Source organism: Salvelinus alpinus, chromosome 11, assembly GCF_045679555.1.
Source record: "Salvelinus alpinus chromosome 11, SLU_Salpinus.1, whole genome shotgun sequence".
In the NCBI taxonomy this organism is placed as follows: Eukaryota; Metazoa; Chordata; class Actinopteri; order Salmoniformes; family Salmonidae; genus Salvelinus; species Salvelinus alpinus.
In genome coordinates this window covers 17,883,099-17,955,187 of record NC_092096.1, presented here as the reverse complement: position 1 = coordinate 17,955,187, position 72,089 = coordinate 17,883,099, and the positions used below count along the sequence as shown (strand labels likewise).

At 43.4% G+C, this 72,089-nt stretch overlaps 3 protein-coding genes and 1 long non-coding RNA gene across 5 annotated transcripts in view; 3 read left to right on the top strand and 1 right to left on the bottom strand.

Annotated features, from left to right (window-relative positions):
- LOC139533682 (tetraspanin-8-like) overlaps positions 1-7,391 on the top strand; it is an 11,654-nt gene extending 4,263 nt beyond the window's left edge. The window contains exons 5-9 of the mRNA XM_071331969.1: positions 2,148-2,243; positions 3,203-3,301; positions 3,669-3,779; positions 4,594-4,677; positions 5,657-7,391. Of these exons, the coding sequence (XP_071188070.1) occupies positions 2,148-2,243; positions 3,203-3,301; positions 3,669-3,779; positions 4,594-4,677; positions 5,657-5,785 (519 nt within the window). The 3' untranslated portion in view covers positions 5,786-7,391. The remainder of the gene's footprint in view (positions 1-2,147; positions 2,244-3,202; positions 3,302-3,668; positions 3,780-4,593; positions 4,678-5,656) is intronic.
- An 18,626-nt stretch (positions 7,392-26,017) lies between these two features.
- Positions 26,018-30,401, bottom strand: LOC139533660 (tetraspanin-8-like). Its single transcript, XM_071331895.1, has 9 exons — positions 30,185-30,401; positions 29,432-29,497; positions 29,043-29,159; positions 28,646-28,720; positions 28,311-28,406; positions 27,902-28,000; positions 27,619-27,729; positions 27,364-27,447; positions 26,018-26,646 (listed from the first exon to the last, which is right to left on the bottom strand). Exons 1-9 carry the CDS (start codon positions 30,242-30,244, stop codon positions 26,518-26,520), a joined length of 837 nt encoding a protein of 278 aa, XP_071187996.1. The 5' UTR covers positions 30,245-30,401; the 3' UTR covers positions 26,018-26,517.
- A 380-nt stretch (positions 30,402-30,781) lies between these two features.
- Positions 30,782-37,920, top strand: LOC139533661 (uncharacterized). Its single transcript, XR_011666837.1, has 3 exons — positions 30,782-30,884; positions 34,302-34,385; positions 37,340-37,920. It is a non-coding gene; the product is annotated as an uncharacterized lncRNA (long non-coding RNA).
- A 6,511-nt stretch (positions 37,921-44,431) lies between these two features.
- LOC139533659 (ras-related protein Rab-19-like) lies at positions 44,432-53,621 on the top strand. Of its 2 annotated transcripts, XM_071331894.1 has the most exons (4): positions 44,432-44,963; positions 45,130-45,359; positions 52,484-52,667; positions 52,937-53,621. In XM_071331894.1, the coding sequence occupies exons 2-4, from the start codon at positions 45,156-45,158 to the stop codon at positions 53,218-53,220; spliced, it is 672 nt and encodes a 223-aa protein (XP_071187995.1). In that variant the 5' UTR covers positions 44,432-44,963; positions 45,130-45,155; the 3' UTR covers positions 53,221-53,621. The 2 variants fall into 2 exon arrangements, with proteins under 2 accessions (XP_071187995.1, XP_071187994.1); XM_071331893.1 differs by having other exon boundaries at positions 44,445-45,359.
- Positions 53,622-72,089: the final 18,468 nt, after the last annotated feature.

Sequence of the window (72,089 nt, the reverse complement as noted above, 5' to 3'; positions counted from 1 at the left end):
TGTTGTTGTCTGAGGCTACCCGGAACATATCCCAGTCCACGTAATCGAAGCAATTTTGAAGCATGGAATCCGATTGGTCAGACCAGCATTGGATAGACCTGAGCACGGGCGTTTCCTGTTTTAGTTTCTGTCTATAGGCTGGGAGCAACAAAATGGAGTCATGATCAGATTTGCTGAAGGGAGGGCAGGGGAGGGCTTTGCATGCATCGCAGAAATTAGAGTAGCAATAGTCCAGAATGCTACCAGCTCATGTCACGCATTCGATATGCTGATAGAATTTAGGAAGCCTTGTTCTTAGATTAGCTTTGTTAAAATCCCCAGCTACAATAAATACAGCCTCAGGATATATGGTTTCCAGTTTACATAGAGTCCAAGTGAAGTTCTTTCTAGAGGTCAACCAATTAATCGGCTTAGCCGATCATTAGGGCCAATTTCAAGTTTTCATAACAATCGGTAATCGCCATTTTTGGACGCCGATTATGGCCGATTACATTGCAGTCCACGAGGAGATTGCGTGGCAGGCTGACCACTTGTTACGCGAGTGCAGCAAGGAGCCAAGGTAAGTTGCTAACTAGCATTAAACTTATCTTATAAAAACCAATCAATCTTAACATAATCACTAGTTAACTACACATGGTTGATGATATTACTAGTTTATCTAGCTTGTCCTGCGTTGCATAAAACCAATGCGGTCGGTGCGTGTTAATTTCTCATCGAATCACAGCCTACTTCGCCAAACGGGTGATGATTTAAGAAACGCATTCGTGAAAAAAGCACTGTCGTTGCACCAATGTACCTAACCATAAACATCAATGCCTTTCTTAAAATCAATACGCAAGTATATTTTTTTAAACATGCATAATTAGTTAATTAGTTAATATTTCCTGCTAACATGAATGTATTTTAATTAGGGAAATTGTGTCACTTCTCTTGCGTTCTGTGCAAGCAGAGTCAGGGTATATGCATCAGTTTGGGCTGCCTGGCTTGTTGTGAACTGTGTGAAGACCATTTGTTACTAACAAAGACCGTAATTAATTTGCCAGAATTTTACATAATTATGACATAACATTGAAGGTTGTGCAATGTAACAGCAATATTTAGACTTAGGTATGCCACCCGTTAGATAAAATACGGAACGGTTCCGTATTTCACTGAAAGAATAAACGTTTTGTTTTCGAAATTATAGTTTCCGGATTTGACCATATTAATGACCTAAGGCTCGTATTTCTGTGTGTTTATTATATTATAATTAAGTCTATGATTTGATATTTGATAGAGCAGTCTGACTGAGCGGTGGTAGGCAGCAGCAGACTCGTAAGCATTCATTCAAATAGCACTTTCCTGCGTTTGCCAGCAGCTCTTCGCTGTGCTTCAAGCATTGCGCTGTTTATGACTTCAAGCCTACCAACTCCCGAGATTAGGCTGGCAATACTAAAGTACCTATTAGAACATCCAATAGTCAAAGGTATATGAAATACAAATGTTATAGAGAGAAATAGTCCTATAATTCCTATAATAACTACAACCTAAAACTTCTTACCTGGGAATATTAAAGACTCATGTTAAAAGGAACCACCACCTTTCATATGTTCTCATGTTCTGAGCAAGGAACTTAAACGTTAGCTTTCTTACATCGCACATATTTCACTTTTACTTTCTTCTCCAACACTGTGTTTTTGCATTATTTAAACCAAATTGAACATGTTTCATTATTTATTTGAGACTAAATAGATTTTATTTATGTATTATATTAAGTTAAAATAAAAATGTTCATTCAGTATTGTTGTAAATGTCATTATTACAAATATATATATAATATTCGTCCGATTAATCGGTATCGGCTTTTTTGGGTCCTCCAATAATCGGTATCGGCGTTGAAAAATCATAATCGGTCGACCTGTAGTTCTTTCAGGGTCTTCGAGGTATCTGCTTGGGGGGGATATACACGGCTGTGACTATAATTCAACCTTGAGGCAATGTTTGTTTGATGTTCTGGTAAAAATATATTTGAGAAGTTATTGTATGATGGTGCAATGCATCTGATTCTTGCTAATTCAATGTACTGCATCTGTCCATTTCAAATTCAGAGCTGATTATAGGTTTCAGCTGTGACTATAACACTCAATGTTAACTTGATTCATTTCAAGCTGGAGGAGTTAACCAGAGAGGAACATCTAGCTATGATGCCTCTGAGTGGAGCGAATCAAACTGATTTAGAAGAGCTATACAACATGCAGACTAACGTAAGTCACCTTCATTTAATGCTTCTTATGGTCTCTGCTTGTGCCGATTCAAAGTTTTAGGGTGCCGATTCAAAGTTTTAGGGTGCCAATTCAAAGTCCCAGGGTGCCAATTCAATGTCCCAGGGTGCCAATTCAATGTCCCAGGGTGCCAATTCAAAGTCCCAGGGTGCCAATTCACAGTCCCAGGGTTCCAATTCACAGTCCCAGGGTGCCAATTCAATGTCCCAGGGTGCCAATTCAATCTCCCAGGGTGCCAATTCAATGTCCCAGGGTGCCAATTCACAGTCCCAGGGTGCCAATTCACAGTCCCAGGGTGCCAATTCACAGTCCCAGGGTGCCAATTCAATGTCCCAGGGTGCCAATTCAATGTCCCAGGGTGCCAATTCACAGTCCCAGTGCCAATTCAATGTCCCAGGGTGCCAATTCAATGTCCCAGGGTGCCAATTCAATGTCCCAGGGTGCCAATTCAATCTCCCAGGGTGCCAATTCAATGTCCCAGGGTGCCAATTCACAGTCCCAGGGTGCCAATTCACAGTCCCAGGGTGCCAATTCAATGTCCCAGGGTGCCAATTCAATGTCCCAGGGTGCCAATTCACAGTCCCAGGGTGCCAATTCACAGTCCCAGGGTGCCAATTCAATGTCCCAGGGTGCCAATTCAATGTCCCAGGGTGCCAATTCACAGTCCCAGGGTGCCAATTCACAGTCCCAGGGTGCCAATTCAATGTCCCAGGGTGCCAATTCAATGTCCCAGGGTGCCAATTCAATGTCCCAGAGTGCCAATTCAATGTATGTGTGTCTTTAGGGCCAGTTTTCCTTATGTAAACCAAGGCCTGGACTAAAAGCACTTTCATTGGAGATTTCTCCATGGAGGGTTCTTCCTGGACTAGGCCTTAACTATACCTGGTAAATCGTGTTTTTAAATGTCTGTTGTGCTGTTGTTCTCTTTCCTTCACTTTCAGTTCAAATGCTGTGGGCTCGTACAAGGCTACCAAGACTGGGGCACAGACATCCCCCTCTCCTGTCTCTGTTCTGATGAGGACTCAACAGACTTTAAATGTGTGAGTCTGCTCTGTTGAATAAGTTATCTTGTTGCTGGTGTTGTTATGTGTATGCTGAGGAGGATAGGTTTCAATGTGTCAGTCTGTGTTAAATATGTTATCACACAAATATGAATGTGTTAATCTGTTGTCTTTCGGTAAGAGCAATTGATTTTATTATTTATTTCTAAAACATACGATAAAGACAGTAATAAGACAACCATAAATAAACTGAGGAAGATGTACATGACAATACTCTAAAAGACCAACAAAAAGGATAGAACACATTTGGACCAGACAATTATCATGGATGCCGTGCTGCAGCCCAATAAGACATCATACAGGTAAAGTAAAGCTCTGTTTTAAACCATGTCACATTCTATTTCAGGTTGCTCCTGGTAACAATACAAGATCTGTTATTCACTATCCCAACAGTCATATGTCTGAGGATGATGACCACAAGGCTCTAATGGATGAACACATGCTGGTATATAAAGAGGTAAAACATCAATTAGCCCATGTCAGATAATATCTTTTAGATTGCTAAATTAGTTTTGCGGACAGTTATCTAAACCTGTTATCGTGGTCGAATTACTGACCATGTGGTCCCCATTGATGTTGTTAGTCAGTCTCACTCTCATGTCATATTAAAAACTGCATACATTTCTCACCACCCTATGGCAAAATGTGTAGAATTGCAGCAAACTTGCTTTAAAACGGCAACATTTTCTCTACACCCCATGTTAAAATGTGTAGAATTACACAAAATAAAAAATTCTCTGCTGTCAAGAGGGAGCAACTAAACTGTTTTGCTCGTAATTTTGCTCAAAATGTTTTGCTGGCAGCTGTGTATCAACCAGAATGTCATAATTCTAGTTGGGTCCACAGAGATTTTTAATTTTTTTAATTTTTTTATTTCACCTTTATTTAACCAGGTAGGCTAGTTGAGAACAAGTTCTCATTTGCAACTGCGACCTGGCCAAGATAAAGCATAGCAGTGTGAACAGACAACACAGAGTTACACATGGAGTAAACAATAAACAAGTCAATAACATGGTAGAAAAAAAATAGAAAAAAAGATGACTTGTACAGGACTCATTGATACTGTGTCATAATTCTAGTTGGGTCCACAGAGATGACTTGTACAGGACTCATTGATACTGTGTCATAATTCTAGTTGGGTCCACAGAGATGACTTGTGCAGGACTCATTGATACAATAAACTGATCTTTGTTCAAGTTCTGATATAATACGGACATGTAAAACTCTTGTTTTTCACACAAAATGACAAACTCTTAATTTTTCATTTCTAGCCATGTCTTCCCATCTTCATCTCCTTCATGGGCTATGCAATCAGCCTGATGATAGGAACATTAGTAGCACTTAACGCATTATGGGTATGTATTTCATATCTATGTCTGTACTATTTAACCATTTCAGAGTTGGGGTCCATTCAGTTTTTTCAATCAAATCAATTGAAATTCAATTCCCAAATTGAAAATTGTCCGTAGTTTTTCATGTGTACTTTTCAAGTCAGGAAGTGAATTTCAATTGACTACCTGAATTGAAAGCTTTAGTAGTATTTGTTTCTTATATTTATTACACGCAGGCCGTATGTGGCAGCTAAAAGCTGAATTGCAGTACACAGTACATACAAGTTAACAAGAACAATTAAAACATCTGAAAGTCAGGATGCTAACTGAAGGATGGATGAATCGACCCCAACGCTGTACCATAGTGATGTTTACCGTACCTCTCTATCACACCCCAACGCTGTTACCATAGTGATGTTTACCGTACCTCTCTATCACACCCCAACGCTGTTACCATAGTGATGTTTACCGTACCTCTCTATCACACCCCAACGCTGTTACCATAGTGATGTTTACCGTACCTCTCTATCACACCCCAACGCTGTTACCATAGTGATGTTTACCGTACCTCTCTATCACACCCCAACGCTGTTACCATAGTGATGTTTACCGTACCTCTCTATCACACCCCAACGCTGTTACCATAGTGATGTTTACCGTACCTCTCTATCACACCCCAACGCTGTTACCATAGTGATGTTTACCGTACCTCTCTATCACACCCCAACGCTGTTACCATAGTGATGTTTACCGTACCTCTCTATCACACCCCAACGCTGTTACCATAGTGATGTTTACCGTACCTCTCTATCACACCCCAACGCTGTTACCATAGTGATGTTTACCGTACCTCTCTATCACACCCCAACGCTGTTACCATAGTGATGTTTACCGTACCTCTCGAGTGTAGGCCTATTTGATTTAACCATTATCTATCACACTCAGCACCTGGTCACCTGCTCCTCCATCCTGACTGAACCGTTACTGTGTGTCTGGTCCTCAGGATATTGGAGTTGCCCTGGCCATCACAATACTCTGCCAGATGAGAAGAAAGTTTGATGTGCCACCTGTGATCTTCACCTCTCAACCACCTCAGTACAGAGAGCTGTGTGACACAGCAGAGAGTGTCTGAAATGAAATGGTCCTCTAATGAAGGATACTCAATGCACTAGTCTGAGTGCCAGTCTGTTTGTGCCTCATGACAACTCCTGTCACTCATTTGTGTCAAGCCAAACATGACAATGGGTGACACAGAGTTGACTTGGCAATGACAGCAATGTAGTTGTCATTGGCCAGACCACAAACAGATCTGGGATCAGGATAGCAATGCACTCATATTATGTACATACTCATAATACACTTGAAATGACAACTAGGGACATTGTTAGACATCTCTGTTGTGTTGTCCAAAGTATTACTGTTTAACTCTGGGTCTTCCTTTCCTGTGGCGGTCCTCATGAGAGCCAGTTTCATCATAGCTCTTGTTGGTTTTTGCGACTGCACTTGAAGAAACTTTCAAAAGTTCTTGAAATTTTCCGCATTGACTGACCTTCATGTCTTAAAGTAATGATGGATGGTCGTTCTTACCATAATATGGACTTGGTATTTTACCAAATAGGGATATATTCTGTATATCACCCCTACCTTGTCACAACACAACTGATTGGCTCAAACGCATTAAGAAGGAAAGAAATTCCACAAATTAAGTTTTAACAAGGCACACCTGTTAATTGAGTCTGAAACCTTAAAGATTTAAAATAGTTTATCTGGTGCTTCTCTCTTCAATACAGTTTTCAGTTGGCTCTCTCTCGTTGAACTGACTTGGCTAGTCTTATACAATTCCAAATATCCAACGTACTAAAACACTATTTGTAAAAAGGTATAAATTACCATTTTATCTCATAGATACATTTTAATAATGTAATTCTCAACATATCCCTAAAAACAGCAAGTTAGAATGTTTCCCTTTGTTTCTACTCTGTGTGACTGTTCGTTGGTCCTGTCGCCATTACTACGACAGGCTAGCTTGACTGGAGCTAACTTTAGCCGACGTTAGCTCTATGCTAACAGACTTTTATAAATTAATTAAACTATCAAAACCTCATCAAAAAAATAACAATTATATCATAACACTCCGCTTATCTTGGTGTTTCATATCCTATGTTTTATAACTCGCTCACTCTGATGATAACGTTTAAAATATTTACTTCTCTCTTCAGTTTTCAGTTGTCTCACTCATTCAAATGATTCACTGACTAGGCAGGCTAGCGCTAGAGCCACTGTAGAGAGAGACTGCGTGAAGCAACCACTACTAGAGCAAGTGGCTTCCTCAGAGTGCCGAAACAAGCGGAACACCCATTGACTATAAATAGTGTAAATGATTACAAAATGCCTCAAATGTGGCTACCATATACCTCACTTTCTCCCACATTTCAGGTTGGCAACACAAGGAACCCAAACATGAGCAAAAAACGGTACTATTAAAACAGAAAGTATTACCCCTTTTTTCACAGCAACTATTTCCCTTTTTCTTTACAGAAAACTAAGACCAACAAGTAGCCTGCCTCTGACTTTATCAAAACATTTCCATACTGGTATATAAATTCATCAATATAACGCCAACCAACCTCTTTTGACCTTGGGGGATTTATTTATTTAATGCATTATACTGCCATTGTACTATGATAATTCACAATAAATAAATATGGTACCATATGGTATTTCCAAATACTACACAATCCATGCTTCTTCCCTCCTCCGTTCCTTGGCTTGGAGTAACCACTGATATCATAAGATTTACAGCAGATGTGTTATTTCAGTGATTACTAAAATGGAATGAGCAAGCAACACTGAACCATAAGTGAGAGCACCAGCTGTTCAGGACGACTGTGTGATCACGCTCTCCGTAGCCGATGTGAGTAAGACCTTTAAACAGGTTAACATTAACAAGGCCCCAGGACCAGGATGCATACTCGGAGCATGCACTGACCAGCTGGCAATTGTCTTCATTTACATTTTCAATCTCTTACCCAGTCTGTAATACCTACATGTTACAAGCAGACCACCGTAGTCCCTGTGCCCAAGGACGCCAAGGTAACCTGCCTAAATGACTATCGCCCTGAAACACTCACATCTGTAGCCATGAAAAGCTGTGAAAGGCTTATCATGAATCACATCCACACCATCATCCCAGACACCCTGGACCCACTCCAATTTGCATACCGCCCCAATAGATCCACAGATGACGCAATCTCTATTGCACTCCACACTGCCCTTTCCCACTTGGACAAAAGGAACACCTACGTGAGAATGCTGTTCATTGACTACAGTTCAGCATTCAACACCATAGTGCCCTCCAAGCTCATCACTAAGCTAAGGATCCAGGGACTGAAAACACTCCCTCTGCAACTGGATCCTGGTGAACACCTCTCTCTGCGACGTGGATCTTGGACTTCCCAACGGGACGCCCCCAGGTGGTGAGGGTAGGCAACAACACATCCGCCACGTTCACCGTAGTGCGTACGGCCCAGTACATCACCGGGGCTGAGCTCCCTGCCATCCAGGACCTCTATACCTCATTGTGTATCTATTATTACGTGTTGAGTCTGACTTGTGGTCAGACTCAGGTGGAACAAACTTAAATTTGCGCCTTTTTTCAATGCTGCATTGAATGTCATTGAGAAACATATATTTTTTTCACAAACATCCTTTCTGAATTGAAAAGTAAACCAATAAATATATTTTTACCCCCTAAAGTATCTGTAATCTGATAACAATATTTGTGCATTACAGTTACAGTTTTTTGTAACCAAATCACATCTAATAGGATTACATGTAATGTAACGAAAAGTAAAAGAAATCAGACCCCTCCCCTAGAAATCAGGCCAGATCCAGAGCTACCCCTGTGGGCCCTAGGACCAATTATAGACTGGGGAATGACTGCCACGACAGAGACCAACCAGCAGAGGGAGCCAAATGAACCAGACCTAACAAAACGGGACCTCAAACAAGAACCCCTCGACATGAAGACTGAGGGAGAATGGTATGAGGAGACAAATGAACAGGCTCGAGAAGGGCTAGACATGAAACAAGAACCAATCAGCATGAAGACTGAGGGAGAGTGGTATGAACCGCTCGACCAAACTGACTCCCCAGCGGAAGAAGAGTTATGGGCATCAGTGCTGAAAGACTTAACATTGGACTGAGTCCCACCGGAAAATGTTGAGCATGCTACAAGATAAGTAGTAGTGGCAAAATGTGACGAATTGATTGCACTCTCAAGTGTCTTCCCCCGAACTGTGTCTAAAGAGAGGTATAAAAGAAGGAGAGGTCAGTGCCTAGGGCATGATCCTCGACACATATGATTTGGACATCATAGAGGATCATCAGGTAAGGTAAATTACTCTTCACTATACTCTTCACTATACTCTGCTTGTATTGACTACTTTGACATTAAGGCACGAGCATTATATTGACTGGTATATCTTGAGAGTTGTGTTGTATTCTGGAAAGTCGCTCCATTAAAAGGAAGCAGTTGCGTAGGAGAGCAATCTCCTAGAGAGCAACAAGCGCTATTCTTGGGAGTACCAGAAACAATTCCAATTTGAAGGATTGAAAAAAGCCCAGATACAAGTAAGCCTCGTAGAAAGCCCAAAGCCACTAAAAAGGAGTCAGTATCTAAGCAGTAGGCAGTGAAAAGTGTAACCATAAGAAATTTGGAGACAATAAGAGATAGATACACAGCAGAGGCTGCCAATATTACTCTTATAGACACCAGTTTTCGGGAAGGACCAAGGGAATAGAGCTTTAAGGTAAATATATTGCTATTTGCTTTGTTTAAGAGTTATAAGAAGTGTTTAAGCTGATTTATATTTGCAATAGTATCTGGCATAGCATAACGCATTAAGGATGGATTGAGCATTATTGATGTATTAGGACTGTATAACCATTTAACTGTAATAACGTGTATATGACAAAAAACAGAGTGACTTAAATAAATGCTTGAAACTTTGACAACTAGGCCAGGGAACCTACCCGGAGAGCGAACGCCTTTGACACTCTCACTAAACGGAAAGTGACCCTGGTTATAGGTTAAAGGGATAGCACTAAAGAATATTTCATTGTGTGGACAATAATATATCTTTGGAAAAATCAAACATATAACAATACTAGTTTCCAAGTGACTACTAGCTGACGAGCATAATAACTAACAGAAGTTAATTATTAGGTATTGGTATACAAGAGAGGAAGAGACGGGTTAAGGGAATATAGGAGGAATCTATAAACATAAAGTAATAAAGTACTCGTCTATCCAAGGCCCCACACTAGACCGGGGAAATAAGGGAGTGACAACGTGAACGAATGAACAAACCCAACTCACGCGAAGGGCCAGTACGAATAAATAGAAGGGTTGGTAGGGCCGCACGGCTAGGCCCTGGTCACACCGAAGTGACTAAAATCCTAAAGTACTCTGCCTAGCCAGAGGACGGGATAGAGGCTTTTGCTGCAGGCGACGGGCAAAAGTCAGCACCGTGACAGTAATTAGTTACCCCCCAACCTTGATACTCATAACGTACTTGAAAGCAGTGATGTGATGTCATTGGCAGTGATGTGTCTTCTGCCAATGGGATATGATTAGACATTGGAGATCTCTGCTGTGTTGTCCAACCTATTATCACAGAGTTTCTAAACCCAGAGGCACAATGTCACGAGACTTCCGGAAACGCTTGTGAAACAGACCATGCAGACCAGGCCGAGGTTTGAGGTTTGAGATGTCGAGTGGAAAATTCTTCCTTAGTTGTTAATTTTCCCAAAATCTAAAGGCACAACCTAGATTCGATCCAATATTTTAAGTAGTTGAAAGTGTTATTACTCCAACCTCGTGAACTTGATAAACTGACACGTTTTTATGTTAGTCAAAAACAACCTTATATTGAAGGAGTGCCTTTGATTTGACGGCCTGCACATGCGCAGTCCGGCGAGAGACGACCTTTAGACGCGATGATGTGTTTCTGTGTATGAGCTTAACTAGCTTAACTAGCTTAACTAGCCACCATGACATCGCCTTCAAGTGTAATTGGTATTTCTATTGGAGAGACAGTTTCTGCCTATCTTCAAACTGCACTGTCTTTGGTATTATTGTCCCAACTGATTTTTAAACAAGGGTTCTGTAAAAACCTGTGGTTTGTGGCTTGACTTGAATATGAGGACACCTACAAGTACCTAGGTGTCTGGTTAGACTGTAATCTCTCCTTCTAGACTCACATTAAACATCTCCAATCCAAAATTAAATCTAGAATCGGCTTTCTATTTCGCAACAAAGTATCCTTCACTCATGCTGCCAAACATACCCTCGTAAAGCTGACCATCCTACCGATCCTCGACTTCGGCGATGTAATTTACAAAATAGCCTCCAACACTCTACTCAACAAATTGGATGCAGTCTATCACAGTGCCATTCGTTTTGTCACCAAAGCCCCATATACTACCCACCACTGCAACCTGTATGCTGTCGTTGGCTGGCCCTCGCTTCATACTCGTCGCCAAACCCACTGGCTCCAGGTCATCTACAAGTCTCTGCTAGGTAAAGCCCCGCCTTATCTCAGCTCACTGGTCACCATAGCAGCACCCACCCGTAGCACGCACTCCAGCAGGTATATCTCACTGGTCACCCCCAAAGCCAATTCTTCCAGTTCTCTGCTGCCAATGACTGGAACGAACTGCAAAAATCTCTGAAGCTGGAGACTCTTACCTCCCTCACTATATTTAAGCACCAGCTGTCAGAGCAGCTCACAGATCACTGCACCTGTACATAGCTCATCTGTAAATAGCCCATCCAATCTACCTCATCCCCATACTGTATTTATTTATTTATTTATCTTGCTCCTTTGCACCCCAGTATCTCTACTTGCACATTCATCTTCTGCACACCCTACCATTCCAGTATTTAATTGTTATATTGTAATTACTTCGCCACCATGGCCTATTTATTTCCTTACCTCTCTTATCGTACCTCATTTGCACATGCTGTATATAGATTTTTCTACTGTATTATTGATTGTATGTTTGTTTATTCCATGTGTAACTCTGTGTTGTTGTATGTGTCGAACTGCTTTGCTCTATCTTGGCCAGGTCGCAGTTGCTGTAACGTTCTTCGTCGGGCGAAAGAGAGGAGGACCAAAATGCAGCGTGATAATTATCCATTTTAATAGAATACTTTAACAAAGAACAAAAACAATAAACCGACAAAATGAACGAAGACGAAACAGTCCCGTAACGTGAACACAAACACAGGAACACAGTAACAGGAACAATCACCCACAACCCACAAAGACAAAACGGGCTACCTAAATATGGCTCCCAATCAGAGACAACGACTAACACCTGCCTCTGATTGAGAACCATATCAGGCCAAACACATAGAAACAGACAAACTAGACATACAACATAGAATGCCCACTCATATCACACCCTGACCAAACAAAACATAGAAACATTCAACTCAAACTATGGTCAGGGCGCGACAGTACCCCCCCCCCCCAAGGTGCGGACTCCGGCCGCAAAACCTAAACCTATAGGGGAGGGTCTGGGTGGGCATCAGTCCGCGGTGGCGGCTCTGGCGCGGGACGTGGACCCCACTCCACCATAGTCATTGCCCTCTTCATTGGCCTCTTTAGAGCGGCGACCCTCGCCTTCGACCTTATAATTCTTATATTATAATTCTCTGTAGTCATAAACTCCGGCACTGAGACAATTCCCAGAAAACAGCCCTAATTTAAAGGTTCAAGCTTTTCCCCAGCGAGGATTCTCCTTACTCTCTCTTGACTCTTGTCCACTTTCCTCGACTTTCTCCCTTCCTTTTTAAAATCTTTCCTGCTCTTTCCTGCAATTTTTCCAAGAGTAGCAAGAAATATTCGACTCCTGTCTGTCCGCTCTCTCTCGGTCTACAGCCCACTGTAAAACTACCGCTGCCCCCTGTCCTGGGGTCCTGGGGTCCTGTCTCCTTTTACAGCCGCCCAATCCTTTCCTACTACCTGTCTGACCTTTTTCTGTCTCATCTCCATATCTCTTATGTATCTACTTTATCATTAATTCTAATTTTTCTACATCGAGACTTCTCTCAAACTCGTACATTTTTCCTCCATTTCGGGTCAAAATCAGTGTTCCTCTTATCTTTTCCCTGCATATATTTCTCATCTCCCGTTAATTCCGGGACTTCCTTTGAGGATTTACTGCCCATTGCTAGTTAACTTTGTAGTTACTATGCCTATTCTCCCTATCTAGGTGTATATGCTTTTGTGATCTATGTGTGTGCTTTTTTACCGTTATCCAATTACTATAGTTTTGTCCTGCACAATCTATGTGTGTGTCTCTTTTCGTGGAATGGTCAAACCTATTTTGCGCGCCTCCGGTAGTTCTTGCCTCCCTTCCTACTAATATACATTAGATCAATTACTTTAACCAGTTTTACTTTTAGGTCTTACTGTTAGATCTTAGTATGTTAGATCGGCTAATGTATATTGGCCAATTTAACGTTTAGGTCTCAACATTAGAGAGTTTCCATTGGTAGTGCGTGCAGATACCTTCGTGTCATTCCGGAAAATCTGTGTGTATGTAATGTTTGATGTGTGTTTCTCCTTTCTGGAAACTTTATCTATAGAGTTGACTGTCGATCGGACATTAGGTCTCACCCGTACAACTATCTGTTTTGTCTTAGGACTTTTAAAGTTAATATCTCGTATCTCAATCCTCTATATTAGGCTTCCCTCTCCTCCTTTTTTGACTTTATTTCATTATTGAATAGGTTAAGTTATCTTGTTCGCATAGAATGACCTTTTCCTATTTGTACAAAACGACCAATCTGTCTAACAACACCTATTTAATATCCCTTCCTTCTGCTATTTTTATTTGTGGTAGTCTCACCTTACCTCAGGTCTTTTCGGACCTGCCTTCCTTCCTATCGATTTTGGTTAAACTACAAAGTAGAAACCTAGTGAATCTGTTTAGAATAATTAAGCACCTATTATTGATTAATTCTAAGCATTTTTAGAACATCAAATCAAAGATATCTTAAATCATTCCCCCCAAATTTGTGAATAAAGATTACCGACCTTGTCTTGAAGACTGGGAAAAGCAATGTAGGTTGGATCTCGTCACCACCTCTGTCGTGTACCAGTTCACCACTGGCCTGAAATAAACACTCAATTCAGAGGTCAGGTCTTTATCTTACGGATCCTGGATCCGCCCGTGCACGGTTTTCAGCAGTTCCTTGGGACGACAGAGGCAGGTTTTGAGATCCGGCTTCGAAGGACCAATTGTTAATAGAATTTTGTTCTCAATGTTCATAAACTGAACTTCAATTAACATACTCTGTCTGTTACTAAGAATTTGTAAGGTCCTTATTGAAATGAAACCGACAGAGGCCAGTCTACAATAGTCAGCAAAGTTTATTTACAAGAGCTCTGCCCATCCTTACATGTACATTGGTTTATATACCTCTCATTTCATCATAACTGTCCCTCCTCCTCTAAGACAATGACAATATAGTTCACCAGTCTTCTCCTTCTCATACATTGCCTGCCTGTCACGTTCCTGAAGAAAGCCATTACACTGCCACCTGTTATACAATCTACTACAAGCCCAAGGTTTCTCCCCTCCCTGGGTGGGGAGACTTCCTTCCCTGTTATCAGTTCCACAGTGGTCACAAGTTGTCTACCACAGTTCCTTGCCTTCTAACAGTCCCTCTTTCTTATGGACAAACATTATTTATCATTATACAGAGACAGGGTAGAATTCTGTTAGTTATAGTTCTACGTTAAATGTATACATCATTTAGTCATTATTCATAAAAATCATAACACTTACACAGTAAGTATGAAAACTTCCGGAGGACGTCAGAGCTCTTCCAGCATGGACTGACATGTTGTCCACCCAATCAAAATATCAGATATTAATATATTAATTTGTTCTGATATTTTGATTGGGTGGACAACATGTCAGTCCATGCTGGAAGAGCTCTGACGTCCTCCGGAAGTTTTCATAACTACTATGTAAGTCTACGGAGAGGAGTGAGAACCATGAGCCTCCTAGGTTTTGTGTTGAAGTCAATGTACCCAGAGGAGGACAGAAAGCATAAGCTACAGCTAGCTAGCACTGCAGTGCATAACATGTGGTGAGTAGTTGACTCAATGAGAGAAAAAGACAATAGTTGAACAGTTTTGAACAAATTCATTTCTTCCAAAATTAAGGAGAAGCAAGAGAGAGAGAGAAAAAGAGAGAGAGAGAGATAGCTATGTATGTTGTATTTTTTTTCTTTTACTTTCACTTAGCTAGCGAATGCAGCTAGCTAGTTTAGCCTACCCAAATATCTGGCTCAAACAGAGAAGAACGCTATTTCACCTAGCTGGCTATGGCTATCCAACACTGGAACTCCTTCAAGTCAAGATAAGCATTTGGTTTTATAAATGTATTGCCACTGGGGCTCTCTGGTGTAACCGCTAAACTGCTTTCTATCTGTACACTGTACTACATGATTGTAGCGGGTTTACTAACATGTTAGTTCTATTAGCTATGTTGACTATGACGTGACAAAGTTATAGGCTGTGTGTAGCGGTTAGCGGTCATGATATGAAGGTTTGGCTTGGAAAGGTTTTTTCTCCTGGTCACAGACAGCTGATGTGTTGTGCACTAAAGTCCACAAGCGAAGGGAAAAGGTGAGAGGAGGAGAGCGAGTAGATAGTTGCGAGAAGGATCATGCTGTTTTTATGTGGCTGCTATGAAAGTGAATTGTGTTTGCGTTTGATTCATTCCTCCGATTCTGTTAAAAAACGTTTCTTAATAAACGGAAGCAAACGAAATGGAAATAAACATACCTGAATTTGTCCAATAGAAACTCACATTTGCAACTGTTGGACTAATGATTACATCCTAGAGCAGCTAGATGCAGGCAAGAGTGTGCAAGGCAGTATTGAAGGTGTCACCTTGATTACTTAAAATTCTCTCGACTTGTGCACCTACATTGTAAACTTTCATTCATAGGCTAGGTTGTAGCAACCTCATGATGGGTACAGGGAAAACTTGAGTATCATGTAGGAGCCTAAACCTATCAATATTACATTGAGCTGGGGGAATGGAATATGAATGACAGTTATCCAATATGCTGTAATAGAAATAAGGCCATGCTCATGAATTTGTTTGATCATCCTCCCTCATCTTAAACGGCACCAACTGAAACTGGCATTCATAACATTGCTAACTTAGCTAGCTAACATACATAAACATTTAAAAATGTTATATTTAGTGGCTAGCTAGCTAGCTAGCGTTAGCAACGTTTGGTATTCAATGAGACTGACAGCTAGCTAACCAGCTGAGCTAGCAAACAATGTAGCAAAAGTAGAACTCAACCCGGCTTTGCATATCAGGAATCACAGTAAGAAGTACTCCTGGTGTACTGTTAAATTATTTAGCCATTTAAACATAATTTGTTTTGAAGAAAACGTTGTTTTTGCCATAGCCCTCACTTGTCCGAGGTGTTGGACGACAGTTGCTATCTATTGGAGCGCTGCAATTGATTTCCCAAAATTCTGGGGCGAGGCTTAGTGAAGGGCGAAATTGAATTCGACACTTTCGCATAGACCGCAATACAATAAAGGGCTTATCTCATGCTGATAGAGTTTGGGCGGAATAAATCCTCTCACTGTACCTCTTCCTCTCTGGCCAGGCACAGCTGTCACGACACCCCCTCTAGTGGTGATAGTACTGCGGAGCCTGTCACAGGAGATTTACAAATACTACACAATCAATGCTTCCTTCCCTCCTCCTTTCATTGGTTCATGTAACCAGTGATATCATAAGTGGAGTGGTGAAAGTTTCAGAAGATTTACCGTAGATGTGTTATTTCAGTGATTACTTCAAGGGAATGAAGAAGGATGTTCTCAAAACAAGACCCTGTTCAGCGTCAAGTGTCACACTGGCGATCAATATTAGACCCCTAATTTTCCACACGAAACCATAAATGTTCATCTACTATTGCAACTCAAAACATCTGGAGATATGTGATCAGTTACGTTGTTCTTGATCTGATCTGTTACCCAGAAAGCGATAGCTCTATTACATTTCAAACATATTGTAAACAACCTCCTGTGATTGTAAAATACCATTTAGACTTCATCAGTACATCATTTTCCTGTGAATGGGGAATATGTTTGGGTATGTTATGTTACTATACTTATTTCAGCATTATTTAACCACTTATTTTTGGCACTAAACTGTCTACATATATACAGTACTCCCAGACCTTCAGATAAGTCTCTTGAGGCCTGTGGGCATCCTAGAGCAGAACAACCAACATGTACGTGTTCATGAGAGTCTCACCTTTCCACAATTGTGTGTAGTGTGTAGCCCAAACTGTTCGGACACTACAGATAGAAGTTGGCAGATCGGATTCTACCAACTGCAGACGAGTCTCAAGGCTCGAGTATTATAGAGCAAAACGGAGAACATTATTATAAAAACTAATTGTACATGTGCATTCAGAAAGTAGTAAGACCCCTTGACTTTTTCCACATTTTGTTCTGTTACAGCCTTATTCTAAAGTGGACTAAATAGATTTTTCTTCCATTCAATCTACACACAATACCCCATAATGACAAAGCGAAAACAGGTTTTTCAACATTTTTGCAGTTGACAGTGAATGTCAGAGCAAAAACCAAGCCGTGAGGTCGAAGGAATTGTCCGTAGAGCTCCGAGACAGGATTGTGTTGAGGCACAGATCTGGGGAAGGGTACCAAAAAAATGGTTGCAGCATTGAAGGTCCCTAAGAACACAGTGACCTCCATCTTTCTTAAATGGAAGAAGTTTGGAACCACCAAGACTCTTCCTAGAGCTGGCCGCCTGGCCAAACTGAGCAATCGGGGGACAAGGGCCTTGGTCACTCTGACAGAGCTCCAGAGTTCCTCTGTATACCTTCCAGAAGGAAAACCATCTCTGCAACACTCCACCAATCAGGCCTTTATGGTAGAGTGGCCAGACAGAAGCCACTCCTCAGTAAAAGGCACATGACAGCCCACTTGGAGTTTGCCAAAAGGCACCTAAAGGACTCTTTGACCATGAGAAACAAGTTCTCTGGTCTGATGAAACCAAGATTGAACTCTTTGGCCTGAAGGCCAAGGGTCACGTCTGGAGGAAACCTGGCACCATCCCTATGGTGAAGCATGGTGGTGGCTGCATCATTCTGTGGGAATGTTTTTCAACGGCAGGGAATGGGAGACTAGTCAGGAATGAGGGAAAGATGAACGGAGAAAAGTACAGAGAGATCGTTGATGAAAACCTGCTCCAGAGCACTAAGGACCTCAGACTGGGGCAAAGGTTCACCTTCCACAAGGACAATGACCCTAAGCACACAGCCAAAACAATGCAGGAGTGGCTTCGTGACAAGTCTGTGAATATCATTGAATGGCCCAGCCAGAGCCCAGACTTGAACCCGATTGACCATCTCTGGAGAGACTTGAAAATAACTGCAGCGACGCTCCCCAACCAACTTGACAGAGCTTGAGAGGATCTGCAGAGAAGAATGGGAGCGTCATACCCAAGAAGACTCGAGGCTGTAATCGCTGCCAAAGGTGGTTCAGCAAAGTATCAAATCAAATCAAATCAAATGTATTTATAAAGCCCATCTTACATCAGTTGATATCTCAAAGTGCTGTAAGAAACCCAGCCTAAAAGCCCAAACAGCAAGCAATGCAGGTGTAGAAGCACGGTGGCTAGGAAAAACTCCCTAGAAAGGCCAGAACCTAGGAAGAAACAGAGAGAGGAACCAGGCTATGAGGGTATTTTCTTCTGGCTGTGCCGGGTGGAGATTATAACAGAACATGGCCAAGATGTTCAAATGTTCATAAATGACCAGCAGGGTCAAATAATAATAATCACAGTGGTTGTCGAAGGTTGCAACAGGTATTGAGTCAAGGGTCTGAATACTTATGTAAATGGGATATTTCAGTATTTTATTTTTAATAAATGAGCAAACATTTCATTAAAGCCTGTTTTCACTTTGTCATTATGGGGTACTGTGATGTCATTATGAGGTATTGTGATGTCATTATGGGGTATTGTGTGTAGATTGATGAGGAAAACATTATTTAATCCATTGTAATGGATGTAACAAAATGTGGAAAAAGTCAAGTGGTCTGAATACTTTCCAATTGCACTGTATTTAACCCTTTATTTTTGGCACTAAACAATCTCCATATATACTTCCATTAATCTTTTCAAGTCTTGTGAGGCCTGTGTGTATCCTTGAGCAACGGACATGTTCGAGAGAGTCTCATCTTTCCATAGAGGGGTCATAATAGTTTGTAGGCCAAACCGTTCAGACGCTACAGACAATTTTGTGAGAAGACCAAATTTCGTGATGTCTCACGGTCTGACTAAAACAGTTCTAGCTCTGTCACCTTTCACCACAGATGCGGAAGAGCCACATATGTTGATTTAGACAAATGCAAAAAAATCCTATCTCTCGGGAACTGATGTTGGGCGATTAGGCCTAGCTCACAGTCGGCATGATTCATCACCCCAAAGAACGCGTTTCCCCAAAGAACGCGAGTCAAATGGCGGCGAGCTTTACACCACTCCAGCCGACACTTGGCATTGCGCATGGTGATCTTAGGCTTGGGTGTGGCTGCTCGTCCATGGAAACCCATTTTATGAAGCTCCCGACGACCAGTTCTTGTGTTGACGTTGCTTCCAGAGGAAGTCTGGAACTCGGTAGTGAGTGTTGCAACCGAGGACAGATGATTTGTACATGTTACCCGCTTCAGCCCTCGGTGGTTCCGTTCTGTGAGCTTGTGTGGCCCACCACTTCGCTGCTGAGCCGTTGTTGCTCCTAGACGTTTCCATTTCACAATAACAGCACTTACAGTTGACCGGAGCGTCTCTAGCAGGGCATACATTTGACGAACTGACTTGTTGGAAAGTCGGCATCCCATAACGGTGCCACGTAGAAAGTCACTGAGCTCTTCAGTAAGGACATTCTACTGCCAATGTTTGTCTATGGAGATTCCATGGCTGTGTGCTCATAGACCTATCAGCAAAGGGTGTGGCTGAAATAGCTGAATCCACTAATTTGACGGGGTGTCCACATAATTTTGTATTTATAGGTTAGCTCTGAGAGCTGTCTAGTTGTAAAGATGTGTTGGTTTTGGAAGGCTGACTCTAAACGCTGACTGGCTCTGGAAGCTGGTTGGCTGTGGAGCTTGGTTGGACTGGAGGCTCGATTGTTCTGCGGTCAATTTTCAACAATGGTTGTTTTTGTATGCGTTGACAAACATGGGCTCTTGGGCATGCCCATGACCGACACCTATGGGAGAGTGAGCGTCGCCATTCCCGCCATGCTCTATGGCAGGTGAGGGAACCTCTGTTATAGCCAAGGGTGCTGGGCCAGCATGAAGAGCTGCAACATTTTGGTTACTGTTACACTCTGTGCAGCATGATGGCTTGTTGAGGCGCAGCATCTAAAGCAAATGTAGTTGTCCTTCAGAAAACGTTTACGTTCCTCCAGAGGCTTTTGTCTGAATCCTCTACAGCTCTTGAGATGGTGTGGTAGCTGGTGGGTAGGACACCCTGCGTCTGCGTCCTCAACTGGATGTTGCTGGTAGGCAGGTTTACCAGCCTCTGTTTAGTGTGCTGAGATGGGATTGAATCTTCATGTCTTACTTGGAGTCTCTCTGGTCTGGTCATGGATGTACTTGAGGTTGAAAGGGTAAAGCTGGGGTCGTTCCTCATGTTTGTCTCATTGCGGATGAAAAAGGAGAAGTGAAAGGGGGAGAAAGGCCACACGGTGTCGCTGTTTGCAGCTCAGTCTGTGACACCCATTTCTCTTGAAGACTGGAGGGTGGCTTCTCTACAATGGGATTGATTTCACGTGCTGTATTTGACTTTATATTTATATTTATTAATGATCCCCATTAGTTCCTGTCAAGGCAGCAGCTACTCTTCCTGGGGTTTATCATGGATCCTCATTAGTTCCTGTCAAGGCAGCAGCTACTCTTCCTGGGGTTTATCATGGATCCTCATTAGTTCCTGTCAAGACAGCAGCTACTCTTCCTGGGGTTTATCATGGATCCTCATTAGTTCCTGTCAAGGCAGCAGCTACTCTTCCTGGGGTATATTATGGATCCCCATTAGTTCATGTCAAGGCAGCAGCTACTCTTCCTGGGGTTTAATATGGATCCCCATTAGTTCCTGTCAAGGCAGCAGCTACTCTTCCTGGGGTATATTATGGATCCCTATTGGTTCCTGCCAAGGAATCAGTTACTCTTCCTGGGGTTTATTATGGATCCCTATTGGTTCCTGCCAAGGAATCAGCTACTCTTCCTGGGGTTTATTATGGATCCCTATTGGTTCCTGCCAAGGAATCAGCTACTCTTCCTGGGGTTTATTATGGATCCCTATTGGTTCCTGCCAAGGAATCAGCTACTCTTCCTGGGGTTTATTATGGATCCCCCTTAGTTCTTGCTTAGGCAGTCAGCCCTCCAAAACCAACAAGTCTTTAAACCAGACAGCTCTCAGAGCTGAACTATATGTACAAAAGTATGTGTATTCGTCTATTTCAGTCACACCCATTGCTGACAGGTGTATAAAATCAGGCACACAGCCATGCAATCTCCATAGACAACATTGGCAGTAGAATGGCCTTACTGAAGAGTTTAGAGACTTTTAACGTGGCACAATCATAGGATGCCACCTATCCAACAAGTTAGATCGTCAAATATTGAAACAATCTTGAAGCATAGATTCTGATTGGTCAGACCAACATTGAACAGTCTTTACCACGGGTACTTCCTGTTTAAATTTCTGCCTATAGGACGGGAGGAGCAAAATGGAGGCGTGATCTGATTTTCTGAAAGGAGGGCAGGGGAGGGCCTTGTAGCCATCCCAGAAGGGGGAGAAACAATGGTCCAGAGTTCTCGATGCGCGAGTAGCACAGGAGATGTGTTGACAGAACTTCGGTAGCATACTCCTCAGATGTATTTTATTAAAGTCCCCAGCTACAATAAATGCAGAGGAGGATATGCCGTTTCCAGTTTGCACAAAGTCCAGTGTAGGACTTTGTGCCCCTTCATGCACCCTTTTGGGGTGCATGACGCCCCTGCTAGGGAGAAGGTTTTTGTAAAGTTACCCGTGATGTTACCTTAATGTTTGAGAGTGTCCAGTTTTCCGTTAGTTAGGGGAACCTTCTATCTGTATGTTAGGTTCTAAGTTCTGGTGCAAATCCAGTCAGACACCAAAGGAAGCTCAGACTAGATTTATTCCACCCACAACTGGACGCAGCAGCTGCAAGCACACATAGAATTCACACAAACATATATATATACCTTCCTATTAGGAGTCACCTCCTTGTATGTCTGGAATACAATCAGTCTCTGTTGTTGGGCAGGAACTGAGTCAGGTCTCCCTATTGGTGTAATCGTGGCCCAGCCTGAGTCCAGGACCTTTGTGGGCAGGGAGGTGTGTGTGAGAGAGATAAGGCTATAGTTGAAGGGTTGATGGGATGTGCCACTCTAGCCTCCATCGTAGAGGTTTCTTCTCTCTTCAACTTTGTCCTCACTTCGATGTTAATTCCACGTCTCTCCCAGCCCTAGTTCCACCGAAACTCGCGTGATCTTACAAGGAACTGAGACTCGCCTGTGGTTCTTTACCTACTTCCTTAGAAATATGAATATACAGAAATAACATATCTGGCCATACAGAGACTTTCTGGACTTCCCTTTGTCTCTCCAGCTGCAACATCATAACCGATAACAAATTATTACTACTAATAAGCAGTTTTTGTAATTATAAACAGACTCATTATGCATCTAAAACTGGCTCAAGTCAAATAGTCTCCAACAATCCTCCTTCTGGAACGTTCCACACCACCTATAAAGCATAATGACTTGAGCAGACTGAATATTTCTGGGATCTTTTATTTCAGCTCATGAAACATGTGATCAACACTTTACATGTTGCGTTTATATTTTTGTTCAGTGTACAATATTGATGTTTAATGGACGTTGCAAGAACATCCATGTGTCCAGTTTTGTAAGGGTTAGGAAAATATTCCATCAACGTCCCACCAAACACGGTTGCTATGTTCTCAGAAAACTAAATTAAGTGAAGGATTAAGCCGCACGCTCTATTAGCTCAGATGCAAAAATATTTATGTCCAACATTTCGACAGACAAGCTGTCTTCATGTTCTCAGAACATAAGATATTCATGTTCTAGACACGTTTCATGGGAACGTTGCAAGAACATTTCTGTGTATCAGTTGTGAGGACGTCGCCTGATGGAACAAAACAAATAAAAATGGTTTCATTACACGTCAAGACTTACTGTTGTCATGCCAATCAAGGCCCTGATTGGTGAACCACTGATCCATTCATAGCTCTTTTTGTTTGGTAAGGGATACTCACACAGAATGCTTTTAACATAACATAATGTTTTCAAATTAGATATTTGACTACACTGTGCATGTTAGTTTATACAATAATTATTATTCTGCAGTTCTCACCTGGGATTTGAACTCATAACCTCTTGTTTCCCCGTATGGCTAGCTTCCTGCTACACCACCATGTCTATGTCATGTACTGATTCATCTGACCATTCTCACCTGGGATTTGAACTCATAACCTCGTGTTTCCCCGTATGGCTAGCTTCCTGCTACACCACCATGTCCATGTCATGTACTGATTCATCTGACCATTCTCACCTGGGATTTGAACACATAACCTCGTGTTTCCCCGTATGTCTAGCTTCCTGCTACACCACCATGTCCATGTCATGTACTGATTCATCTGACCATTCTCACCTGGGATTTGAACACATAACCTCGTGTTTCCCCGTATGTCTAGCTTCCTGCTACACCACCATGTCCATGTCATGTACTGATTCATCTGACCATTCTCACCTGGGATTTGAACTCTTGTTTCCCCGTATGGCTAGCTTCCTGCTACACCACCATGTCCATGTCATGTACTGATTCATCTGACCATTCTCACCTGGGATTTGAACTCTTGTTTCCCCGTATGGCTAGCTTCCTGCTACACCACCATGTCCATGTCATGTACTGATTCATCTGACCATTCTCACCTGGGATTTGAACTCTTGTTTCCCCGTATGGCTAGCTTCCTGCTACACCACCATGTCCAGGTCATGTACTGATTCATCTGACCATTCTCACCTGGGATTTGATTTACTTATTTCATCCATTTAAGGGCTTTCAGAACAGTTGTCTAATGTTGATGGTGCATGTTAACCTGTTTTAATTGATACTCTTGAAACCCTTTTTCTCAAGTGTACTTTTAACAGAGGTATCAAGTTGTTTCAGATCTACACAAGTGCGTGGTGAGTAGGGGGTAGGGTTTGTTCTGGACAGGACAGGGCCTAACTATAGTGGCCCAATAAGCCAACATGAAGAGAAAAAAAATACAACCAAACATAGCTATCTCTCTCTATCTTTCTCTCTCTTGCTTCTCCTTCATTTTGGAAGAAATTAATTTGTTCAACTATTGTATTTTTCTCTCATTGAGTCAACTACTCACCACATGTTATGCACTGCAGTGCTAGCTAGCTGTAGCTTATTCTTTCAGTACTAGATTCATTCTCTGATCTTCTGATTGGGTGGACAATGTCAGTTCATCTTGCAAGAGCTCTGACGTTGTCACAATTTCTGTGTAAGTCTTTGGAAGCGGTTAAGAACCATGTGTTCTCTAGGTTTTGTATTGAAGTCAATGTACCCAGAGGAGGATAGAAGCTAGCTGTCCTCCGGCTACACCATGGTGCTACCCTACAGACTGCTGCTGAGGCTACTGTAGATCTTTAGTGCCAAACAGTGTGTTTTAATCATTTATTTGGTGATGTGAATATATATAGTATAGTTTTACTAAAAAGGATAACTTTTTAAATGTTTCACGATTTTTATTTTTCAGAAATGCACAGAGGAGGATGGTCCTCCCCTTCCTCCTCCGAGGAGCCTCCAATGATGAATACAACTCTTATCTGCTGTCGACATCAGGATACAATTTCAGAGCACTATTATCTCCAAAAGTGGTTGCAGCGTTGACTGCATGCTGACAGTGAATTCAGAGCTATTCAGTGGCTAGCTACACTACAAACATAATTTTACCAGGTTCCAGTGAAACAATTATAATAACAGTCCACAACAACATACCCAAGAGTTTCCTGGTTAGCAAGGGGAAGTCTGTGTTTAATTTCATTGTGTATTAGAAACACACTTTGAGATCATTGTGAGGGGATTTCCACAGTGGTTGAATGGGGAATTGGGCTTCCGTGAAAATGTCTGAGGTTGCAAAAGCAACCAAGTGAGGCGGAACTTAGCGAAGGGTCAAATATGTGAGGCTTATTTGATCTAATAGTTCCGTAATGTTTAGGCTGTTACAAATGTACTGATATAAGTGGATGCAAGTTACATTCTGACAACTTTGAGAAAAATCACATAGTTGTTCCAGTTTTTCACACACGTATCTGCCCTCTCATTGGCTAGAATGGTACAACCTGATCTCGCCTGCCTTCAATCATTGAAGAGATGTATTTCCATTGTTAGAGCGGTCACTATCTAGTCAATATAATAGATAAACATTGGTCTGGTGCTGTGTTTACGTATGCATGCTATTAACGTGGAAAAGAGGCCTGGTGCAGGATCTGATAGGGCCAAGTAGTGGAATAGTGGTGAGGTTTAAATGGGTGTAGGATCTGATAAAGCCAAGTAGTGGAATAGTGGTGAGGGTTTTAATGGGTGTAGAATCTGATAGGGCCAAGTAGTGGAATAGTGGTGAGGGTTTTAATGGGTGTAGGATCTGATAGGGCCAAGTAGTGGAATAGTGGTGAGGGTTTTAATGGGTGTAGGATCTGATAGGGCCAAGTAGTGGAACAGTGGTGAGGTTTAAATGGGTGTAGGATCTGATAGGGCCAAGTAGTGGAATAGTGGTGAGGGTTTTAATGGGTGTAGAATCTGATAGGGCCAAGTAGTGGAATAGTGGTGAGGTTTTAATGGGTGTAGGATCTGATAGGGCCAAGTAGGCTGAAAAGAGGAAGAGAGAGCAGAATGAGAGGAGAGAGCAGGTGGAAAAGAGGAAGAAAGAGGAGAGAGGAAGAGAGGAGGATGAGAGGAGAGAGCAGGAGGAAAAGAGGAAGAAAGAGGAGGAGGGGAGGAGGGAGGAAGAGAGAGGAGGATGAGAGGAGAGAGGAAGAGAGAGGAGGATGAGAGGAGAGAGCAGGAGGAAAAGACAAAGGCAGAAAATGAAATATGGATGGGGAGAGGACAAAAGTCATTGGAAGAAATGGTTGTTGAATAAAGAAGGACCATAATGTTAAAAGATGCTTGTCCCTTTATTCAAGACACTGTAAGCAACACTGAGGCACTACAACGGTTAAATGGTTGAACAGTAATACTTTGGACAACACAGTAGAGATGTCTAATATCTAATAATGTCCCAAGTTGTCCTTTCAAGTGTATTATGAGTATGTACATAATATGAGTGCATTGCTAACCTGATCCCAGATCTGTTTGTGGTCTTGCCAATGCCAACTGTCACTCTGCCCCTGAACAAGGCAGTTAACCCACCGTTCCCCTGAACAAGGCAGTTAACCCACCGTTCCCCGGTAAGCCGTCATAAGAAGTTGTTCTTAACTGACTTGCCTAGTTAAATAAAGACCATCGTGCCAGTCTGTCATTGCCAAGTCAACTCTGTGTCACCCATTGTCATGTTTGGCTTGACACAAATGAGTGACAGGAGTTGTCATGATGTCACAAACAGACTGGCACTCAGACTAGTGCATTGAGTATCCTTCATTAGAGGACCATTTCATTTCAGACACTCTCTGCTGTGTCACACAGCTCTCTGTACTGAGGTGGTTGAGAGGTGAAGATCACAGGTGGCACATCAAACTTTCTTCTCATCTGGCAGAGTATTGTGATGGCCAGGGCAACTCCAATATCCTGAGGACCAGACACACAGTAACGGTTCAGTCAGGATGGAGGAGCAGCTGACCAGGTGCTGAGTGTGATAGATAATGGTTAAATCTAATAGGCCTACACTCGAGAGGTACGGTAAACATCACTATGGTAACAGCGTTGGGGTGTGATAGAAAAATTACATATTTACCTGATTTGTTAATTATTAATAGTTCGCAATTAATGCTTAATAGATAGAAGGATATTTCTGTCCTGTTAGTGTCTGTGTTTTTATGGTCTCCACTCTAGTTCCCTGCAGCTAATCTGGGCGTATAGTCGACCAGCCTCATTATTGCAATAATTAATCAATATTAAATAAAGATGATTGTTTGAAGAAATTACCAAATCTCTCTCAGTACTGAATTTCCACGACAGAGGTCCAATCATCCATCCTTCAGTTAGCATCCTGACTTCCAGATGTTTTTATTATTCCTGTTCACTTGTATGTACTGTGTACTGCAATTCAGCTTTTAGCTGCCAAGTACAGCCTGAGTGTAATAATTATAATAAACCAATACTACTACTAATGCAAAAAAAAAATTCAGTTCAGGTAGTAATTGAAATTCATTTCCTGAATGGAAAAATCCACTACGGACAATTTACTATCTGGGAATTGAATTTCAATTTATTTGATTGAAAAAACGGAATGGACCCCAACCCTGAAATGGTTAAATAGTACAGACATAGATATGAAATACATACCCATAATGTGTTAAGTGCTACTAATGTTCCTATCATCAGGCTGATTCCATAGCCCGTGAAAGAGATCAGGATGGGAAGACATGGCTGGAAATTACAAATTAAGAGTTTATCATTTTGTGAGAAAAACAAGAGTATATGTGTCCGTATTATATCAGAACAAATATCAGTTTATTGTATCAATGAGTACTGTAAATCTTTGTGTATCAAACTAGAATTATGGCATTGTAATGGTGTAGTGGAATGACATGTTTTTACCTCTTTAAATACCAGCATGTGCTCATCCATTAGAGCCTTGTGGTCATCATCCTCAGACAAATTACTGTTGGGATAGTGATTAACAAATCTTGTATTGTTACCAGGAGCAACCTGAAATAGAATGTTACATGGGTTCATAAAAATATATCAATTGATCTTACCGAAAGACATAACAGATTTATTTAACTGACACACTGAATCTGATCCTCCTCAACATACACACAACAACAACAACATCATCAACAACAGCAACAAGATAACTTATTTAACACAGCAGACTCACACATTTAAAGTCTGTTGAGTCCTCATCAGAACAGAGACAGGAGAGGGGGATGTCTGTGCCCCAGTCTTGGTAGCCTTGTACGAGCCCACAGCATTTGAACTGAAAGTGAAGGAAACAGCACAACAGACATTTAAAAAACACTTGATGATTCCAGAACTATAAGGCGTTGAAGCATTCTCCATGGAGACATCACCAATGAAAGTGCTTTAAGTCCAGGACTAGGTTTACATCCTCTGTGTCCGGGAAACACATTGCAGACACTTTTTATCCAAAACAACCCCATTTGTACAGTGTCTACCAGCCCTAAAGACTCACCCATAGATAAACCTACATAATTACAAAGGTGGGGGCACACGCCCTGTCCTGGATTGGCCGAGACCCTAAGAAGTACTCAATGAAGGTGACTTACGTTAGCTTGAAAGTAGTACATCTCTTCTATATCCTTTTGTTTCGCTCCACTGAAAGGCATCATGGCTAGGTCTTCCTTTCTGCTTAACTCCTCCATCTTGAAATGAATGAGGTTAACATTGAATGTTATATTCACAGCTAAAACCTATACAGTAATCATCTACGACTTTGATAGGAACAGACTGAATTATCAAGAGTCAGATATATTCCACCATCATGCTTTATACTATAACATTTAAGTATAACTTCTCTAATATATTTTCACCAGAACAGCAAACAAACATTGGCTCAAGGTTGAATTCAAAACGTGAGATACATATAGGCTGTAGACTGTACCTTGTGTTTGCTTTGATATCCTTTCACACAAGCTGCAAACAGGTATAGGCTGGCCAGTGACATACCTACTGAAAACTACACACACATATTGGGGTTGTCAAGCAAAATCAATACTAAAGGTTCAATCAAACCAAAATCACTTCAAACCAGATCACACTTTCTGGGAAACATGTTGGAAACATGTCATGGGAAAATTGTTGATTAGTTTCAGTAGAGTTCTAAGGCATGCCATGACCTGTCAGAAAGGAACAGTTTGCAGGAGAGGAAACGTCACGTCGATAGATACTAGCCTGGTCCCAGATCTGTTTGTGTTGTATAGCCAACCCCTATGGTCATTGTCCAAGACAACACCAACAGATCTGGGACCAGGGCAGCTACCACTTTAGGGCACACTTACCAGAATCAAAGCCCACTTCTTCTCCTTGCGAGCTCCATAGACCCCAAAGATTGAAAGGGCCAGGGTTGCTGCTTCTAGGACATACAGAACTGTTATCCCTGGCAACACCTTGTCTATCTGTGAATAGGAAGACAAGTCAAATTCATGAAATGGCAATTCTTGGTTTATAATCATAATATTACAATGATGCTGATGGGCTCTAGCCTGGTCTCAGATCTGTTTATGCTGTATAGCTAACCTCTATGGTTGTTGGCATGCAAAACACTGTAGGACTTTGAAAGACAGCACAAACAGATCTGGGACCAGGCTAGATGGACACAGCATTATTATAATGAAACCGAAATTATATAATTAGTAAATGTAATAGGAGCTATAAAAATAAAAATTACTTCTTTTGATTGGTGGAAGTACCCATGTCCAAATAATGTGATGGCCAGCAGGAGGGTGCTGATGATCTGAAGAGAATACAACACGTGATACAATCATTACAATGTACAGGCTATTATCCTGAGAGTTCTACTGATGCTTCATCATGAGGCATGAGGGATGGAATTATTTACAGGGTTTGTGAGCAGAGGGTTCATGAGTTTACAATATATCATATGTATCATTTATAAATATCCTATAAATGATGAGATGAATAGCTGAAATGTTAATTCAGTTGGCTGTTTACTAATCAAATATACTTACAACCCCTTTGTGGTATGCCGTGTGTCTGAGTTAATAAACATGACATAACTTTATAACATGCTGCAGCTTAAGTAGAATATGCTGAGACATTAAATAAATATGTTGAACACATTCCCACAAGCCACACCTAAAAAAACTGATTCCAGTGAAAGTTTAAACATGACAGCTGATATCAAAGGGTAACTACGTAGGCTACAACATCTACTTTGTTTTAGTTCTTTGTTCAGTACTACACTAGATGAGAACAATCGGCCAATTTTTTTTTATGTAAGCAGCACCTTTCACTGCTTGGGCACCCCACCGAGCGCGTAACAACAACAAACAGCGCTGTAATAAATGTAAGAATGGAAGTCATGTAACAAAACTTGTCTAAACTGTCATAAGTGACCGATAAAAAAAACGAGTTCATCAACTCGAATAAAATAAGGCCAATAGACTGGAAGATCACTTACCCCGATCAAGACACACACACAAATGAACGCCCGTTTTACCCAGATATTCATTCTTCCCATTTTAATATTTGGTTATGATAAAAACAACAGCTTGGATAAGTGGTTCACTAGAGGGAGGTGCTAACTTAAATCCAGAAAATGGATCGTCCGATTTCTTTAACCGGTTCTTCTTCTCAGCGTGAGTGTGTTGACATAGCCTGACGACTCAAACTGAATTATTCCGCTGCTCTATGTTCGCTACATACTTGGGAGAATAAACTAAGGTCCATGGGCGTGGCGTATCGTTTTGCCGGAGCAAGGAGTTTGATGTTGACATACTGCTGAATGGTGTTTTGTTACATGGGAGGGACTAGCCCACGTGAACGCAACCTCCCATGTTATGTTGGCCAGTGCACGATGGCTAGAGATCAGGCAGGCTAAAAGGAACTACATGGTCAATCTGCTGTCTGCATTGGCCCTGCAGCATTTATGGTGATAGGGTCTCTACTTCTTACGCTTTGCGGAGCAGCGCAGAACTGTTAACGTTTTGATCCCAGCGCGACCGAAATGAAGCGCCCCGCACTCTTGGCCTCACACGCCAGCAGTGAACACTTTGCAGAAACATAACGCTGTGCTGCGTATCTCACCGCTTTCTTTCATGTGCTGTGCTCTCCTGACGTCAAAGAATCAACACTTCTTCATATTGATTCAATGGATTGTGGTCAGTTAACCAATGGAATATGGTGTCAATATTATAAAAAATAAATATATATTAGCAAATACAAATTACAAGTGCTATAAACTATATCGTGATTTTCCATGAAGAAACGTTCCGTTTCTGCAAAATGTTCACTGCTATCGTTCGAGGCCAATGCGTCATTTCGGTAGCGCAGGAATCAACCCCCAGACTAGTCAAGGATCAAATCAACGTTTATTTGTCACGTGCGCCGAATACAACAGGTGTAGTAGACCTTACAGTGAAATGCTTACTTACAGGCTCTAACCAATAGTGCAACAAAAGGTGTTAGGTGAACAATAGGTAGGTAAAGAAATAAAAACAACAGTGAAAAGACAGTATATATACAGTAGAGAGGCTATAAAAGTAGCGAGGCTACATACAGACACCGGTTAGTCAGGCTGATTGAGGTAGTATGTACATGTAGATATGGTTAAAGTGATTATGCATATATGATGAACAGAGAGTAGCAGTAGTGTAAAAGGGTGGTGGGTGGCGGGACACAATGCAGAAAGCCCGGTTAGCTAATGTGCAGTTGGTCAGCCCAATTGAGGTAGTATGTACATGACTGTATAGTTAAAGTGACTATGCATATATAATAAACAGAGAGTAGCAGCAGCGTAAGAAGAGGGTCTCGGGGGCACACAATGCAAATAGTCCGGGTAGCCATTTGATTACATGTTCAGGAGTCTTATGGCTTGGGGGTAAAAACTGTTGAGAAGCCTTTTTGTCCTACACTTGGCGCTCCGGTACCGCTTGCCATGCGGTAGTAGAGAGAACTGGGGTGGCTGGGGTTCTTGACAATTTTTAGGGCCTTCCTCTGACACCGCCTGGTGTAGAGGTCCTGGATGGCAGGCAGATTAGCCCCAGTGATGTACTGGGCCGTACGCACTACCCTCTGTAGTGCCTTGCAATTGCCGTATCAGGCAGTGATGCAACCAGTCAGGATGCTCTCGATGTTGCAGCTGTAGAACCTTTTGAGGATCTGAGGACCCATGACAAATCTTTTTCATTTCCTGAGGGAGAATAAGAGGTAAAACATGTCATTCCACTACACCAGGGATGAGTAACTGGCGGCCATTTTGAAGGCCCTCGGATCAATTAGCCCATGTCAGATAATATTTTTTTGATTGCTAAATTTGTTTACCTGCCAGCTATCTAAACCTGTTATCATGGTCGAATTACCACCCATGGGGCCCCCATTGATGTTGTTAGTCAGTCTCACTCTCATGTCATATTAAAAACTGCATACATTTCTCACCACCCTATGGCAAAATGTGTAGAATTGCAGCAAACTTGCTTTAAAACGTCAACATTTTCTCTACACCCCCATGTTAAAATGTGTAGAATTACACAAAATAAAAAAATAAAAAATTCTCTGCTGTCAAGAGGGAGCAACTAAACTGTTTTGCTCGTAATTTTGCTCAAAATGTTTTGCTGGCAGCTGTATATCAACCAGAATGTCATAATTCTAGTTGGGTCCACAGAGATGACTTGTACAGGACTCATTGATACTGTGTCATAATTCTAGTTGGGTCCACAGAGATGACTTGTACAGGACTCATTGATACTGTGTCATAATTCTAGTTGGGTCCACAGAGATGACTTGTACAGGACTCATTGATACTGTGTCATAATTCTAGTTGGGTCCACAGCGATGACTTGTACAGGACTCATTGATACTGTGTCATAATTCTAGTTGGGTCCACAGCGATGACTTGTACAGGACTCATTGATACTGTGTCATAATTCTAGTTGGGTCCACAGCGATGACTTGTACAGGACTCATTGATACTGTGTCATAATTCTAGTTGGGTCCACAGAGATGACTTGTACAGGACTCATTGATACTGTGTCATAATTCTAGTTGGGTCCACAGAGATGACTTGTACAGGACTCATTGATACTGTGTCATAATTCTAGTTGGGTCCACAGAGATGACTTGTACAGGACTCATTGATACTGTGTCATAATTCTAGTTGGGTCCACAGAGATGACTTGTACAGGACTCATTGATACTGTGTCATAATTCTAGTTGGGTCCACAGAGATGACTTGTACAGGACTCATTGATACTGTGTCATAATTCTAGTTGGGTCCACAGAGATGACTTGTACAGGACTCATTGATACTGTGTCATAATTCTAGTTGGGTCCACAGAGATGACTTGTACAGGACTCATTGATACTGTGTCATAATTCTAGTTGGGTCCACAGAGATGACTTGTACAGGACTCATTGATACTGTGTCATAATTCTAGTTGGGTCCACAGAGATGACTTGTACAGGACTCATTGATACTGTGTCATAATTCTAGTTGGGTCCACAGAGATGACTTGTACAGGACTCATTGATACTGTGTCATAATTCTAGTTGGGTCCACAGAGATGACTTGTACAGGACTCATTGATACTGTGTCATAATTCTAGTTGGGTCCACAGAGATGACTTGTACAGGACTCATTGATACTGTGTCATAATTCTAGTTGGGTCCACAGAGATGACTTGTACAGGACTCATTGATACTGTGTCATAATTCTAGTTGGGTCCACAGAGATGACTTGTACAGGACTCATTGATACTGTGTCATAATTCTAGTTGGGTCCACAGAGATGACTTGTACAGGACTCATTGATACTGTGTCATAATTCTAGTTGGGTCCACAGAGATGACTTGTACAGGACTCATTGATACTGTGTCATAATTCTAGTTGGGTCCACAGAGATGACTTGTACAGGACTCATTGATACTGTGTCATAATTCTAGTTGGGTCCACAGAGATGACTTGTACAGGACTCATTGATACTGTGTCATAATTCTAGTTGGGTCCACAGAGATGACTTGTACAGGACTCATTGATACTGTGTCATAATTCTAGTTGGGTCCACAGAGATGACTTGTACAGGACTCATTGATACTGTGTCATAATTCTAGTTGGGTCCACAGAGATGACTTGTACAGGACTCATTGATACTGTGTCATAATTCTAGTTGGGTCCACAGAGATGACTTGTACAGGACTCATTGATACTGTGTCATAATTCTAGTTGGGTCCACAGAGATGACTTGTACAGGACTCATTGATACTGTGTCATAATTCTAGTTGGGTCCACAGAGATGACTTGTACAGGACTCATTGATACTGTGTCATAATTCTAGTTGGGTCCACAGAGATGACTTGTACAGGACTCATTGATACTGTGTCATAATTCTAGTTGGGTCCACAGAGATGACTTGTACAGGACTCATTGATACTGTGTCATAATTCTAGTTGGGTCCACAGAGATGACTTGTACAGGACTCATTGATACAATAAACAGCTATATGTTCCAGTTCTGATGTAATACAGAGCTGTAAACTCTTGTCTTTCACACAAAATGACAAACTCTTAATTGTTCCTTTCCAGCCATGTCTTCTCATTCTGATCTCTGTTGAGAGCTATGTCATCAGCCTGGAAATAGGAATATTAGTAGCCCATGCAGCATTATGGGTATGTATTTCTCTACTATTTAACTAGGGCTCTGCCGCCATATTCAAGACCAAAAAATGCCACCCCCGCAAAACTAGAATAGACCCAGTAAGCAAAATGACGTCTAAAAGACGAGTGAATGAAAGTTTAAAATACGTATTTTACAGATGTTGAAAATGTGTATTTTCCGTATGTTGAAATCGGGGACATTTTTGGTTCTGAATGAAATTTGAAAATATGTAATTTATAGACATCTGTTTGGGCTAGAATTGAGCTCAGGTGCATCCTGTTTCCATTGATCATCCTTGATATGTTTCTAAAACTTGATTGGAGTCCATCTGTGGTAAATTCAATTGGACATGATTAAGAAAGGCACAGACCTGTCTATATAATGTCGATGCACAGATATGGGGAAAGGTATCAAAATATTTCTGCAGCATTCAAGGTCCCCAAGAACACAGTGGTGTCCATCATTCTTAAGTGGAAGAAGTGTGGAACCACAAAGACTCTTCCTAGAGCTGGCCGCCCGGCCAAACTGAGTAATCGGGGGAAAAGGGCCTAGGTCAGGAAAGTGACCAAGAACCCAATGGTCTCTCTGACAGAGCTCCAGAGTTCCTCTGTGGAGATGGGAAAACCTTCCAGAAGGACAACCATCTCTGCAGCACTCCACCAATCAGGCCTTTATGGTAGAGTGGCCAGACAGAAGCCACTCCTCAGTAAAAAGCACATGACAGCCCGCTTGGAGTTTGCCCAAAGGCACCTAAAGGACTCTCTGATCATGAGAAACAAGATGATCTGGTCTGATGAAATCAAGATTGAACTCTATGGCCTGAATGCCAAGCATCACGTCTGGAGGAAACCTGGCACAATCCCTACGGTGAAGCATGGTGGTGGCAGCATCATGCCTTGGGGATGTTTTTCAGTGGCAAAGACTGAGAGACTAGTCAGGATCGAGGGAAAGATGAACGGAGCAAAGTACAGAGGGATCCTTGATGAAAATCTGCTCCAGAGCGCTCAGGACCTCAGACTGAGCTGAAGGTTCACCTTCCAACAGGACAACGAGCCTAAGCACACAGCCAAGACAACTCAGGAGTGGTTTTGGGACAAGTCTCTGAATGTCCTCGAGTGGCCCAGCCAGAGCCCAGACTTGAACCCGATCTAACATCTCTGGAGAGACCTGAAAATAGCTGTGCAGCGCTATCCAACCTGACAGAGTTTGAGAGAATCTGCAGAGAAGAATGGGAGAAACTCATCAAATACAGGTGTACCAATAATGTAGCGTTATACCCAAGAAGACTCGAGACTGTAATTACTGCCAAAGGTGCTTCAACAAAGTACTGAGTAAAGGGTCTGGATACTTATGTAAATGTATTAATTCAGTTCAGACAACAGCTGTGATTGTCCATTCCATATTGTCCATTTTACTTTGACCTGTGCTGTTTTTAGGATATATTGTTTGTTAACATGACAGCACATTTTCTATTTGATTGAGCGCCCTTTAGGTCAGGCTGTTTGATTGAGCGCCCTTTAGGTTAGGCTGTTTGATTGAGCTCCCTTTAGGTTAGGCTGTTTGATTGAGCGCCCTTTAGGTTAGGCTGTTTGATTGAGCGCCCTTTAGGTTAGGCTGTTTGATTGAGCGCCCTTTAGGTTAGGCTGTTTGATTGAGCGCCCTTTAGGTCAGGCTGTTTGATTGAGCGCCCTTTAGGTCAGGCTGTTTGATTGAGCGCCCTTTAGGTCAGGCTGTTTGATTGAGCGCCCTTTAGGCCAGGCTGTTTGATTGAGCACCCTTTAGGTTAGGCTGTTTGATTGAGCGCCCTTTAGGTCAGGCTGTTTGATTGAGCGCCCTTTAGGTTAGGCTGTTCGATTGAGCGCCCTTTAGGTTAGGCTGTTTGATTGAGCGTCCTTTAGGTTAGGCTGTTTGATTGAGCGCCCTTTAGGTTAGGCTGTTTGATTGAGCGCCCTTTAGGTTAGGCTGTTTGATTGAGCGCCCTTTAGGTCAGGCTGTTTGATTGAGCGCCCTTTAGGTCAGGCTGTTTGATTGAGCGCCCTTTAGGTTAGGCTGTTTGATTGAGCGCCCTTTAGGTTAGGCTGTTTGATTGAGCGCCCTTTAGGTCAGGCTGTTTGATTGAGCGCCCTTTAGGTTAGGCTGTTTGATTGAGCGCCCTTTAGGTTAGGCTGTTTGATTGAGCGCCCTTTAGGTTAGGCTGTTTGATTGAGCGCCCTTTAGGTTAGGCTGTTTGATTGAGCGCCCTTTAGGTCAGGCTGTTTGATTGGAGAAAGCTGCATGATGTGAAAAGTGTCTGTCTCATTACATTTAATTTCCAGCCTGAAGGCTGCAGAAAAGGTCCCATACTCTTTCTTCCATATCCTAAATCTACTACATTATTTATGTTAGATCATTTTTTGGCCGGTATGTTGGTTGAGTGCTTCAGAGATGTGTCTCTCCAACAGCACCCTGGGAATGGACAAGCAAATAATTTTGCGCCATTGACAATGTGGGGCACTGCTTATCAAAGGGCGGCATCAGCGCTCACATAAAAAGCCCATATGCCACTGGTTGAGAGAAATAGTTTTGGGGCAGAATTATGTGAGGTTCTATGTGTTGTTGTTAGAGGTGGGTCTTGGCAGTTTAGCTCAGAAAATGCTGCCCTCGTCAATCAGCAGACCGGCCATGTATTTAACCTTTCCAGGGTTGCAGTCAATTCAGTTTTTTTCAATTCAGTCAATTGAAATTCAATGCACAAATTTAAAATTGTCCGTAGTTTTTTATGTGGATTTTTCAATTCAGGAAGTGAATTTCAATTGACTATACCTGAATTTAAAACTTAATTGAACCAAACTCTGTTCCATACTTTTTTTTTACCATAGGTTTTGAGTGTAGGTCTATTTGATTTAACCATGATCTATCACACTCAGCATCTGGTCACCTGCTCCGTCAATCCTGACTGAACCGTTACTGTGTGTCTGGTCCTCAGGATATTGGAGTTGCCCTGGCCATCACAATACTCTGCCAGATGAGAAGAAAGGTTGATGTGCCACCTGTGATCTTCACCTCTCAACCACCTCAGTACAGAGAGCTGTGTGACACAGCAGAGAGTGTCTGAAATGAAATGGTCCTCTAATGAAGGATACTCAATGCACTAGTCTGAGTGCCAGTCTGTTTGTGCCATCATGACAACTGCTGTCACTCATTTGTGTCAAGCCAAACATGACAATGGGTGACAAAGAGTTGGCTTGGTAATGACAGCAATGGAGTTGTCATTGGCCAGACCACAAACAGATCTGGGATCAGGTTAGCAATGCATCCATATTATGTACATACTCATAACACACTTGAAATGACAACTCGGGACATTATTAGACATTAGACATCTCTACTGTGTTGTCCAAAGTATTACTGTTCAACTGATTATCCATCTGACTGCCAGCAAGAGTCTTCTTATTGGCTGTCAAGGGTTCTGTAAAACCTGTGGTTTGTTTTTCTGTTGTAAATAATTGGTAACCATTTAACCGTTGAAGTGCCTCAGTGTTGGTTACAGTGTCTTGAATAAAGGGAGATGTAACGGCTGTCGCTCTCCTCATCCTCGGATGAGGTGAGGAGAGAAGGATCCTCAGACCAAAACGCAGGCTTTGGGAAATAAGCCATCTTTATTTAATAACGATGATGGCAACACGAAACGAAACAAAACACTTTCAAACTACAAAACAAGAAAACGACGTTGAACGAAACCTGAACATAAACTTACATAACTAAACATAAACTTACGTACAGGAGACGGACGACATCGAAATAAACGAACAGCCAAACAGTCCCGTATGGTACATACATTCGACGACACAGGAGACAATCACCCACAAACAAACAGTGAGAATGCCCTACCTAAATATGACTCTTGATTAGAGAAAAACGCAAACCACCTGCCTCTAATCAAGAGCCATACCAGGCAAACCAAAACCAACATAGAAACGAATAACATAGACTGCCCACCCAAAACACATGCCCTGACCATAAACACATAAAAACAACATAAAACAGGTCAGGACTGTTACAGTACCCCCCCCTCAAGATGCGCACGCCGGGCGCACAAGCACAAAGTCCAGGGGAGGGTCCGGGTGGGCAGTTGACCACGGTGGTGGTTCCGGCTCAGGACGCTGTCCCCATACCACCATAGTCCATCCTAACTTCCTCCCTCCAAGAATGTCCACCCTCTTTTGACCCCCACAAAATCCCCTTAACAACATATCTAATAAGGACAACACCGGGACAGAGAGATAAATCAAGACAGAGGGATAGATAAGAATATAGAAGTAGATAAAGATAGAGAGGGAGATCAGGATAGAGGGGCAACTCCGGACTGAAAGGCAGCTCCGGACAGAGAGACAGCTCTGGACTGATGGGCAGTTCTGGGTATCTAGCCTTTTCAGGCTGAAGGGCAGCTCATGGCTGACTGACGACTCTCGACGCTCATGGCAGGCTGACGGCTCTCGACGCTCATGGCAGGCTGACGGCTCTCGACGCTCATGGCAGGCTGACGGCTCTCGACGCTCATGGCAGGCTGACGGCTCTCGACGCTCATGGCAGGCTGACGGCTCTCGACGCTCATGGCAGGCTGACGGCTCTCGACGCTCATGGCAGGCTGACGGCTCTCGACGCTCATGGCAGGCTGACGGCTCTCGACGCTCATGGCAGGCTGACGGCTCTCGACGCTCATGGCGCTCTGACGGCTCTGGCTGCTCATGGCGCTCTGACGGCTCTGGCTGCTCATGGCGCTCTGACGGCTCTGGCTGCTCATGGCGCTCTGACGGCTCTGGCTGCTCATGGCTCGCTGGCGGCTCTGGCAGATCCTGTCTGGTTGGCGGCTCTGGCAGATCCTGTCTGGTTGGCGGCTCTGGCAGATCCTGTCTGGTTGGCGGCTCTGGCAGATCCTGTCTGGTTGGCGGCTCTGGCAGATCCTGTCTGGTTGGCGGCTCTGGCAGATCCTGTCTGGTTGGCGGCTCTGGCAGATCCTGTCTGGTTGGCGGCTCTGGCAGATCCTGTCTGGTTGGCGGCTCTGGCAGATCCTGTCTGGTTGGCGGCTCTGGCAGATCCTGTCTGGCTGACGGCTCTAGCGGCTCCTGTCTGGCTGATGGCTCTAGCGGCTCCTGTCTGGCTGACGGCTCTGTAGGCTCATGGCAGACGGGCGGCTTTGCAGGCTCATGGCAGACGGATGGCTCAGACGGCGCTGGGGAGACGGATGGCTCAGATGGCGCTGGGGAGACGGATGGCTCAGATGGCGCTGGGGAGACGGATGGCTCTAGCCGGATACGGCGCACTGTAGACCTGGTGCGTGGTGCCGGAACTGGAGGCACCGTGCTAATGATAAGCACCTCCCTACTAGTGCGGGGAGCAGGGACAGGGCACACTGTATTCTCAAAGCCTACTCTATCCCTGATGCGTGGTACCGGCACTGGTGACGCCGGGCTGAGGACAAGCACATCAGGATTAGTAGGGGGAGAAGATACAGTGGGTTCAGGGCTCTGGAGACGCACAGGTAGCTTAGTGCGTGGACCCGGAACTGGCGGCACCGGGCTAGATACACGCACTACAGGGAGAGTGCGTGGAGGAGGAACAGGGCTCAGGATACGCACTGGTAGCCTAGTGCGTAGTGTAGACACTGTAGGTACTAGGCTGGGGCGGGGAGGTGGTGCCGGAAATACCGGACCGTGGAGGCGTACTGGCACTCTTGAGCATTGAGCTTGCCCAACCTTACCTGGTTGAATGCTCCCGGTTGCCCGACCAGTGCGGGGAGGTGGAATAACCCGCACCGGCCTATGTAGGCGAACCGGAGAAACCATGCGTAAGGCCGGTGCCATGTATGCCGGCCCGAGGAGACGCACTGGAGACCAGACGCGTTGAGCCGGCCTCATGACACCTGGCTCAATACCCAATCTAGCCCTCCCAGTGCGGGGAGGTGGAATAACCCGCACCGGGCTATGCACTCGTACAGGAGACACCGTGCGCTCTATTGCGTAACACGGCGCCTGCCCGTACTCCCGCTCTCCACGGTAAGCCTGGGAAGTGGGCGCAGGTCTCCTACCTGCCCTTGGCCCACTATCTCCTAGCCCCCCCCCAAGAAATTTTTGGGAATTACTTACGGGCTTTTTCGGCTTCCGTGCCAGACGCGTTCCCTCATAGCTCCGGTTCCTCTCCCAGGTAGCCTCTGCTCTCCTCAATGCCTCCACCTGTTCCCATGGGAGGCGATCCCTCCCAGCCAGGATCTCCTCCCAAGTGTAGCAACCCTTTCCATCCAAAACATCGTCCCATGTCCATTGCTCCTTTCTCTCCTGTCCCTTACTCCGTTTCGTTTTCCCTTGCCGCTTGGTCTTAGCGTGTTGGTGGGTGATTCTGTAACGGCTGTCGCTCTCCTCATCCTCGGATGAGGTGAGGAGAGAAGGATCCTCAGACCAAAACGCAGGCTTTGGGAAATAAGCCATCTTTATTTAATAACGATGATGGCAACACGAAACGAAACAAAACACTTTCAAACTACAAAACAAGAAAACGACGTTGAACGAAACCTGAACATAAACTTACATAACTAAACATAAACTTACGTACAGGAGACGGACGACATCGAAATAAACGAACAGCCAAACAGTCCCGTATGGTACATACATTCGACGACACAGGAGACAATCACCCACAAACAAACAGTGAGAATGCCCTACCTAAATATGACTCTTGATTAGAGAAAAACGCAAACCACCTGCCTCTAATCAAGAGCCATACCAGGCAAACCAAAACCAACATAGAAACGAATAACATAGACTGCCCACCCAAAACACATGCCCTGACCATAAACACATAAAAACAACATAAAACAGGTCAGGACTGTTACAGGAGAAGCGTCTTTTAAGATTATATTCCTTTATTCGACAACCAACATCTCTTAAAAATATATATTTTGTTTACTTAACCCAACTGTATTACCAAAATTACTTTGCCATTATCACAGGAAGTCACAATCAGACTTGGACAAAAATGGCATTTCCTCCAATGACCTTTGTCCTCTCCCCATCCTCATTTAATTTTCTGCCTTTGTTTTTTCCGTCTGCTCTCTCCTCTCATCCTCCTCTCTCTTCCTCTTTTCCTACTACTCTCTCCTCTCTCCTCTCATCCTCCTCTCTCTTCCTCTCTCCTCTCATCCTCCTCTCTCTTCCTCTCATCTTCTTTCCCCGTTTCACCCTCTTCTCCTCCTGTCTTTCACACTCCCTCAGCCCTTTCTCTCTCCTCTTCTGTTCTACCTTCTCTGTCTTTGTCTCTGCTTCTTTTCTCTTCCTCTCCTCCTCTTGTTTCTTCAACTTATCTTTCTCTTTATTCCAACTGAATACAGTCTGACTCAGGAGGAAAAGTTGATTAAAACAATGAAGACGTAATGAAGGACTCTAAACTGTATGATATTAGACCAGTGGTTGTAGTCTGGTTACCAGTCTATTTAGCTATCATTCCACTCCTTGCCACTCCTTGTCATGCTAAACATTTGGCATGTGACACGGAGTACAAGGGGTGGGATGTTAACAGACTGGTACCCAGGCTACTGTGATACCTACTCATATAATTTTACCTTAATTCAATAAACTACTTTGTTCTATTTACCTGTGTGGCAGAAGTTTCCTTGGCAACGTGCTGCGCTGCTGTGGGTCCATCGTCATGGCTCCCCAAATGACCTGCATTGCACTGTAAAATCACAGGAGGGCAGTAGATATTAACTCATCAAGTTAGTTAGATGCACACATCCTAGAGAGAGAGAGAGGGGCCTAGCCTGTTCCCAGATCTGTTTGTGTTATCATGTGTTTGGCATGACAAGCAGAGGCATGATGGCACAAACAGACTGGTTCCCAGGCTAGGAAGGGCCCCTGATACTTCTACAGACTATCAGTAGCATTTCATCTGTCTACAAACCCTAACTCTAACCTTAACCCTCATCCTTATTTTAAACCTTACCCTAACCGTAACTTTAGCAAGCAGTTGCTTATGAACAGATTGTTTGTTTGTTTATTATCCCCCATTTTTCACAGCAGGAAAACATTTGAATTATTATGTGGATTATAATTAATGGACATTTTTTGTAGGGGTTGATACATTTTTCATTAGGGCAAATCAGTCTGACATTTTTTAGGTGGAAATTACAAACTTTAGAAGCCTTTTTTAAACCTTGAATACACTACAAGTTTGCATTTTCTGATGTGCAGGAAAATTCTCATCAACAACAGGATGATCAAATTAAGATCCGTCATCTGTATGAAGATCTGAAGAGCATCTACAGATGGACTATCCAAATAACCTAGATTAAGAGGGGTCTTTACTACTGGTGCATGGTTCTCGCCATGTTTCCATTGCTTTTCATGTCCTGCAAGTCAATGATGGTATTAAGCACGTCAATAGTCTCCCTCAGATGCATGTTCTCTTCCTCCATTGCATTTCTCTCAGTCCCCCACCCCCTCTCTCTCCTCCTCTTCCTCCTGTCCCACTCTCTGCTCCTCCAGGTCCCTGACCCACTCCTCTCTCTTCTTGTTCTTCTCCATCTTCTCCAGTTCTCTCGCTCTCTCCATCTCTAGATCCAGGAGTTTGCTGAGTGACCTGATCTCCTGCGCTGCCTTGCTCTCCTCTTTTATCTACTCTCTGTCCTCTATCTCTTTCTTTTACAATTCTTTTATCATCTTTCTCACGCTCCTAAACCTCACCATTGCCCCCAACATACTTCCTGACGGTCCTCCAGCTATAGCTGGTACTCCAGCGTATCTCTCTATCTAGCTGTTCGACTCAAACCAAAGCTTCTTCTGGTTAACTCTGTTATCCTCTGAATCTATCATCTCCTTTTCCTTCTTCTGGTTAACTCTGTGCACCGTTTCTCTCTCTCCTTCTCCAGCTCTATCTCTTCCTTCCCTTCTGCTCTCTCCATCGCCACTGTGCACCATTTCTCTCTCTCCTTCTCCAGCTCTATCTCTTCCTTCCCTTCTGCTCTCTCCATCTCCACGTGCACCATTTCTCTCTCTCCTTCTCCAGCTCTATCTCTTCCTTCCCTTCTCTTGTCCTCCTCAACTCTGCCTCTAACAACCTTCTCTCTCTCCACCTTAATTAGATGCCATTCCAACTCCCCATCTTGCTTCAGGTGTACCTTCTTCTCTCTGTCTCTTCGTCTCTGACTGCTTTATCTCTGCACTCTATTCTTCCTTTTCTCTTTCTGTATCACAGATCTTAATGGATCCCCCGCTGCTTGTATTGCCCGGTCTACTGCAAGCTCCAGCCTTTCTTTCTCATCCAGTTCCCCCTATTTCTTCTCCTCTTCATCCATCTGTTCCCTCTTCTTCTGAAAGTCATTTTCTTCTACTTTTAAGTTTTCTTTTTCTTTTTATGTTTTCTTTTTCCTCAAAACTCTTTCCTTTTTCCCCCCTGGAGATCCTCACTCGTCATCTCGTACGCTCTGTCACTGTCCCCAAGACTCTGCAAAGGTAGCCAAGCCATTCCTCCACCAATCCACAAGCCGGCGTTATGTTGTGGTGGATAATGTTTTGATTGAAGTGTTCTGGAAGATGCTCGTCATTTGAACAGAATGTTTTGATTGAAGTGTTCTGGAAGATGCTCGTCATTTGAACAGAATGTTTTGATTGAAGTGTTCTGGAAGATGCTCGTCATTTGAACAGAATGTTTAATTCAAAACAACTGCTTTACAGTTGTGAGTTCCAACATTGAATAGAATGTGAGGCAGAGTTTCCACAAATACGGAAAGTTGTTTTTCTCAAAGTTAAAGACAATAACAATAACATAATATATAATTATAATACATCAAAACGGTTTATCTGTTTTTGTATCTGTTTTGTTATCTATTTAATTTGGAAAGTGTTTTAACAAAGTATTTTTAACAGATTGTGTCCAGGTTTTGAGAGCAATGTCAATGAGAACTGAAACACTACATTTCCCACAATACCGCAGGTGGGGACTCACGTGACGATTAGCAGGTAGGGCGGGATTAAATTGTTTGTGCGGTGCAGTTGGACAGTTAAGGGTGGGCGGGTAGAGAGAGACGGAAAAACCTAATGAGGGCGGGAAGGCAACAGGTGGATGGAGGAAGAGAAAGTAACATCCACTAACAAAGACAACGTGGAGGAGAAAGATGGCAGCTCGTTTGACAGTGTAAAGGAGACTCAATCTGTTTCTTATTCTGTGTGGAAGAGTAGTGCTTACTATTGGCTGTTCAGTGCACTCTGTTGCCGTTGGAAATGAAGTGGTGCAACACCTGAGAAGGAGGCTGTTCGGGAGCAGAAAGGGAATGCTTTCTTTCTGGAGAATTGAGCCGCTGTTATCCTCACCTGGTGGATGTAAGGGGGGGAGAGGGAGAGAGGCCTGATTGGAGGGAACATTCTGGGCTTGACTGAAACACCTGTGCTCCATTCTCAGCTCTGAGGTGGTTATATGGCCAGAAGGAAATTCTGTATCACCTGATCAACAAAAGAATGCTATTTTCCACACCTTTGCTGTGACCTACTACAGGACTGAAGCTACTGTATATGGAAGAGCCTTCTCTGGCCTAGGAGGATTTAGAAGTCACTAAGCGACAGGTACAAGTCAACAAGAGACCCTAGGTCATCTGTGATTATAACCTAGCCACAACCATCAGGGGATAGCATTGTAAGGCAGACATCACGCACTTGCTTATAACACAGTTATAACATAGTCATAGCATTGTGACGTGACACTAAGTCACTGTCTTGGTGTGGCTCCCAGGCCCGGACAGCCCACTCCTCTTCACGATGCAGCAGCCAACTGGAGGAGTAGAGCTGCAGGACGAATCCTTTGATTTCCTGTTCAAGATCATCCTGATTGGAGATTCTAATGTGGGCAAGACCTGCGTGGTCCAGAGCTTCAAGTCAGGACAGTTTTCAGAGAGGCAACAGAACACCATAGGAGTGGACTTCACCGTGCGGACAGTGGACATCGACGGCAAGAGAATTAAGGTGAGGAATTCAGCCTCAAACGTTTAGAAGAGATGGTGCCTTATAGAAGTAAAAAGGTTCAATGAAAGCCAGCCTTAAACATAACCCTACTGTCACTCCAGCAAGCTGTTGCATAGCAACAGAGTTGCAGTTGGTGATTTGTTGATAGTTTGAACATCTACAACACGTCTTCTGTTGTTGACTATACACATAACGTATAACTGAAATGTCAAAGTGTTGCCTCCTGATCAGATTAGTTGCTGTCTGAATACTTCAGTTTCCAGACCATTTGAGTGGTAGGTGTAAAATACAGCTGTTGTCTTGTGATACTGCCAAGAAGGCTTTGCAGGCCTTAATTAAGTTGACACTTAATACAAGTTGGACCAGCATTTCATGAGGGACTCGCCTTTCTGGTTCTCCTACAACACATCAGTCATTCCTCTTTCTCTTCCCTGACCAAAAACACCAGTATTTTTTTAAAACTTCAGTGAGAAAAGTGAGAGTAAGCCTTAAGTACCTATTGAGGTCAAACTACTGTATGCTTGAATAGGAAACCTCTATGAGGGGCTGGCTACACTCTTATCATTTGTTTTGCTATCTAGAACCTTAAAGGCTTTTTGGTTGCATGTAGAATGCTTTTGTGTTCCATGTAGAACCCTTTCTACAGATGGTTCTACCTGGAGCCAAAAACAGTTCTAACTGGAATCAAAAAGGGTTCTCCTATGGGTCAGCCGAAGAACTCTTTTGGAACCCTTTTTTGTAAGAGTGTAGGTTTAAACACTTTAGAGATACTTTAGGTTTAAATGATTGTGTAGCTGGAGGGCACCTCCCTCCCTCCTCTACCTACACCTGCTAAGTGTATTGTTCCCCAAACCTGCCAGACAAGAGAGGTGACAGGAAGGTATTTATGGTGCGCTCTCTTCCTCTTACCAACCACAGAGAAACACTCTTAGAATAAAGGGTCACAAAAGTATTCTTCCACTGTCCCCGTAGGAGAACCCTTTTTGGTTCCATGTAGAACCCTCTGTGGAAAGAAGCAAAAAGGGTTCTATGGGGACAGCCAAATAACCATGTTGGGTTGTAGATAGCACCTTTTTGTTTAAGAGTGGTATCTGTACATTATTACTAGAGGGGCCGACTGTGTGTCATATACCTCCTTCATTCTAGAATGGCTTCTATTTCATTCTGTGTTACTGGCCGTATCCTCAACCAACTGACCTTTGACACAGGAAGGAAGGAAGAGCAGACAAGTGGATGGCTTCAGAATGTATCTCAGTCTGGGGCTCTGTCCCAGAGCGCACCCTATTCCTTATCTAGTGCACTACTTTTGACCAGGGCCCATGTCTCTGGTCGAAAGTAATGCACTATATAGGGAATAGAGTGCCATTTGGTTTATGGCCACTCTGTGTGAATAGGGCCTTGTTGCCTCAACTGAGCGCACATCAGAACGTATGCAAATCATGCATGATGACAACACTAGACCATTGTTGCTCTCCCTGTACCACACACATAACTCCCTGTGACAACTGTAACCACACACACAACTCCCTGTGACAACTGTAACCACACAGACAGAGATCAATGTAAACAGCATTTATTGAGACTGCTTGTACTATTTACTGACAGGAACATGGACATTATTCAGCTGTAAAGAGTTCTATTTACTGACAGGAACATGGATATTATTCAGCTGTAAAGAGTTCTATTTACTGACAGGAACATGGATATTATTCAGCTGTAAAGAGTTCTATTTACTGACAGGAACATGGATATTATTCAGCTGTAAAGAGTTATATTTACTGACAGGAACATGGACATTATTCAGCTGTAAAGAGTTCTATTTACTGACAGGAACATGGACATTATTCAGCGTTAAAGAGTTCTATTTACTGACAGGAACATGGATATTATTCAGCTGTAAAGAGTTCTATTTACTGACAGGAACATGGATATTATTCAGCTGTAAAGAGTTCTATTTACTGACAGGAACATGGATATTATTCAGCTGTAAAGAGTTCTATTTACTGACAGGAACATGGATATTATTCTGCTATAAAGAGTTCTATTTACTGACAGGAACATGGATATTATTCTGCTGTAAAGAGTTCTATTTACTGACAGGAACATGGATATTATTCAGCTGTAAAGAGTTCTATTTACTGACAGGAACATGGATATTATTCTGCTATAAAGAGTTATATTTACTGACAGGAACATGGATATTATTCTGCTGTAAAGAGTTCTATTTACTGACAGGAACATGGATATTATTCAGCTGTAAAGAGTTCTATTTACTGACAGGAACATGGATATTATTCAGCTGTAAAGAGTTCTATTTACTGACAGGAACATGGATATTATTCAGCTGTAAAGAGTTCTATTTACTGACAGGAACATGGATATTATTCAGCTGTAAAGAGTTCTATTTACTGACAGGAACATGGATATTATTCAGCTGTAAAGAGTTCTATTTACTGACAGGAACATGGACATTATTCCGCTGTAAAGAGTTCTATTTACTGACAGGAACATGGATATTATTCAGCTGTAAAGAGTTCTATTTACTGACAGGAACATGGATATTATTCTGCTGTAACGAGTTCTATTTACTGACAGGAACATGGATATTATTCTGCTGTAACGAGTTCTATTTACTGACAGGAACATGGATATTATTCTGCTGTAAAGAGTTCTATTTACTGACAGGAACATGGATATTATTCAGCTGTAAAGAGTTCTATTTACTGACAGGAACATGGATATTATTCAGCTGTAAAGAGTTCTATTTACTGACAGGAACATGGATATTATTCAGCTGTAAAGAGTTCTATTTACTGACAGGAACATGGATATTATTCTGCTGTAAAGAGTTATATTTACTGACAGGAACATGGATATTATTCAGCTGTAAAGAGTTCTATTTACTGACAGGAACATGGATATTATTCTGCTATAAAGAGTTATATTTACTGACAGGAACATGGATATTATTCTGCTGTAAAGAGTTCTATTTACTGACAGGAACATGGATATTATTCAGCTGTAAAGAGTTCTATTTACTGACAGGAACATGGATATTATTCAGCTGTAAAGAGTTCTATTTACTGACAGGAACATGGATATTATTCAGCTGTAAAGAGTTCTATTTACTGACAGGAACATGGATATTATTCAGCTGTAAAGAGTTCTATTTACTGACAGGAACATGGATATTATTCAGCTGTAAAGAGTTCTATTTACTGACAGGAACATGGATATTATTCAGCTGTAAAGAGTTCTATTTACTGACAGGAACATGGATATTATTCAGCTGTAAAGAGTTCTATTTACTGACAGGAACATGGATATTATTCAGCTGTAAAGAGTTCTATTTACTGACAGGAACATGGACATTATTCCGCTGTAAAGAGTTCTATTTACTGACAGAAACATGGATATTATTCAGCTGTAAAGAGTTCTATTTACTGACAGGAACATGGATATTATTCTGCTGTAACGAGTTCTATTTACTGACAGGAACATGGATATTATTCTGCTGTAACGAGTTCTATTTACTGACAGGAACATGGATATTATTCTGCTGTAAAGAGTTCTATTTACTGACAGGAACATGGATATTATTCAGCTGTAAAGAGTTCTATTTACTGACAGGAACATGGATATTATTCATCTGTAAAGAGTTCTATTTACTGACAGGAACATGGATATTATTCAGCTGTAAAGAGTTCTATTTACTGACAGGAACATGGATATTATTCAGCTGTAAAGAGTTCTATTTACTGGCAGGAACATGGATATTATTCAGCTGTAAAGAGTTCTATTTACTGACAGGAACATGGATATGATTTCTTTAGTCACTTTGCATGACAACAGCAGTGCTCTTGCTCCAGGCAGTGCTCTTGCTCCAGGCAGTTCTCTTGCTCCAGGCAGTGCTCTTGCTCCAGGCAGTGCTCTTGCTCCAGGCAGTGCTCTTGCTCCAGGCTGTGCTCTTGCTCCAGGCAGTGCTCTTGCTCCAGGCAGTGCTCTTGCTCCAGGCAGTGCTCTTGCTCCAGGCAGAAATGGTGTTGCAAGGTGTTTTGCTTCCCGTCCTATAGAGGTGTGTCATTGTTAAAAACAGGAACCAGTGGAAATCCCCCTTGCATCACTACACACATACTGTATGTAAGCTATCCCTCCCAAAGCCAGTGGCAGAGACATGTTTACTACATTAGAACTACAGCACATATGAATCAAAACAGAGAAAATCCCTACAGTAGCTTTTGGAAGCATAAAAAAACAACAAGTTCTCCTGTGCTTGTGTACATGTTGTGTGGATGATTAGGAGAAAGAGAGATGAAAGGAGTTAACGGGGGTTTTAGAGGAAGACAAAGATAAAGTCTGTGAGGAGAGTGATAAAGAAACCAATGCAGGGTAAGACCAGGTGAGCATGGGAGATTAGGAACTCTGGTGCCAGGTGTGTCAGGTTGCTATGGCAGTTGTTGCTATGCTAACATGAAGAGAGGAGCAGATCAGGCGGAGGCTGAAGGAGATACCTGAGACACACAGTGGCATATTGCAGCCTTTTTTAACATTTACAGTACATCATCATTTTGTTAAGGTGTCAGAGGATTTGTATTGTCTCCTCCAGGAGTATATTAGACTGTGAGATCATTGTTTTGTATTGTTCCCTCCAGGAGTATATTAGACTGTGAGATCATTGTTTTGTATTGTTCCCTCCAGGAGTATATTAGACTGTAAGATCATTGTTTTGTATTGTTCTCTCCAGGAGTATATTAGACTGTGATGTCATTGTTTTGTATTGTTCCCTCCAGGAGTATATTAGACTGTGAGATCATTGTTTTGTATTGTTCCCTCCAGGAGTATATTAGACTGTGAGATCATTGTTTTGTATTGTTCCCTCCAGGAGTATATTAGACTGTGAGATCATTGTTTTGTATTGTTCCCTCCAGGAGTATATTAGACTGTGAGATCATTGTTTTGTATTGTTCCCTCCAGGAGTATATTAGACTGTGAGATCATTGTTTTGTATTGTTCTCTCCAGGAGTATATTAGACTGTGATGTCATTGTTTTGTATTGTTCCCTCCAGGAGTATATTAGACTGTGAGATCATTGTTTTGTATTGTTCCCTCCAGGAGTATATTAGACTGTAAGATCATTGTTTTGTATTGTACCCTCCAGGAGTATATTAGACTGTGAGATCATTGTTTTGTATTGGCCACTCCAGGAGTATATTAGACTGTAAGATCATTGTTTTGTATTGTCTCCTCCAGGAGTATATTAGACTGTGAGATCATTGTTTTGTATTGTTCCTTCCAGGAGTATATTAGACTGTGAGATCATTGTTTTGTATTGTCTCCTCCAGGAGTATATTAGACTGTGAGATCATTGTTTTGTATTGTTCCCTCCAGGAGTATATTAGACTGTGAGATCATCATTGTTTTGTATTGTTCCCTCCAGGAGTATATTAGACTGTAAGATCATTGTTTTGTATTGTTCCCTCCAGGAGTATATTAGACTGTGATGTCATTGTTTTGTATTGTTCCCTCCAGGAGTATATTAGACTGTGAGATCATTGTTTTGTATTGTTCCCTCCAGGAGTATATTAGACTGTAAGATCATTGTTTTGTATTGTACCCTCCAGGAGTATATTAGACTGTGAGATCATTGTTTTGTATTGTTCCCTCCAGGAGTATATTAGACTGTGAGATCATTGTTTTGTATTGTTCCCTCCAGGAGTATATTAGACTGTAAGATCATTGTTTTGTATTGTTCTCTCCAGGAGTATATTAGACTGTGATGTCATTGTTTTGTATTGTTCCCTCCAGGAGTATATTAGACTGTGAGATCATTGTTTTGTATTGTTCCCTCCAGGAGTATATTAGACTGTAAGATCATTGTTTTGTATTGTACCCTCCAGGAGTATATTAGACTGTGAGATCATTGTTTTGTATTGGCCACTCCAGGAGTATATTAGACTGTAAGATCATTGTTTTGTATTGTCTCCTCCAGGAGTATATTAGACTGTGAGATCATTGTTTTGTATTGTTCCTTCCAGGAGTATATTAGACTGTGAGATCATTGTTTTGTATTGTTCCCTCCAGGAGTATATTAGACTGTGAGATCATTGTTTTGTATTGGGCCCTCCAGGAGTATATTAGACTGTGAGATCATTGTTTTGTATTGTCTCCTCCAGGAGTATATTAGACTGTGAGATCATTGTTTTGTATTGTTCCCTCCAGGAGTATATTAGACTGTGAGATCATTGTTTTGTATTGTCTCCTCCAGGAGTATATTAGACTGTAAGATCATTGTTTTGTATTGTCTCCTCCAGGAGTATATTAGACTGTGAGATCATTGTTTTGTATTGTTCCCTCCAGGAGTATATTAGACTGTGAGATCATTGTTTTGTATTGTTCCCTCCAGGAGTATATTAGACTGTGAGATCATTGTTTTGTATTGGCCACTCCAGGAGTATATTAGACTGTAAGATCATTGTTTTGTATTGTTCCCTCCAGGAGTATATTAGACTGTGAGATCATTGTTTTGTATTGTTCCCTCCAGGAGTATATTAGACTGTGAGATCATTGTTTTGTATTGTTCTCTCCAGGAGTATATTAGACTGTGAGATCATTGTTTTGTATTGTCTCCTCCAGGAGTATATTAGACTGTGAGATCATTGTTTTGTATTGTTCCCTCCAGGAGTATATTAGACTGTAAGATCATTGTTTTGTATTGTTCCCTCCAGGAGTATATTAGACTGTGAGATCATTGTTTTGTATTGTCTCCTCCAGGAGTATATTAGACTGTGAGATCATTGTTTTGTATTGTTCCCTCCAGGAGTATATTAGACTGTGAGATCATTGTTTTGTATTGTTCCCTCCAGGAGTATATTAGACTGTGAGATCATTGTTTTGTATTGTTCCCTCCAGGAGTATATTAGACTGTGAGATCATTGTTTTGTATTGTCTCCTCCAGGAGTATATTAGACTGTGAGATCATTGTTTTGTATTGTTCCCTCCAGGAGTATATTAGACTGTGAGATCATTGTTTTGTATTGGGCCCTCCAGGAGTATATTAGACTGTGAGATCATTGTGTTTGTGTGTGAGATATTTATCTAATTCTGTGTGTGTCTGTGTAAAACAGATGCAGGTATGGGACACGGCTGGACAGGAGCGTTTCCGGACCATCACCCATAGTTACTACCGCAGCGCCCACGGCGCCATGATCGCCTATGACATCACACGCCACGGAACCTTTGACTCCGTGTCCAATTGGATCAGGGAGGTGGAGCTGTACGGCGCGGCCAATGTAGTGCTCTGTCTCATTGGTGAGCGGGAGCAAAAATATGTGCTAACTCTATGTGGCATGGGCCATTGTTTTGAATTGAAATGTTTGTTCTATCATTTGTATTTCTATAATTGAGATGTAAAGAGTTGAAATAAAAACGTTTCTGGGCCTCTCTCAGAAAAGAGGTTCAAACCTTTAAAATACTTTAACCCCTGACCCCTTCCTGTTCAAATAAAGGTCAAATCAATGTGTTTTTGACCAGTCAGTTCTAAAAACAAAACTTGAAACACCTATTTCTCTCCTTCCCAGGTAACAAGTCTGACCTGGAGTCTGAGCGTCAGGTGTTGTTCCAGGAGGCATGCTGTATGGCTGAGGAGAGAGGCCTCCTGGCAGCGTTAGAGACCTCAGCTAAGGAGGCCCAGAATGTGGACGATGCCTTCATGATGATGGCCCGCGAGCTGCTGGCACGCAACGGCATGGCCGTCCGGCAACAGGCCCCTAGCAACAATGACTCGCCCCGCGTCCTGCTCCGAGCCAACTCACGACCAATCAACGGGCCAGCGGTGATCACAGACAAGAAGACGTGTTGCTGACATAGAGAGGAGGAAGGACAACAGAGGGAGTTTAAGAATGGATACCTGGGGGGACTGTGCCACTGTGTTACCTGCAAGAGGACAGAATAAGGCAGGGATCATCAACTAGATTCAGCCGCGGGACGATTTGTTTCTGGAACGGATGGTCGGGGGGCCGGAACACAATTACAATTCATTTGTAAACCACAAATTGACCGCAAGAAGCCCAAACAGATATAGTTTGACTAAAACATAATAATTTCAAACCTTGCTTACATTTGTTCACGTTCACGTGTCTCTCTATTATGCGTGGGAATACTTGGGAACAGATTTCATAAATTAAAATCACTTGGAGCTGATTTCCTGCTGCTTCTACAGTCTTTAATGTCCAACAATGAAAATTACACAAAGAAATATATATATATATGTCTTCTTTCTTTTTACTTGGGGGGCCAAATAAAACCCCCCGCGGGCCGCCAGCTGGGGAACCCTGGAATAGGGGAAGCTGAGACCGTTACAGGCAGTACACACACTCCTTTATTGTGGGTGACTTTAGGTACTATTGACCTATGACCTATGCAGTGGTGTAGCGTAGTTTCTCAAACCCCCGCCCCCCCCCACAAGGTTCGAGCAATTTAATTTAAAAATGCTCTGTAGCGTTTTTATAGCTGAGCTCTTTTCCGTGTTCTGCTGAGAGAACAGGTTGCTGCTTCAGAGTTCAGGGGTTCTTCAAAGACGGGACAAGACGGGACAATCTCAACTTTTCCCCACGAATATTGGTCTTAATATCACAAATATCACAAAATGTGAAATATATATTTTGATCAACCAAAGTATCAGCTATCACACCATGTAAATGAATAACTTCCTAATGACATTCTTATCAGCTATCACGCCATGTAAATGAATAACTTCCTAATGACATGCTTAATATATCATCCAATGCAACTAACTGGATTTATGTCAACTCCGTCAGACAACATAAAAGGATTTATGTCAACTCCGTCAGACAACATAAAAGGATTTATGTCAACTCCGTCAGACAACATTAAAAGGATTTATGTCAACTCCGTCAGACTCCATAAAAGGATTTATGTCAACTCCGTCAGACTCCATAAAAGGATTTATGTCGACTCCGTCAGACTCCATAAAAGGATTTATGTCGACTCCGTCAAACACCATAAAAGGATTTGTGTCGACTCCGTCAGACAACATAAAAGGATTTGTGTCAACTCCGTCAGACACCATAAAAGGATTTATGTCAACTCCGTCAGACTCCATAAAAGGATTTATGTCAACTCCGTCAGACTCCATAAAAGGATTTATGTCAACTCCGTCAGACACCATAAAAGGATTTATGTCAACTCCGTCAGACAACATAAAAGGCATTTTCATTTACAATTATTAAGTGTTTAAAACGGCCTTGGATTGTTTCACTCTAACATTAGATTATTCAAATATGTAATACAAATCTCCAAACTTATTTTTGTTTAGTTTTCTAGATTTAGGACATAAAACAACATTTATAAAACAAACATCACCCCTAGGTCTAACATAGCAAATATTAGAATTGTTTAAGCATCTGTTGCAGAACAATTCAAATATTTTGTCTGAATATTGACAACAACAAAATCTTAAGGAGGTTAGCCATCAGTGACGGAGTTGACAAGCCACTGATGTAGTTGGCAACGGATACTGACACTGCCTCTAAAAATACAAGTTCAATACAAACATTTGTAAAATATGGAAAATGATTAATTTCAGAGTTGATGCTTAACAGAGTGGACAATTTCTCTCAAACCTGAGATTTGGTGAACTCTGTCAGATTAGTCTAAAATCTCAAAATAATCAGGCTTGAGTAGGGTCAGCTATGCCATAAGGACCCCTTGTCCATCTCCTCGTTAGATTACGATAGAATATGAATTTTGGTTAAAATATGTTACATTTAAGTCACAGAGGGCTATTGTATAAAACTACATAAGATCATGTTTCAGTTAATATCCATTATTGGTGGGGTTTTTCTATAATTTTTGGGAGTTTGAAATTGGGATCCTTTCTCAGGACAGGGCATTTCCAGGCATAGAGCCGACATGGAAATGAATAATATTGAAAGTATTTAGAAGATTTGGGGGAAAAAACTAATATTGTGGGTGTGTGTGCTATGCCAGTGGATCTATAACACTGTGACCTAGTGAGTGTCCCGGGGGGGGAGTGTGACCTTGTGAGTGTCCCAGGAGGGGGGGGGAGTGTGACCTTGTGAGTGTCCCGGGGGGGGGAGTGTGACCTTGTGAGTGTCCCGGGGGGGGGGGGGAGTGTGACCTTGTGAGTGTCCCGGGGGGGGAGTGTGACCTTGTGAGTGTCCCGGGGGGGGAGTGTGACCTTGTGAGTGTCCCGGGGGGGGAGTGTGACCTTGTGAGTGTCCCGGGGGGAGAGTGTGACCTTGTGAGTGTCCCGGGGGGAGAGTGTGACCTTGTGAGTGTCCCGGGGGGGAGTGTGACCTAGTGAGTGTCCCAGGGGGGGAGTGTGACCTAGTGAGTGTCCCAGGGGGGGAGTGGACTGGACCGGTGGATGAAACACTACATTACTGTGGCACCTGCTGCTATCCATGTTGTTGCTGAAAGCCCACAGTGCCTGTACAGAACCTGCACATTGCCTGTAGTGTGACTCCCAGCCACTTACTCACACAGAGCCAGCTGTGGTATGTAGAACAAACATGTACATCAGTGACGTACTACTGACGTCTCGAGAGACATTTTCATTTGTGATGATTTATGTACGATGTTGCCTCATATGTGACAGTCATTGGTCCATGGTCATTCGTTATACTATTGTTATAGACATTCAGTTATATTTTAATTTGAGGCCATGTGGAAGAAAGTGATAAGGGAAGCTAGTGGGTCTGGGAAGGTGTGATGTAGTTGATGTTTGTATGATGGATTTTGTATCTTTTGTATTTTTTCTCAAAGATCAAATAAAATCAACAACAAAAGAATACATGGATTGTAAAAGATGATTGTGGTTATTCGTCGAGGAAAAAGGTTGAGTTTCAGTTGGACCTAAGTGCTGCACGACGGGCTTTTCAAGTCGGGCCTTTGGAAAAGTACGATACCTGTGTGTCAGTAAGGAGAATAAGGACATGCGTACACTTTGGTAAAAGACACTGACAAACGTTGTAACTCTCTGGCTACCACTAGAGGGCGTAGTAGGCCTACATTCACTTATCCACTTCGGTGCATCAGAAGAAGAGAGAACGAAGCAGCTCCATTATTATGAGTCAGTGAAGCATCATTGACAACAGCCACAGTATTTCTGCCTGGATATTGTAACTCCTAGACCTGCTATGACCTAACATCACAGGGTCTCTTGTTGCTAAAAAAGTATAGACTCATTTATCCAAATACGGAAATTCTGCTGAAATGTGTATGGCCTGCCAAACCATCCTGCTTTTATGACATAATACTACTCTCGACAAAGAACTCGGCAGCATCTGGACCAAATGTGAGTTTGGAGAATGCACATAGCTTGGCACTGAATACCAGGAGAGAGCCTTTGATTCTGCAGCAGGTATGATAGTTAGTACCTGGAGAGAGCCTTTGATTCTGCAGCAGGTATGACAGTACCAGGAGAGATCCTTTGATTCTGCAGCAGGTATGACTGTTAGTACTTGGAGAGATCCTTTGATTCTGCAGCAGGTATGACTGTTAGTACCAGGAGAGAGCCTTTGATTCTGCAGCAGGTATGACAGTTAGTACCAGGAGAGAGCCTTTGATTCTTCAGCAGGTATGACTGTTAGTACCAGGAGAGAGCCTTTGATTCTGCAGCAGGTATGATAGTTAGTACCAGGAGAGAGCCTTTGATTCTGCAGCAGGTATGACTGTACCAGGAGAGAACCTTTGATTCTGCAGCAGGTATGACTGTTAGTACCAGGAGAGAGCCTTTGATTCTGCAGCAGGTATGACTGTTAGTACCAGGAGAGATCCTTTGATTCTGCAGCAGGTATGACAGTTAGTACCAGGAGAGATCCTTTGATTCTGCAGCAGGTATGACAGTTAGTACCTGGAGAGATCCTTTGATTCTGCAGCAGGTATGACTGTTAGTACCAGGAGAGATCCTTTGATTCTGCAGCAGGTATGACTGTACCAGGAGAGAGCCTTTGATTCTGCAGCAGGTATGACTGTACCAGGAGAGAGCCTTTGATTCTGCAGCAGGTATGACTGTACCAGGAGAGATCCTTTGATTCTGCAGCAGGTATGACTGTTAGTACCAGGAGAGAGCCTTTGATTCTGCAGCAGGTATGACTGTTAGTACCAGGAGAGATCCTTTGATTCTGCAGCAGGTATGACAGTACCAGGAGAGAGCCTTTGATTCTGCAGCAGGTATGACTGTTAGTACCAGGAGAGAGCCTTTGATTCTGCAGCAGGTATGACAGTACCAGAAGAGATCCTTTGATTCTGCAGCAGGTATGACTGTTAGTACCAGGAGAGAGCCTTTGATTCTGCAGCAGGTATGACTGTTAGTACCAGGAGAGAGCCTTTGATTCTGCAGCAGGTATGACTGTTAGTACCAGGAGAGAGCCTTTGATTCTGCAGCAGGTATGACAGTACCAGGAGAGAGCCTTTGATTCTGCAGCAGGTATGACAGTACCAGGAGAGAGCCTTTGATTCTGCAGCAGGTATGACTGTTAGTACCAGGAGAGATCCTTTGATTCTGCAGCAGGTATGACTGTTAGTACCAGGAGAGATCCTTTGATTCTGCAGCAGGTATGACAGTACCAGGAGAGAGCCTTTGATTCTGCAGCAGGTATGACAGTACCAGAAGAGATCCTTTGATTCTGCAGCAGGTATGACAGTACCAGGAGAGAGCCTTTGATTCTGCAGCAGGTATGACAGTACCAGGAGAGATCCTTTGATTCTGCAGCAGGTATGACAGTACCAGGAGAGAGCCTTTGATTCTGCAGCAGGTATGACAGTACCAGGAGAGATCCTTTGATTCTGCAGCAGGTATGACAGTACCAGGAGAGATCCTTTGATTCTGCAGCAGGTATGACAGTACCAGGAGAGAGCCTTTGATTCTGCAGCAGGTATGACATTGTAGCATACCCACATGAGAACATTTCCACACATTACCTGCGTAGGGGTTGGTTTGAATCACTGTTGCTTCTAGCTAAGATGATCTACTTCCTGAAGGCTTTGATCAATTAGTAAATAGGTATTATTACTGCTAGAAACACAAGCATTTCGCTGCACCTGCGATAACATTTGCAAATCTGTGTATTCGAAAAATAAACTTTGATTTGATATCATGTGATACTACTTTCAGCCTTACCAATGTATACTGCAATGTCCCTTGGTGGGATGAATAAAGTACTACTAACTACTACCATTACTACTGCTTTCAGTGCTATTACTAACTACTACCATTACTACTGCTTTCAGTGTTATTACTAACTACTACCATTACTACTGCTTTCAGTGCTATTACTAACCACTACCATTACTACTGCTTTCAGTGTTATTACTAACTACTACAATTACTACTGCTTTCAGTGTTATTACTAACCACTACCATGACTACTGCTTTCAGTGTTATTACTAACTACTACAATTACTACTGCTTTCAGTGTTATTACTAACTACTACCATTACTACTGATTTCAGTGTTATTACTAACTACTACAATTACTACTGCTTTCAGTGTTATTACTAACCACTACCATGACTACTGCTTTCAGTGTTATTACTAACTACTACAATTACTACTGCTTTCAGTGTTATTACTAACTACTACCATTACTACTGCTTTCAGTGTTATTACTAACCACTACCATGACTACTGCTTTCAGTGTTACTACTAACTACTACAATTACTACTGCTTTCAATGTTATTACTAACCACTACCATTACTACTGCTTTCAGTGTTATTACTAACCACTACCATTACTACTGCTTTCAGTGTTATTACTAACTACTACCATTACTACTGCTTTCAGTGTTATTACTAACCACTACCATGACTACTGCTTTCAGTGTTATTACTAACCACTACCATTACTACTGCTTTCAGTGTTATTACTAACTACTACCATTACTACTGCTTTCAGTGTTATTACTAACCACTACCATTACTACTGCTTTCAGTGTTATTACTAACTACTACCATTACTACTGCTTTCAGTGTTATTACTAACTACTACCATTACTACTGCTTTCAGTGTTATTACTAAACACTACCATTACTACTGCTTTCAGTGGTATTACTAACTACTACCATGACTACTGCTTTCAGTGTTATTACTATCATAACAACAATCAAATCAACATGACCATGACAGGCGTTCATGCATGCAGTTTTTTACAATGGGTCTAAATATAATTTTATGAGGCACCGACTGAAACAGACACGGTTTCAATTGATAGTTTTCCGATGCGTTGAAAAGCAACACAACTGAACCCAGGTATGTGAACCCCTGTGACCTGTAATGAGAAGCACATCCAGGGACACCCTATGAATGTCCAGCAGTATTAAGCCTAAAGCTATTCCAGCTTTCCTGTTCCCAGCTCCACATAACAGGGGCATTACTGTTATCTGACGCCTTGGTTGGTTCCCGTATGGATTTCATGGACGTCTGTTCAAGCATTAGGGGGCCTAGTGAAGTAACAAAATAACTTGTCCTACTGAGAACTGTACGACATCGAAACAAACAATCTAGCAAACTAAACAGACATCTCTTTTCTGGCAACACACAACCCTCTGGAGTGGGGAAATCTCTTCTGAAACATCTGTAGCTAAACTCTCCTGTCCATTCAATGAGAATAAGGCAGGAGGAAGAGTGTTTTGTTAGGTGGATGGAATGTCCACCATGTTGAGTCAGTCAGGCAATAACAACTTTCAGCACCGACACAGTTAATGGTAGAAGACTGAGACGTGTGTGAATGGAGTTGACAGATAGACCACAGAGGGATTTTTTTACGGGGAAAAAGGAGAGAGGAAAGAGAGGGAGAACACTAGAGAGAGAGAGAGCGAGAGAGAAAAAACAAACAAACAAAGGAAGAGCGAGAGAGCGATCACTACAGATAGAAGGAAAAGCTTTCAGTGGGGTGATCCGTGTAGAATAATTGTCCCATTGCTGGATACCATGTCTGCTGAAGACGGATGGAAGCAATTACCACAGTCTGTTTGCCAGAAGCCCAGGAACCAGAGTCTGGATCCCTACAGAGAGGCTCGATCCCTACAGAGAGGCTGACGAAACAGAAAAAGAGGCTGACGTTTACAAGGATATATAAGAAAGCATTCCTCCTCCGGGGGCCCCAGTGTTACCTCTGGTTTCATCCCAGCCAAAGTCATGCCAAAGCAGCCACTTCCTCCAGGACGCTCCCCGTGGGTGTGGAGCTTCCAAGACATAAGCCATTTCCTCTCTAGCTACACACACAACGTCTAAACCTATAGAAGAGCCACGCTTCACATCTAATAGATGAGTGTACCAAACCTCGATGAGGAAAGTCGCTTTATATTCCTTTGAGAAGTTCTATTAGGACATTTTTGAGAAACCACATACACTACATGACCAAAAGTATGTGGACACCTGCTCGTCAAACATCTCATTCCAAAATCAAGCGCATTAATATTGAGTTTGTCCCACCTTTGCTGCTATAACAGCCTCCACTCTTCTGGGAAGGCTTTCCACTAGATGTTAGAACATTGCTGCCGGGACTTGCTTCCATTCAGCCACAAGAGCATTAGTGAGGTCGGGCACTGATGTTGAGCAATTAGGCCTGGTTCGCAAGTCGGCGTACCAATTTTTTCCAAAGGTGCTTGATGAGGTTGAGGTCAGGGCTCTGTGCAGGTCAGTCAAGTTCTTTCACACCGATCTCAACAAATCATTTCTGTATGAACCTCACTTTGTGCATGGGGGCATTGTCATGCTGAAACAGGAAAGGGCCTTCCCCAAACTGTTGCCACAAAGTTGGAAGCACAGAACTGTCTGGAATGTCATTGTATGCTGTAGCATTAAGATTTCACTACACTGGAACTAATGGGCCTAGCCCAATTCCTCCTCCACCAAACTTTACAGTTAGCACTATGTATTGGGGCAGGTTGCGTTTACCTGGCATCCACCAAACGCAGATTCGTCTGTCGGATTGCCAGATGTTCAGCGATGAAAACCCATTTCATGAAGCTCCCGACGAACAGTTATTGTGCTGACGTTGCTTCCAGAGACAGTTTGGAACTCAGTAGTGAGATTTGCAACTGAGGACAGACGATTTTTAAGCGTTACGCTTGAGTGGTCTACCACTTCGCGGCTGAATTGTTGTTGCTCCTAGACGTTTCCACTCCACAATTACAGCACTTACAGTTGACGGGGCAGCTCTAGCAGGGCAGCAATTTGATGAACTGACTTGTTGGAAGGGTGGCATCCTATGATGCTGCCACGTTGAAAGTCACTGAGCTCTTCAGTAAGGCCATTCTACTGCCAATGTTTGTCTATGCAGATTGCATATCTGTGTGCTCGATTTTATACACCTGTCAGCAACGGGTGTGGTTGAAACAGCCAAACCCACTCATTTGAAGGGGTGTCCACATACTGTTGTATATACAGTGTATGTCATGGCTCTGCGGTTAATGATAGTGTCGTTACTATGTGTATTTTGGTGCTAAACACACTGTCACTCTATAAATGTAGACTGGCATTAAATATGATGTGAAGTGGTACCCTCATGGGTTTAAAAGACCAAATAATATTGAGACTGTAGATGGTAAAAATACTTTAAAATAATAATAATAAGACAAAGTGGCATGTTTTTGTTTTATTTTCAACCAGTGAGACTTTAGTCGTATGAATTGCTGAAAAGCAGTTAGTGTTGTTTCCTTCGTGGACAATAACGGCATCTTGAATAGTCTCATTCTGTTTTAATGTGAGCATTCACAACATATTCCACCATGTTTTCCTCCCACTTTGGTCACAAACACACTGGAACACACTGTTTATATATATATATATAGGAGCTTTTTTCTGAGATACCCTGTGATTATTCCAAAACCAAAATTACAGCTTCTGAACACGCAGATCTTGGAAGGACATGTTGCGGAATAGCCCAGCCCAGAACTCAAACTATGGAAACAGACCCACAGACAACAATGACACTCAATGGAAACATCCAGAGCTCTCATCACCCGAATCAAGAGAGGTGTTTACTAGCAGCCCAACAGGAGAGCTCTAGAGAAACAAGTGTTTACTAGCAGCCCAACAGGAGAGCTCTAGAGAAACAAGTGTTTACTAGCAGCCCAACAGGAGAGCTCTAGAGAAACAAGTGTTTACTAGCAGCCCAACAGGAGAGCTCTAGAGAAACAAGTGTTTACTAGCAGCCCAACAGGAGAGCTCTAGAGAAACAAGTGTTTACTAGCAGCCCAACAGGAGAGCTCTAGAGAAACTAGTGTTTACTAGCAGCCCAACAGGAGAGCTCTAGAGAAACAATTGTTTACTAGCAGCCCAACAGGAGAGCTCTAGAGAAACTAGTGTTTACTAGCAGCCCAACAGGAGAGCTCTAGAGAAACTAGTGTTTACTAGCAGCCCAACAGGAGAGCTCTAGAGAAACAAGTGTTTACTAGCAGCCCAACAGGAGAGCTCTAGAGAAACTAGTGTTTACTAGCAGCCCAACAGGAGAGCTCTAGAGAAACTAGTGTTTACTAGCAGCCCAACAGGAGAGCTCTAGAGAAACTAGTGTTTACTAGCAGCCCAACAGGAGAGCTCTAGAGAAACTAGTGTTTACTAGCAGCCCAACAGGAGAGCTCTAGAGAAACTAGTGTTTACTAGCAGCCCAACAGGAGAGCTCTAGAGAAACAAGCTGGCCCTCACTTGAGCTGGTACAGTATGTGTCTGCTGAGACTTTACAGTGACACGGTCTGCTGAGACTTTACAATGACACGGTCTGCTGAGACTTTACAGAGACACGGTCTGCTGAGACTTTACAGAGACACGGTCTGCTGAGACTTTACAATGACACGGTCTGCTGAGACTTTACAGAGACACGGTCTGCTGAGACTTTACAGTGACACGGTCTGCTGAGACTTTACAGAGACACGGTCTGCTAAGACTTTACAGTGACACGGTCTGCTGAGACTTTACAGTGACACAGTCTGCTAAGACTTTACAGTGACACGGTCTGCTAAGACTTTACAGAGACACGGTCTGCTGAGACTTTACAGAGACACGGTCTGCTGAGACTTTACAGTGACACAGTCTGCTAAGACTTTACAATGACACGGTCTGCTGAGACTTTACAGTGACACAGTCTGCTAAGACTTTACAATGACACGGTCTGCTAAGACTTTACAATGACACGGTCTGCTGAGACTTTACAGAGACACAGTCTGCTAAGACTTTACAATGACACGGTCTGCTGAGACTTTACAGTGACACAGTCTGCTAAGACTTTACAATGACACGGTCTGCTGAGACTTTACAGTGACACAGTCTGCTAAGACTTTACAATGACACGGTCTGCTAAGACTTTACAATGACACGGTCTGCTGAGACTTTACAGAGACACGGTCTGCTGAGACTTTACAGAGACACGGTCTGCTGAGACTTTACAGTGACACGGTCTGCTAAGACTTTACAGTGACACGGTCTGCTGAGACTTTACAGAGACACGGTCTGCTGAGACTTTACAGTGACACGGTCTGCTGAGACTTTACAGTGACACGGTCTGCTGAGACTTTACAGAGACACGGTCTGCTGAGACTTTACAGTGACACGGTCTGCTGAGACTTTACAGAGACACGGTCTGCTAAGACTTTACAGTGACACGGTCTGCTAAGACTTTACAGAGACACGGTCTGCTGAGACTTTACAGTGACACGGTCTGCTGAGACTACAATGACACGGTCTGCTGAGACTTTACAGTGACACAGTCTGCTGAGACTTTACAGAGACACGGTGTGCTGAGACTTTACAGTGACACGGTCTGCTGAGACTTTACAGTGACACGGTCTGCTGAGACTTTACAGTGACACGGTCTGCTGAGACTTTACAGAGACACGGTCTGCTGAGACTTTACAGTGACACGGTCTGCTGAGACTTTACAGTGACACGGTCTGCTGAGACTTTACAGTGACACGGTCTGCTGAGACTTTACAGTGACACGGTCTGCTGAGACTTTACAGAGACACGGTCTGCTGAGACTTTACAGAGACACGGTCTGCTGAGACTTTACAGAGACACGGTCTGCTGAGACTTTACAGTGACACGGTCTGCTGAGACTTTACAGTGACACGGTCTGCTGAGACTTTACAGTGACACGGTCTGCTGAGACTTTACAGAGACACGGTCTGCTGAGACTTTACAGTGACACGGTCTGCTGAGACTTTACAGAGACACGGTCTGCTAAGACTTTACAGTGACACGGTCTGCTAAGACTTTACAGTGACACGGTCTGCTGAGACTTTACAGAGACACGGTCTGCTAAGACTTTACAGTGACACGGTCTGCTAAGACTTTACAGAGACACGGTCTGCTGAGACTTTACAGAGACACGGTCTGCTGAGACTTTACAATGACACGGTCTGCTGAGACTTTACAGAGACACGGTCTGCTGAGACTTTACAGAGACACGGTCTGCTGAGACTTTACAGTGACACGGTCTGCTGAGACTTTACAATGACACGGTCTGCTGAGACTTTACAGTGACACGGTCTGCTGAGACTTTACAGAGACACGGTGTGCTGAGACTTTACAGAGACACGGTCTGCTGAGACTTTACAATGACATGGTCTGCTGAGACTTTACAGAGACACGGTCTGCTGAGACTTTACAGTGACACGGTCTGCTGAGACTTTACAGAGACACGGTCTGCTGAGACTTTACAGAGACACGGTCTGCTGAGACTTTACAGAGACACGGTCTGCTGAGACTTTACAGAGACACGGTCTGCTGAGACTTTACAGAGACACGGTCTGCTGAGACTTTACAGTGACACAGTCTGCTGAGACTTTACAGTGACACAGTCTGCTGAGACTTTACAGTGACACGGTCTGCTGAGACTTTACAGAGACATGGTCTGCTGAGACTTTACAGAGACACGGTCTGCTGAGACTTTACAGTGACACGGTCTGCTGAGACTTTACAGAGACACGGTCTGCTGAGACTTTACAGAGACACGGTCTGCTGAGACTTTACAGAGACACGTCTGCTGAGACTTTACAGTGACACGGTCTGCTGAGACTTTACAGAGACACGGTCTGCTGAGACTTTACAGAGACACGTCTGCTGAGACTTTACAGAGACACGGTCTGCTGACACTTTACAGAGACACGTCTGCTGAGACTTTACAGTGACACGGTCTGCTGAGACTTTACAGAGACACGGTCTGCTGAGACTTTACAGAGACACGGTCTGCTGAGAAAGACAACTGTGTGTCAGTGTGTGTGAAGGTATTTCCTTCCCAGCAGAAAGCAGGCATTGTGTTGTGTGCAGAGCTTGTAGAGCGCTTGGTTGCAGTTATTCTCTTCTTCTCTGGTCTCTGCTAGGTTAGAATACGATCCCAGAGAACCCATCATGGTTCCCAGCTCAGATACAAGGCCAGCTCCAGTTGTAAATGCCCAGGACCCCCCACTGTCCAATCAGACTTCAGCGCTGTGTCCCAAATGGCCCCCTATTCCCTATGTAGTGCACTACTTTTGACCAGGGCACACAGCAAATAGACTCTCCCATAGGGCTCCGGTCAAAAGTAGTGCACTATGTAGGGAATAGGGTGCCATTTGGGATCGCAACCTCAAGATGCCATGCTTTTGAAGGCCAATTTAGCAAGATCTTAAAAGCTCTTCTCAGTAAAATACGTTATGAATGTCACTGGGGCTCCCTGTTAACACAGTCAGTGAGGCTGCTGCCATATGAACTGCTGCTGGAGTTTTAATGGGCCTAGTCTACTACTGATTACTTGTGCAGACAACATGCAGCTTGAATGGCCATGCAGGGGATTCAGTGTCTCTAAGGAGACATTGAAGGGGGACGGTGGAGAGGAGCTGCACAGTCAGCAAGGTGGAAGTAATGGAGCAGATGGAGCATGAGACAACCCACTGCGGTCACCTATGGGCTGTTCTATTGACCTTTGACCCCAGCCAGCTGTGTGAAACTCTAGACTTCTCCGGACAGACACCAAAGTCTGAAATTGCAATGTTATGTAACACATTCTGGATGTAACTTTTGGTGATGCGTATGTGTTTGTAGATGGGTATGTGGGCTTGTGGAACAGACAGAGAGTTTAAAGGTCAAATATGCTCTAGCTTATTGAAAGTCAGAGGGAGTGATTTGTGGATACAGGGCCTGCAGGGATATCATCATCAGATGGGGCCACAGTGTCTCCTGACCCCTCCTGTCTCAGCCTCCAGTATTTATGCTGTAGTAGTTTATGTGTTGGGGGGGGCTAGGGTCAGTTGGTTATATCTGGAGTATTTCTCCTGTCTTATCCGGTGTCCTGTGTGAATTTAAGTATGCTCTCTCTCTAATTCTCTCTTTCTCTCTTTCTTTCTCTCTCTCGGAGGACATGAGCCCTAGGACCATGCCTCAGGACTACCTGGCATGATGACTCCTTGCTGTCCCCAGTCCACCTGGCCGTGCTGCTGCTCCAGTTTCAACTGTTCTGCCTGCGGCTATGGAACCCTGACCTGTTCACCGTACGTGCTACCTGTCCCAGACCTGCTGTTTTCAACTCTCTAGAGAGCAGGAGCGGTAGAGATACTCTGAATGATCGTCTATGAAAAGCTAACTGACATTTACTCCTGAGGTGCTGACTTGCTGCACCCTCGACAACTACTGTGATTATTATTATTTCACCATGCTGGCACAGCCAGAAGAGGACTGGCCACCCCTCATAGCCTGGTTCCTCTCTAGGTTTCTTCCTAGGTTTTGGCCTTTCTAGGGAGTTTTTCCTAGCCACCGTGCTTCTACACCTGCATTGCTTGCTGTTTGGGGTTTTAGGCTGGGTTTCTGTACAGCACTTTGAGATATCAGCTGATGTAAGAAGGGCTATATAAATAAATTTGATTTGATTTGATATGAATGTAGATGATGTCAGTAACGACAACAGAAGATGGAGTCATGCCTACTGTTCTGTACTGATCTCATGCATCAGGTGTTTGACTGAAGAAGCATAACGGAGCATCACAGTGGGCTGGTAGTAGAGAAGCCTCCCACATCCAGGATCTGGACACAGCAGAGACTCTGGATAGTTGATACCTCAGAACCTCCAGCTCTGTTTCCTCCATTTACCAAGCAGACCTATCAAAGGCAGGCTGCAGCATCCGCCTGGCCAGGGAAGAGCAGAGGAGTCTGTCCAGGGGAGAGCAGAGAGTCTGGCCAGGGGAGAACGGGAGTCTGGCCAGGGGAGAACGGGAGTCTGGCCTGGGAGAGCAGGGAGTCTGGCCAGGGGAGAGCAGGGAGTCTGGCCAGGGGAGAGCAGGGAATCTGGCCTGGGAGAGCAGGGAGTCTGGCCAGGGGAGAGCAGGGAGTCTGGCCAGGGGAGAACGGGAGTCTGGCCTGGGAGAGCAGGGAGTCTGGCCAGGGGAAAGCAGGGAGTCTGGCCAGGGGAGAGCAGGGAGTCTGGCCAGGAGAGATCAGGGAGTCTGGCCAGGGGAAAGCAGGAAGTCTGGCCAGGGGAGAGCAGGGAGTCTGGCCAGGGGAGAGCAGGGAGTCTGGCCAGGGGAAAGCAGGAAGTCTGGCCAGGGGAGAGCAGGGAGTCTGGCCAGGGGAGAGCAGGGAGTCTGGCCAGGGGAGAGCAGGGGGTCTGGGCAGGGGAGAGCAGGAAGTCTGGCCAGGGGAGAGCAGGGGGTCTGGCCAGGGGAGAGCAGGGAGTCTGGCCAGGTGAGAGCATGGAGTCTGGCCTAGTGTTGGAGGGATATCCCAGATGAATTAGCACTATGGGGAAGCAATCAGAGAGTGACAGACGGGAACTCAGACAGATGAGATCATATGGTGGAATAGACTGTGATAGTAGGAGTTGTTGGGTTGTCTCTGGTTTGACTGGAAAAGCTGAGGGAGGGAAAGCAGTGGAGAGAAGCCCAAAGAGGGAGAGAGAAAGAGAGAGAGGGAGAGAGGAACCACAGCTGAAGTGTGTGGGTGCCATCTCTCTGTTTTCTGTCTCTCTCTGTCTCTCTCTGTCTCTGTCTCTCTGTTTTCTGTCTCTCTCTGTCTCTCTCTCTCTCTGTTTTCTGTCTCTCTCTGTCTCTCTCTGTCTCTGTCTCGCTCTGTTTTCTGTCTCTCTCTCTGTCTCTCTTTCCTTCTCTCTCTCTGTCTCTCTTTTTTCTCTCTCTCTTTCTTTATATTTATCTCTCTTTCTCTCTCTGTCTATCTCTTACACACACAAACACACATGCACAAACGTGACAAACATGGTGGGACAGAGATATCAAGTGTCTTTCTGGATGTCCATGGATGGTGTAGTGTGGAAAATCCAACATGAAGCACAATACAGTATCTGTCTGAAGTCTATATGCCCATATGATTACACTATGTTAGTCATAAACATCATGTTTGATTCCTATAACAGATGTTAGTCATAAACATCATGTTGTTTGAGTCCTATAACACATGCAGCTCGGCCTCCCGAGTGGCGCAGAGGTCTAAGGCACTGCATCGCAGTGTTGTGGCGTCACTACAGCCTGGGGTTCGATCATTACCGGCCGTGACTGGGGGTCCCATAGGGTGGCGCACAATTGGCCCAGCGTCGTCCGGGTTAGGGGAGGGGTTGGCTGGGGGGGCTATACTTGGCTCATCGCTCTAGCGACTCCTTGTGGCGGGCCGGGCGCCTGCAGGCTGACTTCGGTAGTCAGTTGAACGGTGTTTCCTCTGACACGTTGGTGCAGCTGGCTTCCGGGTTAAGCGAGCGGGTGTTATGAAGCGTGGTTTGGCGGGTCATGTTTCGGGGGATGCATGACTCGACCTTCGCCTCTCCCGAGCGGGGAGTTGCAGCAAAGAGACGAGATCGTAATCACGAAAAATAAAACGGATGCTCAAGTCAGTTGTATAATTTTTCTACTTCATGTATGAGGTCATAATTAGTATTGTTAGCCATTGTGCGATCTGAGAGAGAAACTGCAGAAACAATCGTGAATAGTTTTACTGTCTGTGTTCTAACCTGACTTATTGAACTAAGAGTGAGACTGTGTCACACCCTGATCTGTTTCACCTGTCCTCGTTATTGTCTCCACCCCCTCCAGGTGTCGCTTATTTTCCCCAGTGTATTTATCCCTGTGTTTCCTGTCTCTCTGTGCCAGTGTATTTATCCCTGTGTTTCCTGTCTCTCTGTGTCACACCCTGGCCTTAGTTATCTTTGTTTTCATTATTATTTTAGTTAGGTCAGGGTGTGACATGGGGTATGTATGTGTTTTTGTAGTGTCTAGTGTAGTTGTCTATGTAAGTCTATGGTTGCCTGAGTGGTTCTCAATCAGAGACAGATGTCTTTCATTTGTCTCTGATTGGGAGCCATATTTAAGGCAGCCATAGGCATCATGTTTTTGTGGGTAATTGTCTATGTTGAACGTTTGTTGCTTGTGTATGCACCTACGTCGTTAGCTTCACGGTCGTTTGTTGTTTTTGTTTAGTTTGTTATCAGTGTTCGTTTCGTGTTTTTTCCTTTCTCAAATTAAAGGAGAATGTATTTTGCACACGCTGCGCCTTGGTCCTCTCTCTCACCCATAGACGATCGTGACACTCTGTGCCAGTTCGTCTTGTATGTCCAAGTCTACCAGCAGTTTTTCCCATTTTCCTGCTTTGCCTTTTCTCCTTTTTCTAGTCCTCCCGGTTTTGACTCTTGCCTGTTCTGGACTCTGTACCCGCCTGCCTGACCATTCTGCCTGACTTGACCTCGAGCCTGTCTGCCACTCTGTACCTCCTGGAGGAGGTACAGAGTGTTTAATAGACTGTTTAATTTAATCCGTTTTGTGGAAGCTTTTCAAATGTTTAAGTGGATGTGAGATTTGGATGGATTTTACCAGATGTTTTCTGATGACAAAACCAACAAAAACTTGTATAAAAATTTGCTTCTTTATTGTCTAGATCTCCTGTTATAAAACAGGAGGAGAGCAGTGGTTGGAAACTCAAAACTTTCATGCTTAGTAACACTTAGCCTTCCAATGACTTTTGTTTGTGCCTTCACCTCAGATTTTAATTGGATGGTTTTCATGCACAGCCCAGACAGGACCCAGACAGGACAGCCCAGACAGGACCCCCTCAGAGTTCAGGATCAATGAACTGGCAGAGATATGTGTCTGGAAATAATTGTGAAAACCCACACAGCTTAATAAAAATGTACCAACAGAAGGTATAATATTAATACTGTACCATTCTACCATTCTGCTGTACTCTGAGAGGGACACTACCATTCTGCTGTACTCTGAGGGGGACACTACCATTCTGCTGTACTCTGAGGGGGAGACTACCATTCTGCTGTACTCTGAGGGGGACACTACCATTCTGCTGTACTCTGAGGGGGACACTACCATTCTGCTGTACTCTGAGGGGGACACTACCATTCTGCTGTACTCTGAGGGGGACACTACCATTCTGCTGTACTCTGAGGGGGACACTACCATTCTTCTGTACTCTGAGAGGGACACTACCATTCTGCTGTACTCTGAGGGGGAGACTACCATTCTTCTGTACTCTGAGAGGGACACTACCATTCTGCTGTACTCTGAGGGGGACACTACCATTCTGCTGTACTCTGAGGGGGAGACTACCATTCTTCTGTACTCTGAGAGGGACACTACCATTCTGCTGTACTCTGAGGGGGACACTACCATTCTGCTGTACTCTGAGGGGGAGACTACCATTCTGCTGTACTCTGAGGGGGAGACTACCATTCTGCTGTACTCTGAGGGGGACACTACCATTCTGCTGTACTCTGAGGGGGACACTACCATTCTACTGTACTCTGAGGGGGACACTACCATTCTGCTGTACTCTGAGGGGGACACTACCATTCTGCTGTACTCTGAGGGGGACACTACCATTCTGCTGTACTCTGAGGGGGACACTACCATTCTGCTGTACTCTGAGGGGGAGACTACCATTCTTCTGTACTCTGAGAGGGACACTACCATTCTGCTGTACTCTGAGGGGGACACTACCATTCTGCTGTACTCTGAGGGGGAGACTACCATTCTGCTGTACTCTGAGGGGGAGACTACCATTCTGCTGTACTCTGAGGGGGACACTACCATTCTGCTGTACTCTGAGGGGGACACTACCATTCTGCTGTACTCTGAGGGGGACACTACCATTCTGCTGTACTCTGAGGGGGACACTACCATTCTGCTGTGCTCTGAGGGGGACACTACCATTCTGCTGTACTCTGAGGGGGACACTACCATTCTGCTGTACTCTGAGGGGGAGACTACCATTCTGCTGTACTCTGAGGGGGACACTACCATTCTGCTGTACTCTGAGGGGGACACTACCATTCTGCTGTACTCTGAGGGGGGAACTACCATTCTGCTCTACTCTGAGGGGGACACTACCATTCTGCTGTACTCTGAGGGGGACACTACCATTCTGCTGTACTCTGAGGGGGACACTACCATTCTGCTGTACTCTGAGGGGGACACTACCATTCTGCTGTACTCTGAGGGGGACACTACCATTCTGCTGTACTCTGAGGGGGACACTACCATTCTGCTGTACTCCGAGGAGGGACACTACCATTCTGCTGTACTCTGGGGGGGACACTACCATTCTGCTGTACTCTGAGGGGGACACTACTATTCTGCTGTACTCTGAGGGGGACACTGACATTCCGCTGTACTCTGGGGGGGACACTACCATTCTGCTGTACTCTGAGGGGGACACTACCATTCTGCTGTACTCTGAGGGGGACACTACCATTCTGCTGTACTC

Coding starts and splice junctions, on each gene's coding strand:
- LOC139533659 (XM_071331894.1), top strand. CDS start 45,156: ATGCAGCAGCCAACTGGAGGAGTAGAGCTGCAGGACGAATCCTTTGAT. Junction 45,360..52,483: donor TCGACGGCAAGAGAATTAAG/GTGAGGAATTCA, acceptor TGTGTAAAACAG/ATGCAGGTATGGGACACGGC. Junction 52,668..52,936: donor TGTAGTGCTCTGTCTCATTG/GTGAGCGGGAGC, acceptor TCTCCTTCCCAG/GTAACAAGTCTGACCTGGAG.
- LOC139533660 (XM_071331895.1), bottom strand. CDS start 30,244: ATGGGAAGAATGAATATCTGGGTAAAACGGGCGTTCATTTGTGTGTGT. Junction 28,721..29,042: donor AGAAGTGGGCTTTGATTCTG/GTAAGTGTGCCC, acceptor ATGTGTGTGTAG/TTTTCAGTAGGTATGTCACT. Junction 26,647..27,363: donor TAGCACTTAACACATTATGG/GTATGTATTTCA, acceptor TCTGGTCCTCAG/GATATTGGAGTTGCCCTGGC.